The 72,089-nt window shown below is 44.8% G+C and overlaps 1 protein-coding gene across 5 annotated transcripts; it reads right to left on the bottom strand.

Annotated features, from left to right (window-relative positions):
• Positions 1–37,228: 37,228 nt before the first annotated feature.
• On the bottom strand, positions 37,229–71,398 carry LOC133343760 (membrane progestin receptor gamma-B-like). 5 transcript variants are annotated; one of them, XM_061553562.1, is made up of 11 exons: positions 71,225–71,378; positions 62,993–63,033; positions 61,321–61,397; positions 57,937–58,042; positions 54,563–54,690; positions 52,301–52,506; positions 48,887–49,013; positions 46,877–46,973; positions 44,864–45,008; positions 43,158–43,441; positions 37,229–40,390 (listed from the first exon to the last, which is right to left on the bottom strand). In XM_061553562.1, exons 4-10 carry the CDS (start codon positions 57,985–57,987, stop codon positions 43,167–43,169), a joined length of 1,029 nt encoding a protein of 342 aa, XP_061409546.1. In that variant the 5' UTR covers positions 57,988–58,042; positions 61,321–61,397; positions 62,993–63,033; positions 71,225–71,378; the 3' UTR covers positions 37,229–40,390; positions 43,158–43,166. The 5 variants fall into 5 exon arrangements, with proteins under 5 accessions (XP_061409546.1, XP_061409547.1, XP_061409545.1 ...); XM_061553563.1 differs by lacking the exons at positions 46,877–46,973; positions 48,887–49,013; XM_061553561.1 differs by lacking the exons at positions 46,877–46,973; positions 48,887–49,013 and having other exon boundaries at positions 37,229–43,441; positions 71,317–71,398.
• Between the last annotated feature and the right edge of the window lie 691 nt (positions 71,399–72,089).

Raw genomic sequence — 72,089 nt, 5'->3', positions numbered from 1 at the left:
CGACTCGCCATTCCTCAAGTTCAATCCAAGGTGACCTTCCATTGCGGCGATAAATCTGACGATTCTCCGGGGGGGGGGGGGGGGGGCGCCCCGGACCAGATTGCAGCCTCCAACCAGCCTGCAGATCTATCCTAGTCACCCAAATTTGCTTAGCCTAATCTGGGACACCAAACAAAGATGTTAAACGTAGCATCTTAAAACCAAACAGATCCAACACTTCATGAAGCGTGGACTCGGCCGGCCGCGTTTAGGATATTCTATTCGTCATTTGCCGAAATAATTTAAGCTTCTGATAATGAAAAACGGAACTTTTTTTTATTCATGAGGTGTGAGACAATTGTCACGTTCATTAGTTATAAAGGGTAGAAAACACTCGCATATATATTCCTCTGATTAAGTTTGACACGGCATTTTGAACGAGTCGAAAATACCTCTGGTGGAAAATACGGCCCTAATCCATTTACGTCCAGACCTTGAAGTGTAAGCCAATTGACTTACAGGCTTGCAGGGTAAAGTAAGGCACTAAATGTACAGCACTAATCCGCTAAACTGTCAGACGTGGACAAGCTCCACAATAATTCAGCCTCATCGCCGTAAACCTTCGCGTCTCCATGGAGCGTTGTTCAAGGCACCTGGCAGGAAATGGTCTCTCGTCGTCATCGGGGCACAAACGAGCCCACCGAGGTGACTTGCGAAATATTCTGCTGAAGAGGAAACCTGGGAGGTGCAGAAGAAGCGGCACACAGGCAATGATTATTTTTTTACGAGCTTTATTTGGCCAACCCAAGTTTCATTAACCAATCGAGTAAGTTCAAACAAACAAAAATATTGCCGACTGTGGGTTTTTTTTGTTTCACCTACACAGTTAAAATAATTCCCGACGGTGGTGAAAAGCGATCAGTGTCATCATCCTTGCCCGTGCCACTGTTGGTGGGAGGGCCTACATTAGTGGCAGCCCTAGAGGGTCCCTCTGCGGAGGCGCATCATGGTGGCGAGATAATAACTACCATGCCTGGTATAACAGAAGGTCGTGGCTTCGATCCCGACCCTGACGCCTCTATATTTGGAGTGTGCATGTCCTCCCCGTGGTCGCGTGGATTTTTCTCCGGATTCTCAGTTTTTTTCTCTCTCCACATTTAGAAACATGTGTTTAGAGTATTTGGCTGCTACTTGATAAGCCACTTCATTGAGCTATCATTTGTGGCCAAGTCATTTCTGAAAAATATCTATACATTCAGTGGGCCTTACCTGGTAAAATAAAAAATATAGTTAAAATTTCGATTTAAAGCTTTCGTGACTGCAGGGATTCATCTTCTTGGTTCTTTCGGTAAAGTCACGTAGAATGGAAATAATGAAATAATAATAAAAAAAAATTACATAATAAAATTATTCTCACGACGTTTCAGCCACAACGCAAGCAGCCGTCCTCAGGTGGAGAACAGGTCTGTCGAGAAGACAGAGTCAGGTCTGTCGAGAAGACAGTCTCGACAGACCTGTTCTTCACCTGAGGACGGCTGCTTGCGTTGTGGCCGAAACGTCGTGAGAATTATTTTATTATGTTTTCTTTTCATTATTATTTTATTATTTCCATTCTACGTGACTTTACCGAAAGAACCAAGAAGAAAAATATAGTTTAGTTTAGTATTCGGCCCACTCCGCGTGTGCCGGCACTCGGTGGATTGCTACATCGCACGATCGTGAGAGATGGCAACGGCTTGGGAAGGCCTTTATCCAGCAGTGGATTACTCATGGCTGCTAATATTGATTCGGATCGTTGGGCAGATGAGTGGTTCAGTGAATTGTGCGCACCATTTAGAAGATATAAAATTAAGTAATATTCTACGTAACGTCGAATTCATAATTTTCACGATTTTGTAAAAGTGTCGATATGCACCATATTGAAAAGTAGTAATGTACCAAATTCCAAACATATCATTAATTCAAGCCTTCTTAAAACTTAACTTTATTAAATTACTGGAAGGGCAACCCTTACCGTTCACTCCTGTATTTATGTTTAGCGAATGTATTCAACCGTTCAGGGGGTAGGGCAACACTACTATACCAAGCGCAAAAAAATTAACCCGTAAAAACAAAGTTTCTCACTATAAATCCTTTATATGCGTGGCATCGGTTTTATTTTATTATTCATTTCTGTTTTTCTTGAGTAAGAGTTTCATTTTTATCACATTGGTATTTTTAATTAAATATGCAATTTTTTTTTCCTACAAAGTGGAAAATTTTTGGACATTTTTTTTCACGAAAATAAATTGTCACGCACAACGAGTCTGTGTGCAAAATGTCAGCTCGATTGGATCACGGGAAGTGGGTTAAAAAACGACCGAAAGATTTGCACGGTCGTAAGCGCGCAAGCAAGCAAGTGAACTTAATATAAATGATTTAAAAATACTATATTCTGTGGATTATAAGACATTCTGGAAAGTAAGACGCACCCTACGCTTGTGCTCGGTGTCAAATAAGTTCTCCAAATGTAGTTACGCACGTACACACTTACCGGATGATAAGATGCACCCCCAATGTTTACTTAAAAATAAAGGCGCATCATAATGTATAATAGTATTAATGCATGGCCTAATATGATATTAACATAGTTAATTTAACACGTAGACATTCGCGACCAATATCATCCATAATACAGGTTTGTTGTGTTAGATCGTGTAATATATATAAATGTGTTGTTAAACCCGCTACCACCCGACACAGCCATTAACCCCCCCCGCCCCTCACATCGTTCAAGAAGAGCTCACAAGTGACGTCATCACATCTACCTCTCTATTTAAGGAACGAAACAGGAGGATTTATCCACAAATCTGGCTGTCGCCTGATGAAGCTAGTTGTAATCACTGGCGAAACGTCGTACTCAGATTTAATGTTGTGGCTTGGCTCTCCAACACACCGGTTAGTGCTGTACTAGTGACGAATTGGCCACGTTCTGTTTACGTGACAAACCTTACTAGTTGGCTGTGTCGGGTGGTGTCGGGTTTAACGACACATTTATATATTTACGCAATCTAACAAAAAAAAAACCTGAATTATGGATAGTTGGTTAAGTGATACAGCTGTCGTGGTTGTGACGGTTCCACCTGAAGACGGAGGCTTGTGTTGCTTCCGAAACGTCGTGAATTTTTTTTTATTTTTTTTTATTTTACTTTTATTAATTTAAATTTTTTACCTACGTGACTTTACCGAAATGAGTTCATTCTCTTCGTCCCCGATTGGACACGAGGCCGCAACGAGTTCCCTCCACTTCTTCCCTGTCCTTGGCAACATGTTGAGCCTCGCCCCAAGATGAGGTTGATCGCTGCGTGATATTAACATGCGCGTCATGAAATCGCTCGAACAATTCATTCGCTTGCTCGTCTTCTTCTTGTGTGATTGAACACATTTAAATTGAGTAGCACTATTCCACTGTGCAGTCCTGCTCGGTGAGCTGGCATTGTTAAGTCGTGAGGAATATGATTGTGTTTTTTGTGTGGCAATAATTCATTATATATTTTAATTGGGGGTGGCCAATTTGGCAGTGACGCTGGCACGACGTTCATGAGAATCACGAGGAGTTCCATTGGGTGTTATCATTTTTTTCAACCCCGTAGGCTGGCACAGTTGTACTCTTTGATACTGTGCCCACAACATTATCATAGAAGACATGAGGTTCCCTATAGTTGTGCTGGTAACAGAGGGTGTATCTGTCAGAGAGCGGTAGCAAAAAATTAGACACACACACGCACATGAATGCAGGAAGGGCAAAGCATGCCGAAAGGATGTCACAATCCGTTTGGGCTGCAATATTGCGTGGCCAAACATTTTAGAAGCTCGACTTAAAATGTCAAAAGTTCCGTGAAATTCTTCGTTTAATCCCATCTGCTGTCATCTTTTTGTTGTGGGTCTCAAATTGATGCGAACATTCTCATTCTGCAGTGGCAAGGTGCATTTATATATATATATAAACACAGCACGAGTAAAAATGCTCGACTAATCAGTGAGCCTGTTATTCCAACATGTCCCCGAGAAACAATTGTTGTGCGGCAACATTAGCCTTCATAGAATTTGGCTCGACTCGAAAGGGGTGACCTAAAGTGCTTCCTTTATCTGCGCACAGCCTGCCCGTGTGCCAAATGCATTACATCAAAAACTACACCGTCTCCCAACACCGCCATCAAGAGTGCTCCTTTGTCCCCAGCACTGACGGCCGTCAGTGCTGCCTGGGATCCACGCTGCTCTGATCTGACAGGTTTGTTTATGTGGCTCCGTGTCTTTTAAGACACTGCCAAGCAAAATAGACTTCACTGTCAGAGGTTAAAAACTGTGTTTGGAGAAAAATATTTTCACACAGAGTTTTTTGGGTTATCGCCCCAGGAAACACCTTGTGTTTCACTGCGCGAGAGAGCGAGCGAGCGAGCGGAGGGGAGGGGATGCAAAGACTAGCATTGATCAAAGGCAGAAAAGTAATATGCTGATGAATAAAATCACACGTACCTTTTTTATAATGATAACAAAGACAAAGTCAAAGATCCACCTGTGAACATACAGACTTGTCGGGGACAGTGCTGTTCGCGGTCACCTATGAAGACCGTCATGGCGCATCGTAAGGGTGCGGTGCGGGCAGCATCATGCACGGCTGATTTTGCCTCCCCAGTGCTACACTCGGCGACCAGCTTCTCAATTCTAGATTTGAAGCTTTGGCGACTGCAAGGAATTCATACTCTTAGGTTTTTTCGGTAAAGTCACGTAGGGAAAAATAAAGAATAAATAAAAAAAATTTCATTTTTATAATACTAGAAATAAAATAATAAATCACGACGTTTCGGGCGCAACACAAGCGTCCGTCATCAGGTGGGACAACCACAGCAAGAAACAATTGCTGAAGTAGGCGCCTACTTCAGCAACTGAAACGTCGTGATTTAATGTATTTGTATTTATTTTTACCTACGTGAGCCACAGCACGAAACAATTGCTGAGTGGAGGCCCGCGACCAGTTCGGATATCGCCACTTATGTAAGCCACGGCCGGGAATTGAACTCGGTATTCCAGGTTCGTAGAATGGTCTACTAACCACTCCACCTTACTACTCATGCCCACACATAAACACAACAAGCATATATATATATAAAAAAGTGTCATTCAGTTACACATTTTAAAAAAAAATGTGTCTCCTGCTTGCAAAATATTACGTTTGAAAAATGAAAACGTAAGAAGTATACATATTTCAACTGTGACACTGTAGGTTAATGTATTTCACTGCAATCTACAGCACGAACAATTATGCTGTGGTGGCTGTAGATAAATAGGCTTGACGCAGGTAAAATACTGGAGCCAAAACCGAACGTCCAAACAAACCAAGTGCCCCACTGCGGATGGCAGACCGGTTTGCTTCATTCTTAAAAATTCTGTGTGTTGTTTGACCCTGGGAGGGTGGAATCATGTTTTATTGACATTTAAATCTTGTGATCTCCTTTGAAATGCATTTGTTTTGGCTCAGTTTTTTGTCGTTGTTGTTTATTCACCCACCCCCTTCTATGGTTTCATTTTTTTTATCAAAGTGACACATACGTGCCCTTGTTGCAGGGGTCTCCAAGCAGGCGCTCTCTCTGCATCAAACACCGCATCAACAGAGAAACATTCTTTTTTAACTTGTCACTGTTTAAACATATCAATATCGCTTGATGCAATATCTCTAACGTCCAAAGTGATTTCTATGGCATGGTCCCAAACTGTTAAAACACAACACGTGCATGTGTTGTGAATATGGTGAAACTTGATTTTTTTTTTTAAAGTTAAGAATTGAACAAAGTCTAGGAAAGTACCTGTCAATATATTTCAGTCGGACTTTGTCCAGTGGTTGAATCTCTTATCGCTTAATGTTGGTGATGCATGCCTCATCAAGTTTTACCAAATGGCAAGCAGCCAAAAAATATTATTCGGCGATATTATCTAATAGGAACCATAACACGTTTGAAATGACAGTGAAAAAAATATTTGTTTTATGCTGTAATGCATGTATTACGCTCGGTGCTGCTGGAATGTCTGATCCACACGTGACTATTAAGCAGGCTTACAGACTTTGTTCTGACTTCGTTGAAAAATAATTACCACGATAGAAAAAAACCATGGTGGAAAATGTATTTGACTCTCATGCGGAACTTTACATAGATGCCATATTAGAGCATTACAATGGAGGAAACTTTAAGCCATTATTCCTAATCATTGAAACAAAATGTAATTAAAAACAAGTGATTTGTTCTTGCGTATAATATGCACTGACATATCCCACTGCTACTGAATTGCGTCCGCGTGACGTTCCCGTGTCTGTTGTATTTGTGTGTGCATACACGCATTTGTGGGGAGAGGCAGTGCAGTGGTTAGCGCGCTGCGCTACGAAACCCGGCGATGTGAGTTTGATTCCTGCTCATGGACATCAACGCCAGTGACCGTTATTTTAACCGGTCCTGGGCCTCTCCTAGGTCAACTCAGCCTGAAATGGTACCTGTGTGGTGTGTAAATATCGTTATAAGAGAGACAAAGGCGGCCGGGTGTGGTGTTGGCCACCCACCCCCTCGTCTGCCATGCCGGCCTTCATAGGTGCTCGTTAACACAGTCTAATTTAGTTTATGTTTCATGAAATTATTCCACGACAAAACTTTAATATTATGGATTGCAGGATATGGTTTAGTCATATGCTTGCATGGTTGTTTGCATAGAACATTTTGCAGTCAAGAATTATTATTCTAGGCCCCAGCTGGTGTTTGAGAACACAACAATGAAAATGCAATTGCATTGTTATGAAAAATTGTCCCTTGGTGCATTTATTCCTGCCTACAGCAGATTTCAATTTTATGGAGGTTTTTTTTTAAATTGCCATAAAGGTAAGCTTGTGTAAACTAGTACATGGGATAAGTAATTGGTTGTTTAAATGTTATCATCCTGAGCAGAATGAAAAAATACCCCGTCTTACCTCCACCCCACGTTTACCCAATATCATCAGCCTTCTGCCGCAAATATTGAAAACACTTCATGGCATACAGTGTGGGCGCTCTATTATTGCTGTGAAAGACTGTCACCGCTCTTCACATCTATCCAATATTGCAGCCTCTACAGCCGCACGGTATATCAGACGGAATTAATATGACGGCTCCGCAGATCACAGTCCTGACTTCCTAAGCACCACGAGCAGAGATTTTCAATCAATGCGCCGAGCACAAGCGAGGTGACTTCATTTTCTCTCCCAGCTTGTTATCAAAAAGCCACACCACGGTGGATAATGCACGTTTTTTTGCCCCGAGTCAAAGATCAAACGCGACTTAAATGTTTTGTGTGGCCGTCGAGGCGCAAAGTCAAAAGTTGGCAGATATATAGAGACCACACACACGCACGCACACACGTGTGTACGTGTCCAGCTACCAGCAGTCCCTTATTTATTGCTAAACCTGATGAACTGTATGTGATTTTGACAAACGAATGAAACTCACTTCATTTGTGGCTTTCAGGGAAACTAAAAATTGATAAGCTGCAGGAGGCGCTGACAAAATTGAATTTCTAAAATAAAATCTTACGGACACTATATACGTGCAATTGTATTTTGATAGAATTCAAGCCAGAATTGGAAGCCTTAATACACCCATCTCACCATTGCAAATGGCACATTTTGTATGTATGGGCTACTAAACTGTACAAATAAAAAAAACATCTGTTAAGAGTATCCACCTTAAGAGTCGTTGGCAATAATTTCCAAACGCCATCATCCACACACAGCATACACGTGGCGGATTAATTGTATTTTAATTAACACCACCTCTCTTAATACTCCACCAGAACTTAAACTCGCACAATTTAATATCTCGGGGGGTGATTCATTGTAAACACCGGCTCATATGATGCTGCTGCTGCTGCAGTGGTGGTGGCAGCATCATCACGAGCCGTTGGGAGCAGACGCGTTGCTCCGACACGGTGGGGCTCAGAGTCCCTCCCGCGCGCGCCCAGTCGTTTCTCCCCACGCCCATCGCCCGTGCCGCGGCACAAAGCCCTCTTGTTATGGCTGCCGACGCGAGCTAGCAGGCAATTTTCAGGCGATAAATCGACGAGCGCTCCACTAACCAGATCCGGTGGGTTGCGGCCCACGTGTGGCTCGGCAGGGGAATAAGCGGAGTGAATTATGAGGGCGGTGGGGCCCGTGCGGGCCGAACGTGGGACCCAACTCACGTGGCCCCTGCGGATGGCTTCAAACTCCGCCGCCACGCTTCTACGGCGAGGCCCATGGCCCAGTGGTGGTGCCGGCCAATTGGGGGCCCTAAACATAATCCATCATTTTCAGGTCACCCCCCTGGCCCCCTTTCAATTCATGAAATCCTAGTGGGATGACAGAAGAGATAAAGGCAAGAGATAGAGATGTGGTGGGATAAGAGAAATGTAGGCAAATATAGAGATGTAGTGAGATGACGAAGAGAGATGTATTCACATTTTGTGATAATTCGGATTTGAATTTAGGTCGGTATTTTATGCAGCCCTGGGGCTTCCTTGGGCTGTTTGTGCCCAACGCGTTTGCTTGGTTTGCTTGTGTCTCGTGCCGCCATCGCCCATGCCAATCCGCGCAGCAATCACCCGCAAGCATTTGCGTGATTATTATCGTTGTTGTTATTTTTTCAAAACTGCCACCTACACCCACTATCGTCATTAACACAGCCTTACCCGCGCGAACAAATATACACAATGCGTTAACATACACGGTGCGTTAATGTTTGGCACAACGGCCCATATCTCGGGCGAGGTTATTATGGAAGTGGTCACAGTGTTATTACATTCGATACATTTGGCATTTTAACAGTTGTATTGGTATAAATATATTTATTGGTATATTTTTTTATTGTTTATTGGCGAGCAAACAGACCCTTATAAATTATCTTCTCAAACTATATATAAACATGAATGTCAACACAGCCACTTAAGAATGTGTTGTGATGTTTACGCTTCATATTATGTGTTTATTATGTATTGAACCTTTAATATGTTGCTGTTTAGAGACATCGTATAATTTCGGTTTGGCCTGGTTGTAAATGCAATGTTTTATAATGTATTCTTCGTTCCATCAAATTAAAATATGCAACTATCTTTTTTTAGAAGAACGATTTTATTATTTATTTGTTTCGGTATTCACATTCGACTCATTATAATCCTTCATGGCAACTATTTAGGCATTTCTCTGAATTCATATACGACTTAGAAAAAATATAAACCATGCCTGGCAAAATACTAAATATTATAATAACGAGGGGGTGGGTGGCCAGCACGACGCCCGGCCGCCTTTGTCTCCCCAGTGGCGATGTTCACACACCACAGCAGTTAATTGTTTGAGGTTGAGTCGACCTAGGGGAGGCCCAGGAACAGTGAAAATAATCGTCATCGGTGGTGGTCGTAAGTGGGAATCGAACTCAGGTCGCCGGGTTCGTAGCGCAGCGCGCCAACCATTACACTGCAATGCGTTACGTTTCCACATGCGCGGGTCACGTGACAGATTTGACGTCACAGCTCACTTGCCGTGCAAAAAATATATGCATTATTGAGCCCCCCCCCCCTGAAGTGTATTTTTATAATTTTTGCATGGTGTACAGTCTGGAAAGTACCCACATGGCAAATTTCCAGTTTGTTGCATGTCGGGAAGTACGCTAAACATTTTGAACAGACACACATATGAACAAACTTTGCCTTTTTATATATATGGAGATAAACCGCTCCTTTGTTAATGTGCTGCTGGATGGTCTGGCCAAACCATGGTTGGTCATGGGGGTTTGCTTGACCATACTTCGTCACGTTAGTCATTGCGTGGTTGTTGAACCGATTTGGATATCACTTGCCACAGATATTAGCCACGTCCGGAAATTGTACATGGGTCACCGTTTTCACGATGCAGTGCGAAAACCACGAAAAGCCACGAGCACGCTGCTAATGAATAACTAAATAGCTTGTGATTAAATGTCCCTTGTCTGTTTGGCATATTACACCAACACATTTAAATGCAGTAGCAAGCCAATTACTATTATTAACTAAGAATAATAATAAGATATGCAGTGTAATATATTCATCTCTATCATAACCCTCTTTAAAAATATATGGTATATATTGTTTTAAACAGCAGCGATAGTGCGATGGGCATCGGAAATAATGACCGCATCTAATCAGTGCCTGCTTTCAATGGTCCTCCTGTGACTCGGATATCTTTGCACTGATTGGCGGCAATTATCAACGACACTCATTAATGTGGGATCTGTGAGGCTCTGCTTTGAGCGTTGAGAACCATGCACTTTCTCAATTGTTACAATAGCCCACTCATGCAAGAGCCCACACAAACATCTTGACATTTGCAGCCTCCATGCAGCCGGGCTTGTCGTGTAATCATTAGGAAGGATATGTTGCCTTGTTTCAGGCTGCAGTGCGGTTATAAGACAGCCCCTTTCGGTTCCTGTGCTGCTAGTTTGTTTAATGTATGTTTTGGTTGATGTGCATCAAATGAATTAATTTGTCACGTAACATTTGGTTCTCTCTAAATCATAAAAAAAAATATTTAAAAAATTGATGAATCGAGTCAAACCACCCAGCCGCTGAGTTACGCTTAAAATTCACTCCATGCATCAAATGCGTATTCCGAAACAGTAATGATTTTCTTTTTTAGCATAAACAGTCATTATTTCGCAAACAGATTCTCCACGCTGCATCATATTCTATCGAGAAGAGAGAAACCTCTAAACTAAGCACAAAAGTCATGTTCTGCTAGGTAAATGGTCTTGCCGCAATACATCATTGTCATTTGACACTGTTGCTATATATACGCGCACAAGGCCCCAGGGCAACGCGCAGGTTGTAGAGAGGAGGGGCTGGGTCACACAATCTGGCTCAGGACAGATTATGCTATTACACGACTAATCTGGTGGGGGCTGGGGAGGTGAAGATAAGAGAATGAGATGGCTTCAAATAACGAATCCTACAAATCCAATACATCTCAGGCACTCGCCACAGTCCCCCCCCCCCACATGGGCCGACTTGTTGTGTAATATCGGGTCCTGGAAAATTCCCGATAGAAAATGTGACATTCCTGCCGTCAGGTGCCGTGCATGACACGAAGGCCGCCCTCAATATGCGGGACACAGTTCCTCTCCCTGAGTCAACGTCGCTCCTTCTCGTGTGTTTGCGACTTCCAGCGGACGGGCATTGCAAGATTGCCAGGGACGGGACGGGAAGGGGCGAGTCTCCTGTTATTTTACGATGGATATTTCTCTTCCAAGAAAGGAAAGTGGACAACAAGAAGGATAAAATGTCACGGTACCGAATACGTCGACGCACGGCAATGGACCGTAGCTCCAAAAAACGCATCAGTTTTTTTTTTAATAGCGCTTTCAGAATGTACAATTAAAGTACTTGGCAAGAGCAACTGCAAACATAAGCAAAAACTGCACTGCTGTGTATGTACTTAGTGGGGCATTATGCTCCATAATTTATTGTACTTAGCCCGAAGAAGCTACCTTAATTGCTAGATTAATGGCGTTTAAATGGATTGCCACGATACTCCGGACTAATCTCATTTCCTTTTCTATTTACAGCAGGCATATGTCCTCTCTGCAAATAAACCAATTACAAGTTTGCGGCTCTGAATAAATTAACGAGACAGCTGCACTGGATGTGCTCCCCTCCCCGCCGCCCAACTGCCACCATCTGCGCCGGAGATGCGTTGCAATTAATCACGTCAAAGGCTTGAAACGGCCCATTAGGCTAATGCACGAGCGTCTGCCTCACGGCAAGCGCGGTATGATCTGCGTGGACACCGCAAACTGCCTCCTCCTCCTCCCTGGCTCACCCATCTCCAACGCACCGCCTCTCTGCCATGGTCCATCCCTCAACTCCGCCCGGTGCCATCCCTCCCCATCCACCGCTCCCTCACTGCCCCCCCCCCCAACGCGCGCCTCACACTCCTCCATCTCCTCCCTCTCCCCCCCCCTCGGAGGGGTCGACAGGCTGGCGGTGCAGAGGGGCCTAGCAGCTGTCACAGTTCATTACCGCTTGGCAGTGCACCAAGAACAGTCATTATGTTTGTACTCTTAATCATGTAATAGAATCAGTTGGGAGGCGGCGACCTGGTCCTCTGGATGAGCTAACCGCCTCCTGAACCGCGCATCATTTTATTTCGTCAGGTGCCACTGCGTGTTTAGCATCAGAGCTCTCGGGTGTTGTGTCCGTGTGCCGTAAGCCACGCCGCACACGTTCCCCTGCCTGGCCTGCCCGCGTAATGAACCAACCGTGATGATGACTTTTTTGGGGGGGGGGGGGGGGGGTGGAGGCCCGCGTGTGCGTCCAACGAAATATCCACAAACTAGGCAATGTTTGGGGTTTTACGTAACGCCCGGGTGACCTCATTTCAAGTTGCGCCGTGCACGCGGATGGGACGAACAGGTGTCAAATCACTCGCAGCGTAAAGGCAAATGTTTACTCGCGGAATCGGTGTGCAAAGCGGTCTCTTTGTAACAAAGGGGGGGGGGGGGGGAAGGTAAAAGGTTCATCTATGTCGCCCGTGGATTTTTGCAGTCATTTGTTCAGCTGATGGGTCGAGTGCTGATACCGGCTACCGGCATGTGTTGGGGTGGGGGGCTGCTTGGAGGATTAAGAGGAGGTCGGGTGAATTGGGTGGTGAGTGGTGTCTCAGGCTCACACAAAAACAAAGATTCTCCCTTAGTATAGCCTTGACAGACTGTTGGGGCAAGTGCTGTGAGCGAGCACCTATGAAGGCCGGAACGGCACACGAGGGGGTGGGTGGCCAGCAACCACGCTCAGCCGAGTAGTGATGTTTTTACACCCGCACTAGGTACTCATTTGAGGCTGAGTAGACCTAGGTGAGGAGGCCCAGGACAGGCTCAAGATGATCGTCACTTAGTGTTGCCCGTAAAGGCGCCGGGTTGGGAGCGCTGTGCGCTAACCGCTACACGACCGTTCCACACTCGCGCAGTCGCACACTCATTTAACAGGCGCCGATCTTCTCAATCAGGAACGTGCTTAGAAATTATGTAAACACTTTTGAACGGTTTAACATTTTTTTATGCAGGTGTATGTTCTAACCTTACTTAATTGCCTCTCGTTGCATTGCTGTTAACCGACTCTGACCTCAAGCATCCTTTAAATATTTCCCAGGTCTCGTAAAGAATTTCTCCCCCCCCCCCCACTCTCTTTGCATGCTACGCTAGTTCTTAATTAGCCCAAACTAAAAGAAAAAAATTCGTTTGGATGTAATTTTTTTTGTTCAATCCTGCTGTGCCTTCTGGCGCCTTAACTCGCAGAAGAAAATTGGTTTTTAGAGAAAAGGGAAACTGTCTGGGGTATAATTTAGTTATGCAACATAAAGCAAGCACTCAGTCAGTGCGTCAGGATTCATTAAACACTGCTGTGAACATTTGCAGAGCTCATTAACTGCAAACTTCAATATCGGATGTACACCATGCATGAAATGCCTGACAAAGCCATTAATAATTAAATCCTCAAGGTGTTTTATTACAAGTGCTTGAGACACAGGCACAAATTCTAATGATGTTCACATTTTGTAGCCCCCCCCCCAGCCCCCCAATATACATTTTTTGACTTTTGCAATACTTTCAGAGCGATGAACAAATGAAAGGTGGGGCAAAGTATGAGCGGGCTGACGGTTGCCCCGTCAAAAAAAAAATATTCACGATTTTAAAACGTTCCAGCGCAGTTACGCAGCAGATTTTAACTTGTCGAAAAGTTACATTGTTTTAATATCTAGAAAACGCCTTCATAAATTGCCCTCATATTAAGAGGTTTTACGTAACCCAGATAGAGAGAGAGAAAACGTCTCAAGTACAAACTTAAAATGTCACCGGCGGAAGCCTGCCGCTGCGTTGTTGTATTTACACAACGCCCCATTTGCATCATAAACGACCAGCGGTTCATTGCGGCTGGGGAATCCAAATTGATACTCAACCTTCCCAGCATTGCACACTTGGAAAACAACACACGATGCACTTACCGTTTATGACTACCGTTGACTATGGAGGGCTGTTAACGCCTTGTAAAAATGTGTGTGTGTATATCAATGAGTTAGAGTTTGCTGGATAACCTATAAGAGCACATTTGATCGGACCTGTCAGTATCCGTGCTTAAAGCGTGTTTGTTTATTAATTTTGTTACCAATCCAGTATGTTTTTGTAAATATTTTTCTTTCATCAAACAAGATATTTAAGAGAAAGCCAGGACAAAACACATTTCTATATATCCAGTTTGTATAAAACATCTGGGCAAAGTACAGTATCTTTAAACCCATAAGCAGATAATCTGTATGGATGTAGTTATGTCTGTGTGCATATCTGTATGTCTGTAAGTCTGTCTGTATGTCTGTTCAGAGAAAGCTGTCTGAAACCGCTCTACCAATTTCAATGATTGAGGTGTCATTTGAAAGCTCATGATATGTCGTTTATATGAACGAGACTGAAATTCTGAAAAGTAAAATTGATCTTTCACAGGACACGATCATTTGTTTCGTTTTGCTTAATAGCCACGCATCATTATTATTACTACACGTGCTGCTTATTGGATCTGCCACTTACAAATCCACGACGTTGCCAATGTTTCCAAGTAATAAAATAAATACGGAATATTCTTTTGATTCTATTTTGCAACTTCTAGATTTGCCGCATGAGAAAAATATATATTCTGCCAGACATTGTGTTATACTTTCTGCGTTGTGTTTATTATAAATGTTGTTGTTACATTGTATGACTGTAATTAACTTAACTCATCAAATCAAATGCATCAATTTTCTGAGGTAAATCAACTCCCCTAAAGTAACGTATTACTGTACTGTTAAACATCAATGGCCTTCCCACCAGTTACATGTAATCAATGATACACAATACATCTTCATATTCAACACAACTCTAAACGCTGCATAAACGATAATCCATGGACATTTGTGCAAATGAGCTTTGTATGTATGTTAAACTTATTTCACATCGTACGGAGCCAACCGTGCTAATCGGAGCTTTTTAGCTCATTGGATTCCTCCAGTATAAGTAAGAGATTCTGATATTATTATAAAAAAAACAAAAGCCTCTACACATTCGTCAATAACACTGATGTATAATGGTCCTTCTTCAGAAGGGTCATTTATAGATATTCCAGGGTACGTATTTTTCACACTGCCGAAATAGAGAAAAACAATTCCTACTTTGACCCTATATATTGTATGGTTGAGGTCACATTATTATTGTTATTAATACTAATCTCAAAAAGCATATTTATGAAAACACTGCATGCGCTACAAAGAAGGGCCATTGCTTGAAACGTTGTCTGCTATATATTTATATTCCCCTTTAAGGCCACAGTGTTGACGGATTTGTTGATTTTTTTGTACCTGTGCAAGTTTTTCCATAGGGATTAAATGATATGGTCAACGGCATCTATGTGTAAATTAACAGAATACACCGTAAATTATCAAAGACTAAATGTGTAATTCCAGACTGACTGAGCAGCAGAAAGGCGAGCAGCGACGCTCATAAAGGAAATACGGGGAATCAAATCATCTCGTCCGAGGTGTCCGACCAGCTTGGAAGAGAAGGCCAAACACCCTCTCGAACTCAATTCAGCGGAGGCCCCTCCACCAGCAGTAGCGTGAGCAAGCCACGGCGGGCCTGCACCATTACCTTTAAAATCCCATTGACCGACAAGAGGGCCCACACTTGCCACTTTCACAGAGACAGGTGTTTCGAATGGGGGGCTGAGGGGGGGTGCAGGTATTTCATAATTCGACGTGGAATTTTTACAAATTGGCGCGATAGTCACACGCACGCGTGTATGGTGTCAACTTTTTTCCTTTCAGATATTCCACGCACGCAGTCGCGGCTTATCACGCGCAGGCTCCGTGACGCTGGCTGGGGTTCATGCAGGAATCCTGATCGGTTGCCCGCATCGCTCAATTCTTCCCTATGGAAATGCCTGTTGCATAATACATACTGCCCACGTGTATGTATATACGTATACGCACGGTATCGAGGCATCTCCTTGGCATGCCATCCCACCTTGAATGTCAAAGGCAACTAACTATCCGTTGTAAACCTGGCGCCCTCTTCTGGCTAACAAGTGGAATAGCTTCGGGTGCACATTTTTTTTGGTCCGACCCCCATTTTGTATGTATCCATGGAAAAATCAAATGAACATAACTTTTGAAAATAGCTTTTTTTGTTTGTGCGTGTCATTGGCAGTAACTATTTAGATATTTGTGTCACATTCAGCATCGATTACGATCACAATATGCATCTCCTTTTGTGGGTGGGGCGAGGGGTCGTTTGACTATACTTCACCACGCTGGTCAGTGCGGTTACGACATCGCTCACTCACCGATGGCAACTGTGGCCGGGGATCCAACTCGGCTTGCCGCCGGCTTTGTAGCACAGCGCGGCAAAGCACTTGCACGCACCACCGCTCGCTCACCCATTCACTCCTTACGATCCTATTTTAATTACTTTGGAAGCTAGATGATGTTTAAGTTAAAACTGCAACACGCCACCGTCAACTGCATTTATAACCACAAATGTGGGACCAGCGATTTGTCATTCAGTAATCACACCGACAGAGAAAGCCTTACAGGCAGAGCCAGACTTATGCATTCAAATAATATTTTGTAATGTGACAATTCCATAAATATGCAAAGCACAACAGAACAATTATACGAACACAGAGCTAAACACAGCGGCATGTGCATGCTGCATTATGCATTTCGGCAGGAATGTTGCATTAGCCTTGGGCAATGAATAATTCTTCTTGTTAAATTAAATTCATAGCGTTTTGGTCCGGCACAAAAGCAGCTCGCCTGTTTCTCATTTACTCGCTTTCATATGAAAAGAAATGTGGGTAAGGAGGACATGCAATCTTTGAGTTTGTAGCCAGAGAGAGAGAGCACTGTAATTTATTCTGGCGTGCAGGCTAGCACCCCCCCCCCACCCCCCCGTTGCTTTCCCAGGCGGACCCAGAACCAAACGACGGAGGCGACCAGCCTCGCACCAGCTGTCCGTATCGTGGGCCAAAGGCCTCCTTTTGGGGGAGCGGGTGGGGGACGATGACTGTGTGATCATGACAGGTGGCACGGAGCGAAAACAAACGGCACCCATGGAGCCGGTGTAACAATGTGAACGAAGAGGAATGATATGTCAATACGTGCATCGGACGGTGCCAATAAGCGATCAGGGTGGCGGGTGGGGGCGAGTGGCCGCTGGTAGAACAATACAATTCATAAATGTTGGGTGCTGTTAAACTTTCTCGTTGTTTTTTGTTTGTTAAAGACCTCCTTTACCAGTGGTAAAATATAGTAATAGGTTTTTACCCTTTCAACTGGTACAAAAACTGACACCTTTATACAAGGCATCATGTTTGCAATAACCACAACACAAGCAGTCAAAATGCAAACAAAAAGAAACAACTCTGATAATGGACACCAATGGAGACTAGGCTCTGGGAAAAGCTGTCTCAGGTGTGGATCAATCAACTTCAAGGACAGTGCATATCATTATCAGAGTTGTTTATTTTTGTTTGCATTTTGACTACTTGTGTTGTAGTTATTGCAAACATGATGCCTTGTATAAAGGTGTCAGTTTTTGTACCAGTTTAAAGGGTAAAAACCTATTACTTGTCATCATTATTGTTCCCGTTTAGTGAGTGGACTCCCAAAGCCAACGCCGCTTTGCGGTTCCTACGCTCCACGCGTTTCGTGTTTGGCGTTTTAATAAAATACAATATTTTTTTGAAAAACTCTCACGCACTCCGCGAGAACAATCGCCACGCGTTGGGGGCTTCTAAGCCAACCCAGATGGCTCGAACTCACCGCAGTCTTTCCGAGCCAATGCCGCAAGGCCCACCGCTGATCAACCTCCCACCCCCCGCCCGCCCCCGATCTGAATCCATCTCGCAAGACGAACGATCATCGGGGACCTTCCGATCCGCACCGTTTGATGCACAACTCTGCCAACGTCAAAAACGCGAGGCAACACCTGGCGAGGCAACACCTGGCCGTGTGCGCGCAAGCGGCTCTGCAATATCGGGACGCTTACGCTGAAAGGCGGCCCCGGCTGATTGAATGTGGCACGGCATCTGTTCGCCAGCGCTTCACGAGCGCGTGACTCAGCGAGCGCTTCACTCGCAGAGTGCGGTCTGTACATTTTGATCACGGTTTTTTTTTCAGCTCCCCTCTCCGCGTGGCTTTTAGAGGAGAAATCAGGATTTAAGACGGATATAAAGGAAACTACACGGTGTAGCAACGGAAACAAACAAACAAACAAAAAACTGCCCAAAGCGAGAGCTGACGGCTATAAAACAACGGGCGGAAACCTGGCTCCAGTTATGGAAAGAGAGACGTTGTGAAATGCCGACTCCGCGGTACGACTCTGGCTCCAATAAGCCATCGAATGGCCGGCACTTGTGAACTACACAGCCTCGGGATGGGGACAGTCAGGGGGGGGAGGCGGCTGGGGTGGTGACTGGGACACGTCTCGAGCCTCAGAGAAGCCGCTGCGTGCAAGAAGTTAGCGAGCAGCGTGACGGGCCGGCGGCGTGGCACGCGAATCCCGGGGATGAGCGAGGGGGCCTCGGCACCGCGGCCGCGGCATGCGGAACAGATTAAGCTCGAGTTGAACTGCATCTGCCGGCAATCACACCACGTATGGGCCGGGGAGATGGAGATGGGGCGGCTGGGGGGGGTAAATCGAGGCAGGCTCGGAGGCGGCTGTGCAGTGAGGGAGTGAGGATGGAGGAGGAGGAGGAGGGAAAGGCAACGGTGCAGCTTAGTGGATCCTCCAAACCAGCCTTGATGGGATCTCACATCTGGTGCGTTATTTAATTTGACGCGCTCTGCACAGGGGAAATAAGCCCAGACAGCTGCAGTTTACACCCCATTAAAGCAAATTGTTCTGGGGGTTTTTTTTGGTGCCAGGGTCGCATAGAGCTTTAAAGAAGCCGTGTATACATTCATCTGGAGAATGCAATAACCCATGAATATTCTGCTGCGGCATTAGCATTCAACAACATTGTGTGCGTGTGTGTGTGTGCGCCCTCAGTTGTATGCCCCAAGCCTGCAGTAATTATTTTCCAGCAATTATAGAAATTGCTTCAACTTCATACTTTGACCTTTGGAAAACGATTTAATGTGTATATGGCAAACATAAAAGCATATCCGTTATGTTCTCATGTTCTCAAAACACGTACTGGCCAAATGTTTATTTTTACCATCAGCCAAACATGCACGTCTAATAAAAACATAACCTCATTATGTGGGAACACCAAATTAAAATAAAACATTTGCAGCAATGGGACACTCGCAGTGGCCCTGAAGGAAATTTTTTTTTAACAAAATAAAAACAAAACTCTGCCTCTCTGTAAACCAAAACAAATCAATGTGGGCGCGGATATCGGCTTGTTTGGGCTGGCATGATTGCCATCTTCTTTGCGAGTCTCACCACGGGCATCTGCCTTTGCAAAAACCCACCCAGTGGTGCGGAAATTGCCAAACTGCTCCCATTATGCACGCTGGCCAGATCAGACATCGCGTGCTGCCGCGCCAGGTCACGTAAAGTACAGCGGGAGGGGGCGCGTGGGTTCTTTGCTTCTTCTTCTTATTCGGCTTCCGACAAAATAGCAGCAGCATGTGGGGCTCACCGTAGGACACCATCGCCGTGGCATCTGCACGCGCCCTTCCTTGGCGGCCATGCCCTTCCATCGCGACCTCGCCCTTCCATCGCGATCTCGCCCTTCCTTCGCGGCCTCGCCCTTCCTTCGCGATCTCGCCCTTCCATCGCGACCTCGCCCTTCCATCGCGACCTCGCCCTTCCATCGCGACCTCGCCCTTCCATCGCGACCTCGCCCTTCCTTCGCGACCTCGCCCTTCCATCGCGACCTCGCCCTTCCATCGCGACCTCGCCCTTCCTTCGCGATCTCGCCCTTCCATCGCGACCTCGCCCTTCCTTCGCGACCTCGCCCTTCCATCGCGACCTCTCCCTTCCATCGCGACCTCGCCCTTCCATCGCGACCTCGCCCTTCCTTCGCGATCTCGCCCTTCCATCGCGACCTCGCCCTTCCATCGCGACCTCGCCCTTCCATCGCGACCTCGCCCTTCCATCGCGACCTCGCCCTTCCATCGCGACCTCGCCCTTCCATCGCGACCTCGCCCTTCCATCGCGACCTCGCCCTTCCTTCGCGACCTCGCCCTTCCATCGCGACCTCGCCCTTCCATCGCGATCTCGCCCTTCCATCGCGACCTCGCCCTTCCATCGCGACCTCGCCCTTCCTTCGCGATCTCGCCCTTCCATCGCGACCTCGCCCTTCCATCGCGACCTCGCCCTTCCATCGCGACCTCGCCCTTCCATCACGACCTCGCCCTTCCTTGGCGATCTCGCCCTTCCTTCACAACCTCGCCCTTCCATCGCGACCTCGCCCTTCCTTCATGATCTCGCTCTTCCTTCGCGGCCTCGCCCTTCTGTCACGGCCTCGCCCTTCCATCGCGATCTCGCCCTTCCTTCACGGCCTCGCCCTTCTGTCACGGCCTCGCTCTTCTGTCACGGCCTCGCCCTTCCATCGCGACCTCGCCCTTCCTTCACGATCTCGCCCTTCCTTCGCGGCCTCGCCCTTTTGTCACGGCCTCGCCCTTCCTTCGCAGCCTCGCCCTTCCTTGGCGATCTCGCCCTTCTGTCACGGCCTCGCCCTTCCTTCGCAGCCTCGCCCTTCCTTGGCGATCTCGCCCTTCTGTCACGGCCTCGCCCTTCCTTCGCAGCCTCGCCCTTCCTTGGCGATCTCGCCCTTCCTTCGCAGCCTCGCCCTTCCTTCGCGATCTCGCCCTTCCTTGGCGACCTCGCCCTTCCACGGCGATCTCACCCTTTCTTGGCGATCTCGCCCTTTCCTTCCCGGCCTCGCCCCCCACACCAAGCCGGTGAGGCGGCTTGCAGAGCCCCGTGCGCACACCCGGGCATCGGCGGGGCTAAGGGGCGACGAGGTCCGATATCTTCATCCCAATCGACGCGGTCAGCCGCGCGTCTCGCACGGGGAATTCCCCCGTCCCACCATTGGCCCCCGTGTTTGCCCGCAGCGAGAAATTGCTCGACAGATTGGGGGGTTGGAAAGGGGGGGGGGGGGTCTTGCGCGAGCCAGGGACAATTAGCGAGGGGCGAGGGGAAACGCGTCCCGAGTTTTGCCAGACTCTCCGCTAATCTCTCGTTCGAGCAGATGTCAAGCACGCGGTCTGCCACTCGAGTCAAGCGAGAAATAGCGGCGAATTCACCCGACGTGGCCCGTGGAAGAGAGCTCATAGATTCAGAGATGTCACTCCGAAATAGCAAAGGGCAGTGGTTGGTAAAAGAAAAAAATAGTAAAGTTTATTTTGTGTGTGTGTGTGATGCTGCAATTGCAGCGGAGTTACAAGCGCAGTTAACAAAGAAAACTCTCGACACATTAATCACAAACACTGCCCTAGAGAGGAACAAAATATATATAATGGCCATATTTCAGGCAACTTCCCGTTCTTCATAGCACTTCTCTGCTATTAAGATAGCCTATCGCGTGAAATGAGATTCCTCTTCAGGGCAGTGTTATTGTCAAAACTACGTGCATTTTACATTGTTATTTATCCAACGGCACAGAGATACCCCCCCACACACACACACACCCTGCTGTCGTCTTTAGCAGCACCAAGTTACACAAAATAAATAATAGTAGCCCCACTCCCACTTCACGGCATTCTGTCCCGAAATCAAAACACTGCAACTGGACATCTGCTTCGAGCATCACACTCGTGGTCCTCAGCCAGCCCTGGAGGGTCCCCGCACGGCTGGAGAGGCGGCCGTGTGTGAAGAATTCCCACAGACATCTGCATGACAGCTGTCGAATGAAGATCTCATCGACGGCAGCCTCACACACACAAAAAAAAGTTGCCTCCGACGTATTACTCTCACTGGGCCTGCTTAATCGATACCGTAAATAGAGTGCTCGTGTTTAGAGTGCGCTCTCCGAAGCTCGGTCAACAACTGGGCTTGTCCAGATGCGGAGTGTGCAGGCAATTAGACGTTTCAATGTTCGTGGGGGCCTTTAAGTACAACGCGAGTCCCATTTGCCGATGTCCGTTTTACCGATGATAAAATTCATTCGTGACAAAAAAATATGCGTTACGGGACCCCTTTTTTTTTCCCCCATCCGCTGTTGGATGACCGTCTCGTCTGTCGCGGGGGTTGTTTGACCATACTTCACCACGTTAGTCAATTGGGTTGGTGGGTTAAGAGGAGGGGGGGGGAGAGGGGGGCACGGACGGTTCAGATATCACTCACGACTCATGACAGCTGTGGCCTGGAATCAAACTCAGGTGGCCGGGTTCATAGCGTATGCGCGATAGCCACAGCGCCACAGTTTCACGCGCATTCATGATATTTTGATTGTTTTTGACATTATTTAGCACTCTCAGAGGCAAGCGTAGCAGCTGTAATCTGAACCGGGCCTGGTTCCCCATATTTCACCCAAGTTGGAGTGAACAGGGTGAAGTATGGCTGGACGACCCCGACAACCAACACAGCACGGGCAGGCCTTCATCCAGCAGTTGATTGACAAACGACTGTAATTTACGATTACGTATTATTTTGAGATAACCCTGGTATCAGGAATTCATTGTTTACGCTGTACTTCCCACCATAATGAAGGTTAGGCCCGCCCCTTAATATATTAACATATATATAACATATATACACGCAATTAAATACGCAATAGTGCTTGTATATAGAATCCTTGAGTAATTGTGTTGTTACAGAAATGTAATACATTACTTGACATGATTCTTTCTGAGCGATTAAAATTGCTGAAATTGTTTAATCTTCGAATATTTGCTTTGTAAACGTATACATTTCAATGGGTCAACGTTCATCCGAAATCCAATCTAATCAGAACAAACACGGTCACATGAAACTCGAACTCACGAGTCTCAAATAATCATTTGTCAAACTTTCATTTAAAAAAAAAGAACACGTGTAAGTTATTATCAGAAAGTCCAGACAAGCGCGGCCTTCTTTGTGGAATGCAGTATTCCTCGCGCGAGCTGTTTTCATATCTGCGTGCAGAACATTTCACAGACTTCAAACGAGCCAACTGTGGCTTAAAAAAAAACCCACACTGCCCCTTAAAAGGTAACACATGCAGTCTGCTTACTGCGGTAAGGTTGGATTTAAGCTGCTCCGAAATATAAATATATAAAATTACCAGTTAGCTTTCTTGTGGCAGCCCATCTCGGTTTGGCAGCCCGAGCGTGTATAGGATACTAAATTCATTCGAAACAGACGTCCATTTTAACGTGGCCTGATAAATAGCTGGAGATTACAGGCGTGCATTGTGTTTGGAACGGCTGAATCCCATTTGCCTACCAGCGCACGCGCTGGTAGTGATTAGAGCAATGTGGGACCAATTTATGAAACACAGCCATTATAGCTTTACCTTTGGAACTTCCTGAGCAATCCGCACGTGTTGTGCATTCTGGAGTAAAATGATGTTGTAATCCCATTTCATCTGCTACAGATACGACGAGAAGACACGACTGAAACCACTTCCACAATCCGAGGGGTATATCGTTAATAACCGTGAAAAAGAACCCGCAGAGGAATAAGAGGTTTTTTTTCTTCATTTACATGGAAAGCGCAATGATTGGTTTACAACTTTACGTTCATACAAAACGCAAGCGTTGCAATTACACACGTGGTGTGTATCTGTGACGAAGCGTCCCATTTGGATACATTGTGTGTAGTTTTTTTAAGCATTACGTCCGCTTAAAAGTCGAGAGAGAGAGAGGCATTTTATTTCAGCTTTGAGATTTCACTTAATGTTTTGCTTAACCACATCATTATGACTTGCACAGATTTTACGGCAAAATGTGTCCTTGACACTTAATATGTGGGAAGCCATAAAAACAAGCCCATGCCCACAGAAATTCCGGTGAATAGCCATATAGTATGTTAATATTACAACCCTCCAAAGAAGCATAGCTCAATTATGTTATATTGCATTACCTTCGCTTATTTAAATATCCTATTTTTTAAACGGGGATCTTATTAAGAGTGTTTAATTTCTTTAAATTTAATATATCAGAGGATTGTTTTAGTGTTGTGTGCATAGGAAGCATATTGGTACATTTATTCAATTATTCTTGCTTTCTGATCTTATTTGAGTAATGAAGAGGTTATACAAGCAGAGAGTCTTGTTTTCAGCGTGCTCCAATTACAACCATAAAAATAAAATATCCTGCTTTCAGGTTTCATTTGGAGAACATCACAGCAGCAACAGGCTGTCGAGATGCTTTGCCAAACACAACATTACACCAGGAGAAAAAAAAAAGTAAACCCTCTCTCTCTCTCTCAACTTCAACGAAAACATCATGAGAGGGGAGTATGTGGTTTCAGGAGTTAAAATAACCAAACGGAAATGTACCGCAAATGCTTTCCGTAACACTGAAACAAACGGCCAGGGCAGGAAAGGGGAGGAGGGAGAGAGGGGTGGGTGGGAGTGTGGGGGGTAGAGTTGTGGGTGAAGCGAGCCTTGTGGAAAGGGAGGCTGGAAACACGAGTTCCCCGGCTCGTGAATGCCGTTATAGAGTTCACATAATCGCATTCTTGTCATCACAAATTTGTTCTCCAGCTGTCTCAACTCGGAGTTCGCAGGAAGTGAGCAAATCCCGGTGCTTGGAGGAGGAGGTCTGGGGCCGTTGAAGCTCAGCACGTGCGAAAGCCGATCCCTCCGCCGGGCTGCCAGGCACTCGCGGACTTGAAAGGGGGGCCCAACATGTGGAAGCTGTAAGGCATCCATAGCCAATGTCAAACTTGCTAGACGGTCAATTTACAGGCCCTTCCGTGGGGAAAACCCGTTATTTCAATTTAAACTCTTTTTTTTTCACCTTTCCTGCAGGGCCAACAAGTGCTGTCTGGCAGCAATGTGTAACTTTGCAACAGATTTGGGTTCCAGATACGATATATATATAAAAAGCAGCGCAATAATAATTGCAAAATTTTGCAAAGTTTTTTTTTCTCACAAGTTACTGCCAAAGTCTAATTGCTTGCAGCCCTCTAGCAGCACCGAAAAGATCAATGGGCTTCAGAATGTAATTTCAGCATGAATTTATTGCATACTTGTGTTCTTTTTATATTATACTTGTTGTGCGCAAGTCCACTTTGCAATTTCCTTGCATATAATACCACGGCTGTGAGTTGCTCTGATGTGTTTGCTGCGGCTCATTTTCCTCGGGACACAAAATCAATGCTAATTTCCCGTTTCTAAAGCGGACCTCCGTGGCATTTGCCCGGTAAATTTGTTGCAGGTAACGCCATGCAAATCAGCCACCTTACGTGAAAGTTAATTAAAGCATGGGCCGTAAAACGTTTGATACGGTGAGTGGGCTACAATCCTTGTAAATGGCCTTAATCTATATTAAAGAAAACATAGATAGTAGGGGAACAACACACATTGCAACGTATTTGTTGAACGACCTCAATTAGTCGAATGCACTTAAACATATCCAGCCAATTATCTTTTTTTCTTAGAAATATATATACAGACAAAATGCGTTCATTTGTTTCAAGTCTTCATCCGACTTCATCAGTGAATGTCTGTTGATGGCCTTCGAGGAGTAAAATTGACAGCAACCGATGTCTTCACACACGTCCACCTCAATCATCGAGGACCCAAAGTATTTAAAATGTTTTACCTGGTTGGAAAGAAAGAAAAACAAGCAATGGGTTAAACTGCTTTATAATATCACGTACTGCATCTGAGTGGAAAATACATGCATAAAATAGGCGGGAGAGCGTACAATATGAATGCATACGTGGTTTTATAATTTGGGTAAGAAATGAACTGGCTGTGTATTGTTAATTTCCAGCGTAGAGAAAGAAGAACACATACATAAGGAAGGTAGGTAATAAGGCCGCCGTCTGTCACATTTAACAATTTTACCTTTTGTTTGGGAGCGACAAAAATGTTAGTACGAGTGCATTATGTAATTTTTTTACATTCGTTTGCAGGATTTCATCTATAAAACACATTGTTATCCAGTATTAATATTTCCAACCAAATCCTATTGCCAATTTTAACCTTCATACCATATTTAGATTATAAACATAACAGCAATTTCATCCGAGAGCAACTTTCTCATATGCCCCCAGATGCTGGCAATCTTTTTTTCTCTTTATATATATAAAACGGCTAACATCTGCAATGGCTTCCTGCCTTTCACGCACAGCATTTAAAACGTCACATTGAAATATAAACGGCTGCAATAAACCCTTTGAAACAAATAGGTTGTGACACGGCTGATAGGAATCGACCAACGGGAGGGGGGAGGGGGGTGGCTCTACCTTAACGACATTATGCAAGAAAACTAAAAAAAAGAAGGCTCCGTCCATGTGGTGGCAGGTGACATGAGCAGACTTTGCCATTAGAAGCCGGGAAGCCATTTGGTCCAAGCGCAGGGAATTGTGTTAATTGACACTCTGATACTCAATTTGGCTGAAATTACATTCCGCAGTCTGGTGAGCGGGGGGGGGGGGGCCCAGCAGGAGACTCTAACATCGTGAACGTGTCACCAAATGAGATTACCTCCTTCATTACGGGCTAGGAACACCATAATGACCTTGGCGTGCCTGAAAATTTACACGGATGGGAAATGCAGTTAGGCATGTAGCTGTAAGTGTATCGCTGCCTAAAATCAATTTTTGGATCATATAATACGGAAATTACAAAATATAAAAAAAAATATTTCTGCGTGGTAAGCATACTTTCAGTTAGCGTGTTATTGTTAACCAATAGTGTTGCGGAACTGGAAAATGTACGAAGGCGGTAAATGTGCATGTCGGCTATTCAAAAATCGTGTTTACGTATACGAGATGTCAAATTTTTAAATCACAACTTGAATCCTCATCAGTGTGGACTGAAATAATATTGTAACAATTGGCAATACAATAAACGTGATGGAGCCGACAACGAGTGCAGTTTCCGGCCGTGGTGAAGTATGGTCAAACAACTCGGGGGATGGTGGTGGGGGGGGATGCCCGGCTTTCATACAAGCAGTGGATTGACTTTGGGCTGAACATTTTGAATTATTATGAAGGGCATTGGACAATGTTTTTATTTATTTCAAAACTGGAATAATAATTATGATTGAGTCTGTGCACACGTTCGCTACGCAATTATCGTGGCATTCCACTCGTGCGTGCCCGTGTGGTGGAGAACGTGATGATGTGAAGATATATTGCCTTGAAATAACAAAGCGGTGAAATTTGGTTTTATGGGCCACCAGTTACGGATGAATGACAGCTGTAACTTCCAGTGGCCAAGCTTCCCTTAACGTGGACGCCTCGAGCGCTTTGCAGCGTGACATCCAAACTCATTACGCCGCAATTTCGACGCTTATGCTTTAGAGGGGGGGGGGGGTGCACGTTATCTCCGGTTCACCGGCCTGCCTGACACCGCCGCAGTTGTTGTGGCAAGTAACTGGAGCAGAAACATTGGGCCTTCATGCGTGGCTGGAGCAGGCACGGCTCTGAGATCCCTTTGCAGTCGGCTGCATTCGCACCTGCCCGACATCTCCCACCACCACCACCCCCACCCCCGACACCCCCCCCCCACCAACCCCCCACACGTGATTGTGCCAACTATTTTTCAGCAATTAAACAAGGCTGTTGATGGAAAACTAATTGGGCATTTCCAGCAGAGCGTGTGTTATCATTAGCGTCACGATTCTTTTTTGTACGTTCTTCATTAACACTGGATGCGCCTTGGCACGGCTCCGTGACACCTTATACATTTCCATCGCCGCGAAACAAACGCATTCTTGCGAGGAGGGCGCACGCGGGAGGCGTGTAATCAGTTGTCGTTTACCACCTCGAATGTTCCAATTTATGAATGTTAAATATTTACGAAACGCGGACGAGAGATTGTTGGGGGAGGGGGGGGAGTCTGCCAAAACGAGACTTAATATTGCACCAACGCTCTCATGCAAATAGGGCACGTACGTAGGTGAACACGTACGTGCTAGCACGCACACGGCGCATGAATATACACATGGCAGCTGAGAAGCGAGAAGAATAAACAAGCATTTTATTTAAGTTCGTGCTTAAAATTATTTTGGTTACTTAAGGAAATTCCTTTCACACTTGAGAGTGTTTGGCTGCGAAAAATGTCCACATGAGTCACTTCGTTGAGCTGTCATCTGTGGCCAGGTCGTTTCATAAAAAAAACAGCTATACTGTATCGCTCAGTGGATCTTACCTGGTAAAGTAAAAATAAATTGTTTAGTTTAATAAATCCGCCCGAAAACAGAATTAACCTTTAAATGCGTTTTTTTTTTAATATCAACAGAGGGTTAAACAAACTTCCCCGTAATCCACGAGTCTCTTCGCAGCATTATTCAAGTGGACACTTTAACAAGCCGGCATTTTTCTAAATAGCCAAAATATTTTAGAGCAAGCACTTCCTGCCATGACACAACAACTCAGGGCAAAGCACCGAGCCACGAGCCAGCCGCTCTTTGGAAGCAGCGGCACGCACGCACGGGGGGGGGGGGGTGTGTGGGTGGGGCTCTCTGCCACTGTCACGGAGCCGTTCCCCGTTGAGACACTCGGCCCCCTGTTGCCACTGACCTTGACTTTTTGCGGACGCAAGCCCTCAAACGCGAGAGCCCTTAAGTGGCGCTGGCACCAACTGCCCTCCATTGTCAAGCGGCGCAAGAGCAAGGGCTGGAGCGGAATTTCCAGCGAAGCTCCATTTGACAGGGCCTGTCAGCGGGGCCCTGTTCATTTTCTTTTTTTTAGGTTGCCAGTGTTAGCTCTGGCCAGAAAGTTTTTTTTTTGTTCAAAGCATCGGCCGCCCCCCCTTTGCCGGATGTTTGACAGGTGAGACCGTGATTTCTGACAAGTACACCAGATGGAAAAATGAGTCTCGGGTAAGGAGCTGCCCCGCTGGAGAGAACGTTGCCGACTTGTACTTTGAAAGGTCACTGGATGTCACATATCAAGCGAGCCAGGCAGCATGCCGTAGCACCACACGTGTTTAAAAAAAACTGACAACTGTGTTTAGCTCCAGCACGTCGTCAAGTTTGCAAACGCTATACGATGTAATTAATAAAAAACGAGTTATTATTTTTAAAAAACCCATTTAAATCCACTTTTCATTCCGTATTACATTTACATTTTTTACCAAAGTGATTATACAATACAGAGCACGTGTGCGCGTACGGAAAAAACACCCACATACAGCCACAGCAGATATTACATTTCATAGTACACAAGGAATACAAACATAATTGGATTAAATAGTGCATGTAAATATGCAATGTTTTACAAATGTAATTACGGGCAATATCAAATGCCAGCTCTAATAGTTGAACACGCAACAAAGTGGTATATGACTGCACGCTACAGTTCCTTTCGCATGCACTGTAACCATGATTAACTAAAGAGCTACGCTATGCAATTGATACACAATAAAGTTGCCGATACTCATCGTGATCATTATGGCAATCATGACCATAACGATCAAGATTATTAACATCCTAAATGCACAGCGCATCATTGTGTGGCCACGGACATGCTCTAACGAAGTCAATGGTACAGGGCTGCCACCTGCTGTAAATTCTTAGCGGCCACTGCTAAAAAAACCGGGCTGCCTGCAGATCGAAGTGGACATTTCACGGATGGTTTGAGGCTCCATGAAGACCCATGGATTTATTTGTGCAAAGAAAACTCAATTAAATTAATGTGCGCGACTGTGCATAGAGCCAATGAGCGAAAAGCTGCACATGTGATTTGCTTGTTAAATCATGTGGCTTTAAGCGTTAAGCTCAGAATGAAGCAGGCCTTTGTTTATGGAAAGCAATTACTTTATTTAAAAAAATATTCATCTGCGGTTACACCCACACGTACCGAACGTGAAATATGCTGTGGATGTTATGTGGTTTTCATAAATTCAACATTACACATATAATGCATTCAAAACTTTATAGAGGGGGGAAAAAATCCACCAGTGAAAATGTTAATAAAATAAATAAAAAGCACGTGCGGAGAGAAGTGACATAATAATCGCACGGCGGCAGAAATAGACCCAAAACTCTTGCCAAATGTGCATACCCTGCGACTAAAATTTATGTTTTGCTCAGCTTGTTAGAACAGATTAAAGGCAAATATTAATCATCTAGAGCCAAAGCTCCTCACAGGCTTATTGCTAAGCTTCTTTTAGTGAGCATGTGCAACAGGATCGGATTAGGGGGGCCCTGTCATCTGACCAGTGTGCGCTGGAACATAATCCAGCATGTTGTGCTGGCTTTCATCTTGTGGCGTTGCTCAAAACACAAATAGCAAAGTGGATGCACGAGTGCATTCTGGAGTGTGCGAGGTGTCGAAAACAAAGCATAACAACAAATAAATAATAAAAAGAAAAAAATCTGAAAAATGTGCTCACATTCGTTCATCTCCCGTGGCAAGTCTTTGAAAAATGTCTAAAGATACGAAGATTTGAACCGATGTGGCCCGGATTAAAAGGGCAATGTAAACATTTAAACACGCGCAGCACAAAGTTTGCGTATCAGCAGACACAATTCAAACTCTGACACTTAAAGACCTTGTTAAGTAAAGTTTATGCTTTTGCATTGCAAATATCACGTTTGTTCATGCTCCTAAAAGTGTATTGGCGTTCTGGTTCATCGCAAAGCACTCAGGCATTCAATTAAATGCCCCAAACCGGTGTTGGACGTGTGTGAAATTCCTGCACGTCCACTCTTTCAGCCGTACACATTTCATTCTTTGATAGCCATCCCATTTCCAGCAGAGTGTAGGACCGTTCTAAGCAATGTAATGTAACGAGACAAACTGTCTCTTCGAATTCATTTATAAAGTCTAAACTTTTAAAATCCCAGCGTCCTGAGCTCATACGCTATATACTCTAACAGAACAACAGCCAAAGGGGAGAAATCAATATTTCATGGACTTTTTTCTTTTTTAGACTATTTGTGTTCGTCACATTTCATATCAACTACTTGAAATGTACTTGTATAAGCAATAACCATATTTCTGATAATTACAGGTTATTGACTCTGTTTTTGGATATTCTTAACTGTCAACTTGCTTTTCAAAAATCAGCAACTGACATATATCTTAACCATTCACGTGACGCCCCCACAACCTCCATCAAACCACACTGATGAGCTTGGTGAAGTTTGGTCAATCAACCCCGACGACTGGCACGAGGTGTGGGGAGGCCTTAAGTCAGCAGTGATTGGCAAAGGGCTGAAAATGTACGGTTATTATTATAAAAGCATTGAACAGTGTTGTTTCTTTTGATAAACTCGAGTAATAACTGTCTGTGAAGGTCTGTAAATTATTGCTTTCCATGCATTTTATCCGTTTAAATGAAATAAAAAAAATCCCACTAAGAATAACGGCCAAATTATTATGAAAATGTGAACTTTTTCGAGGACCGCTCATACAAGAATTTCCATTAATCCAGATTAATGCAGCATGCAAAATCATAATTTGGATCAAAATGTATTTACAAATACTCTACATGCTTTACAACTAATACAGGGCAGAATGCTAAAATATATACACTAACTATTTTGTAACAATTATACCATGCACCGACATTTGACATTATAATTTTTAGAATAGAAAGGTAAAAAAGATAATTGTGCAGCCCTCAAATTTCTTGCCCAAGCCATTGCTGGCTGACTCGCCTCCACTAGAGGGCGCTCTAGAGAACCTCACTACGGGGCATTTGGCCTACTCTTCCACGCGGGACAAGCGTCTTAGAAGAGATGGGAGAACCCACACTTTACCACGACCTGCCGATCGACTGTAGTGAAACCATCTGTACCGTTGTGACCTGGCCATTTCAAGTTCATTTTGCTGACCATGGCACCACAGCAATGCAACGCCCTCAATCCGAGTCAGCTGGAAACAAATCAAGCATCCGCGAGAAGACCCCCCCCCCCAACCGAGGCCACAAGACCACAAATCTCGTGTGCCACCACCTCGACGCACCTGAGCTCACATCACCCGACTCATCAATCATTGTTCTCTTTTGCTTTGGAGCCAGAGGGTCGGTGACCTGTGTGTTGGGAGCTGCACGCGGCTCTTTAAGGACCGCTTCGTGACCGTTATTTATGAAGGACCCTGCCGTCGCATATTCGCCACAGTGCATTGCAGCTCTTGAAATATTGGGGGGGGGGCGGGGGGGGTTGGGGTTTTTTAACCGAATTCGGAAAAAAATATCTCTTTCTTAGGCGCCGTCCATAAATGACGTCACGCGATTTTGGACGATTTTTGACCCCCCACCCCTCGTCACACGGCGTCACAAAAAGTCAGACCCCCCCTAAAATATGACGTCACAAAGCTCTGCCCCCCCCCCCAAAAAATTATATTAAAAAAACATGCTTCAAATCGCTTTAAACTATTGTCATTGTAGTGCGTATTTAATGTGGCGCTGCACTCTGATGTTGTCGGAAAAACATTTATTGAAAAATCTATTTAATTAAGTAGAACGTGTTGTCTATATATTCATTTAAAGTTGCGCATTTTGATGTGACGTCACATTTCTCCCCCCCCCCCCCCCTCGTCACACATCGTCACAAATGTCTGACCCCCCCCCCCTAGGTGCGTGACGTCATTTATGGACGGCCCCTTATGTTGGTTTCCCGCCCACCCCTGCTTTTGGGGGCAACGTACAATCGTGAAAACGCGAGCACAGCGCCCCGAGTGGCCTGCAAGCGACCAGCAGTTGTGACCTAACCCGAACAAGGAGATCAGAAGCTAAATAAGCGGGCGATAAATCCCTCCCTGACAACATCTGTACCTTTCGATTTAAAGCTTTCGTGACTGCAGGGATTCATATTCTTGGTTCTTTCGGTAAAGTCACGTAGAAGGGAAATTTCAGACGCTGTCTTCTTGACAGACCTGTTTCTTCACCTGAGGACGGCTGCTTGCGTTGTGGCCGAAACGTCGTGAGAATTATTTTATTGTTTAATTTTTATTATTTTATTACTTCCCTTCTACGTGACTTTACCGAAGGAACCAAGAATAAGAAACATCTGTACCTCTGTATGAAATCAGACACGTACAGCTCTATACGCATAATGTCAGCCACAAGGCTTCCTGGGAGTTCGTAATTCCATACGCAACCAGTGTCTCATCCGCAGTCAATGCTTGCTCGGAAATGCTGATGGTCTGCCAGCTGTTCATCGTGACGGACCCTCTTCCATTAGATGCAAGTCCGAGTTCGACGCAAACTAGAATGCGCAAACGTGCCCATTGGCGCGGTGTGGAGAATATAAGAAACAACTCAATAAAGCAGGTTGACAATGCGCCTGGTTCACGTATCTTTCCGTCCACATAATTAAAAATGCATTTTTAAACATCCCATCCCGTGCATACGATAGTTACAAACACAGCACGGTGCAGTACAGCGTTTGAAATGTCTCTACTAGAGGTCACCATCATCATCATCATCAATCGGCCCTCATCAATTCACCGCTGAACGAAGGCCTCCCAAAGACGTTGCCATCTCCCATGTAGCACCGGACAATGTGCTGATCTCAATGCTCCATCTCAGCGATGGAGGTCTTCTTCCTCGGACGCGATTTTTTCCCCCCGTTGGCTGCCACTCCGCCGCTACCCTCGCTTGCTCGTCGTGATGTCACCCCTTCTCGTGGCGTGTAATCCTGCCCAAGCTGACCACTCACTTTTCTCAACAAAGCTATGCTGCTGGTGGTGCTGGTGGTGATGATGCGCCTGCGTTGGCAGTGTTCCAACAAGCAGAGTACTCCCACAACAGCCTCAACACATTCTAGATTTGAAGTTTTCGTGACTGCAAGGATCCATACTCTTTGGTTCTTTCGGTAAAGTCACGTAGGTAAAAATAAATATAGATAAATTAAATCACGACGTTTCGGACGCAACACAAGCCTCCGTCATCAGGTGGGAAACCACAGCAAAAAACAGTTGCTGAAGTTGGCGCCTACTTCAGCAACTGAAACGTCGTGATTTAATTTATTTGTATTTATTTTTACCTACGTGAGCCTCAACACACTCATCAATAGCACTGTCGCCGACTAATGTAAATATATAAAGGTCAACGTTTTGAGCAATAGCCTTTATTTATATATATTTTTTTCAAGGTCAACATGACGTCTCTAATCCACGTGTTCCTCTTCTTCTTTGTCAGTGTAATGCACCGCACGTGCCTTTCCACGCTGCTGCTCAGTAAGCATGCCAACGTTGAACCAACGTTCCATGTGCACTGGGTCTGCGCACCCTTACACTTCCACATCTACAACAGCAAACCTGTCAACCCCTTATCAGTGCCCCTACCTTAATACAGACCAATTCAGACCTTATTGGTCACCCCATCCCACTTATAAATCTCAACGTTCATCCTACAAAGTCCCATCACAAGGGAGAAACACAAATAGACAAAATGTGCCCCTATTGAAACGGCTGTACGCAGTATGGACCTGAAAACTCAATTTCCCTGGACAAGAATACGGATAAACCGTATGGATTGACAGCTATGCAATAGTGTCCATGTTTCCAGACCCATGGCATTGCGCTTAAATTAAAATAAAAGTATCGCATGTTTCAATAATGGCATTTCATTATGAATATTAGCACGGGCATAAACACATTTGCCGAAATGCTAACAAATCGTGTTTTTTATGCATTACAGGCTTGATAAATCCATTTGTTCAAACGGTTGAGCCAACATCACATTGCCACTAGAGGTCAGTAAAAGGCCACAAATTCGCTTCTCCCAAATCAGAGCGTTCTTTAAGTACGGTGCATTTTTTTACGAATTACGTTCAAGATATTCAATAAACAGTGGGTTGCAAGCAGTAAACCAAGATGACTTACCAATGATGATGCATTTAATAACTAACAAAATAAATACATCGCAAAGTGATTTTATTCCAAACATCCCATCAACCACACACGGTAATTCCGGGAGTGCACACACATTTCTATCAGCCTTGCTTGAACCTGTGCTGCACGTGAACAGCCAGATATTTAAAGGCAAAGACCCCCTCTATTAATAACTAAGAGTGCAATGAATGTGTTGCTGCTTTATTTGACTAGACGAAGAGAAAGACTGCACGTGAAATGCAGACTAAGGCTTGATTCATATTCCACAGGTGGTCGTAGACGAGACGAATCCTGACTAAAGTGAAACGATTTAAAGCTTTCGTGACTGCAGGGATTCATCTTCTTGGTTCCTTCGGTAAAGTCACGTAGAAGGGAAGTAATAAAATAATAAAAATAAAACATAATAAAATAATTCTCACGACGTTTCGGCCACAACGCAAGCAGCCGTCTTCAGGTGGAGAACAGGTCTGTCAAGTAGACGGCTGCTTGCGTTGTGGCCGAAACGTCGTGAGAATTATTTTATGTTTTATTTTTTTATTATTTTATTACTTCCCTTCTACGTGACTTTACCGAAAGAACCAATTAGATCAAAGTGAAACGCATTCTAAATTGACATTACTTCCGAGATCAATACTTTGTGTGCAGAATCAATGTGCAATATTTAAACTAATATTTAAACTAATATCACCATTCATGCCTCAGCATATCGAATTCGTTATGGGGCCCCCTTATTAAGATCACACCTTGAGACTTGTTTACAACCAATATTCACAGATCACGCACAAAGTGAAAGCGCTAACCGCTGGCAGTGGGCGCTGCACAAACATAAACTCGCCACGGTCGTAACACAGTCTTACAAATGACAGTATATGTAAATAACTAATATTTGAAAACACTTTTTAAAAATACGCTTTTATGAAATGTACCGTTCTAGTAATGGTAGAACTCCACGACTCCAGGAAGTGGCCCCGAAGCTTGGCGTAACGTAAGTGGCCATGGTCAATTACAGCCAACGTCAGCTTACCGTGGACAATTAGACCCAAGCCGAAACATAACATATAAAAAATAATGTTAAAAAATATTTATTTTTTATTTTTTAATGATAGAATATAGTATTGTCATCAGTATGACATAAGTACACAAAGTTTGCAGTCGATACCACATTGGGAAGTGGGTTAAAATTGAGTTGCAATATTTGAAGATACAACAGACAGTGAGTTAATAGAAAGCGTGTAAAAATATATCTAAAAGAATGTTTAAAAATATTTGCTTTTTTATTTTTTAATGATAAAATATTGTATTATCATCAGAATGACATTAGTATACCATGTTTACAGTCAATACCACATTTGGAAGAATGTAAAAATTGAGTTACAAGATTTGAGCATACAACAGAGTTAATCAAAAGCGTGTAATAATAAAATAATAATAATAAAAAGGCTGACTTTTGGGGTACAGTAATGGCTCATCTACACATCAAAGGGCATAGTCATGCGTATTCTGGCAAGGAGGTGTTATTGACTAAGGTGGCGGCGAGTGGTTCTTTTGTTCCGAGTTTGGAGAGCACACGCACATGTTTGCACGTAACCACGCCGAGATGGCACGTTTCCATCACTTGCAGTGCCCTCGTGAACCCGCTCCTGGATTGGAGGCCTCTATTCTCCACGCCGCGTCGGTGACGGGGTGGGGGGGAATTTCTACGGTGCCACATTCACCACGCTAAGTCAGTGCGTGTTGGTGAAGTGGCAGGGGCTGGTGGGTGGGGGGGTCAAAGGGTCAGAGCCAGTTCATATGAAACTCGCCACTGGTGTTAGCCGGGAATGAAAACATAGAGGATGGTTTAATCGAACAGCGTGCAGACTATGTGTTTTTTTATTTTACCAGGTATGAGCTATATATCTATTTTTTTAGAAGCGACCTGGTCACAAATGATAGCTCAACGAAAGTGGCTAATCTTGTGGAAACGTAAAGCAGCCAAATGCTCTAAACGCACGTTTCTAGATGGGGAGGGAAAAACCGGAGGATCCGGAGAAAAATCCACACGACCACGGAGAGAGACACGCAAACTCCAAATATACAGCGCAGGCGTCAAGGTCGAACCTACGACCTCCTGTATACCAGGTGAGGTAGTTAACATCTCCTAGCCACCCGCTGGAGGCGCCACCAATCCACCCCGATGTGTGCATAATCATGATGGAAATACCGCGCGGGTTGAACTAAAACTTCGGTGGTCAAGTGATAAACGAGTGGAGGTCAGTTCATTAATGTCAACAATGCTTTATTTTTGTACGTGTTCCATTCGCCGCGCGCAGTGTTTAAAAACAAAAACATTACGGGGAAAGCGAGCCCCCGTGTGAAGGCGCAACATCAACATCACAGGTGATGATCGGCGTTGACAGGCAGCACCTACATCATCGCCACCGCAACCTAAACTCGACTGCACAACAGGTTGGGGATACTGCACGCGATGGCATTTGTCGTGATTCAGGCTGTATCACCCATTCATCCTCGCGTACCGCACCGACACGTTTCATTAAAAAAAACCTGCATGAAGCGAGCCAAAGCACCTTTGTTTAATATCCAAATACATTTCGATCATAAGCAGTTGGTCCACGGTTGAGCATGGCCAAAGCTGTTTGTGTCACTACTCCCCGCCAATGCACCCGAGTGGGGGGGGGGATGCATTCTCGATTTTCGGACTAATAAAAACAATCCGCAGAAATAGAGCCAAAATAGGACATTTAGAATTGTACGAAATGTGTTTTCTTTTCGGATTGACGTGGAATGTGACGTCACGGCAAGATGCGTCACTTCTCGTGTCCACTCTTTTCCTGCGCGACGTCACTGTTGTCCGCACGAAGCCGTGTTAAACTAAACACCGGTGTCAATTATAACACGAACATCCGAGGGGAAAAAACAAACCACAAATTTACACCATTGGAACCTCATTTGCCAGTAAAAAAATATGATAATTGTTTTTTTTTTACCCTTGGACCAGATGACGCCAAAAGGCGTCGCCTGGTCCAACCCATGTGAGACTAGGCTCTAAGGAAAGCTGTCTCGGGTGTGGACCAATCAACTTCAAGGACAGTGCATACATTATCGGAGTTATGTTTTTTGTTTGCATTATGACTGCAGGTATTGTGGTCTATGCAAACATGACTCCTTGTAAAAAAAGGTGTCAGTTTTGTTGCCAGATGGAAGGGTAAAAAAACAATTATCAAACCACAAATTGTCCTTAAAAATCCAGACATTGGAAACCCTGTGCCCACTTTCTACCCTGTGCCAGATCTCTCCGATGCTGCACGGTAGAGAAACCCGATTTAAACATTGATCGCGTCCGGTTACAAATATTCAACTTTGGCAGGCTCTCCCCAATCCCGACCCTTGCGATCCTCCACCCAATCGCCTGCGCATGTTTAGAAATCTCAATTCAAATATCAAATAACTCGTTACACACCGCGTGCACATCAGCGATTTGGAAAGTGGGATACATACGTAACACCTCTTAACTTGATTAGACTCGGCACACTACCTCAATAAAGTACGTGTTTAACAATCATCAGACTCGTGCAGTGGGTAACAGTTTTTTTTATATAAATGAGATTGTTAAAGATGGACAGGTGCCACCGTTGTTGGTAGGTGGTGAGGACGGGCGTTTTCGTGACCCTGAGTGGCAGGCTCGATGTGCAGAACGATTTCGCCTTTCCGTGGTGGATTTAAGAGGCATCGCTTTCTGAAAACTTTCAGATGTGCATCAAGTGGAGCGTGTGACGTACTGTGATTTTATACGTTTCACTCTTGATTGCATTATCAAATGATGATATTTGAAACGATACATTTCAATGCAAAACTGAGCATATACGTTACATATCAGGCACTGACACAGAACACTAAAAAAGCTGGCAGTCTGCTCGAGAACACAACATAATTTGCAAAGTCCATTGTTAAGAAAATCAACAATACATCAGAACCCATAAATTAAAAACGTTTTTTGAAAGTGAGAGCGTTCATCTTTTCCGATAAACATGACATTCATAATGAAACAAAGCTAAGCACAAACAATTACAATCTGAGCATGCTTCCCAATAACTTGCTTTCACATCATGTCACGAGTCCGCACTGGTTACCTTGAACCCAGTCTCCAGGTTAACAGGCAAGCGATGCGTTCCCACTTTCAGATTAATTAAAAAAGGTATGAAAATTGAGCGAAGATTTTAAAAAAATTATGTCGAAAATTAGCCAAAAACATGACTACGTTACTTTACCGAAAGAACCAGAAAGTATGACACCGCTGGAAGAGACGTCACTTTCATCATGTCACTTCTGTGCTTTTCCCATGAGAAATGGTGTCACACGGAACCTATGACATTACTTTTGTTAGCACGATTTTTTTTGTTAATCTAAGTTAGTAATGTCAATTATCTGCACGTCCCAAAAATATGTGAAGTTGTCCTTAAGAATCCAAAGATGATCAATCTGAAACCGATTTCGACTGCCAGCACCACATTAAAATGCCCTTCTCGTTGGTTCGATGTGCAGCAACAATTACAGAGGTTATCGTCACAAGCAAGCAGTCTGCATCCCATATTTACCGAAACGATCACACACAATCAGCTCCCTGTAACCATTACTCACGAATGACCATTGTCACAAAATTAACGGGTTAATTAAATGGTACCTGGTCCCATCTAATACTTGAAAGGCCATTTTAGCTGCATCGTCATCCATTGTAGGTCCACCTGGCCCACACACAAAGTATTTAATATCAAGGCTGGTTGATCTCATGAGATGTCAAGTAATAATGAGATTTGCTATCAAAACAGTATCACATTGTAATTATATCTGCATGGCGATCAATATTACATACACCAAACCGATCTACAGTGAGCCTATAATAGGCTACTGGTTGAAGTTTTGTACATACTTTCGTTAAAAAAACTTGCTATTTCCATCATATGAAAAACTGTAACGTAATAAAAGGCTTTAAAAAACGTTACTGCAAAAGTATCGTGGGTTATTTGTATGGCTTAATTTGTAACATAATGGCTTGATGTGAGCCTATGCCGAACACTACTTTAAAATATTTGTCACGATTTCCCTTTGACTGCTCACATTATTACTTAAAAGTAATGCAGTGGGGGGGGGGGGGGGGATTATTTCTGGCAATTGTCACCAGTGACTTGTTCACCATGAGCAACTAAGAAAACTCACTACAACAATGGAGGTAACCAAGCCAATAGAAGCAGAATGTTAAACTGACACATGATGAGCACATAACATCGGTTGCCAGAGCACACACAATGTGACCTCTGTGACCCGATTCAAAGTTGCCTTCCAAGTTTCTCACCGGGAAAAGCGTCGATGAGATGCCGAGATTCGGGCAACTGTTTTGTTTTACAGTTTAGAATCTGTTGCAGCATCTGTAGGCAGAAAAATGTTGCAGCTACTGAGACCATTGGTGGCAACAATTGCCCTAAAACTGCCCGAATGTATCATTGTCGCTATCAGTATTCTGCATGTAAATATTCACCCCGCCTCCACCCTTCGGCATTGCAATTCAATTCAATCATCTTTACTATTGTTTCTCATTTCATTTCTCTTCTTTGTTGGCCTAAATGAGATATCATAGCATTAACATACATCGTAAATAATAGTTCAATGCACCTGTCATGAGCATAATAATCAGTCTTAATCGATACATTAATGCATCCTTGGGTTGCGACCTCTGAGGTTTAAAAAAAAAAAAAACAGGGCATATCATGGGAAGAATATCTATGAAGATTATAGGAGGGCAGAACGACATGCAAATGCATTGCCTTGAGCAGTGCATTATGTAACTGAGAAAAATGGGGAAACGTAATGACTCGCAGATTTCTCAGGACCGCAGCGACCTCAATAGGTCGATGCTGGGAAAAACCAGGACATGGTGACATCCCTAATGCACCCTCAATGCCTAATTGGTTGACGCTGTTTCACAGCTAAGTGCGTGAGAACAGTCGGTCAGCGCTAGATTCAATATCACGGTTGCTGAGCCATCTCACAAGGGCATACGAAACCATGAAATTTAAGTGCAACCAACGTAATTATCTGTGGCTGCAGTGGTGTGTAATTAATTTTAATTTTGAGTTATATTCTTCTTAAAAGTGTTTCATGGTGTGGGGATTTTAAATGAACGAACACATACACACACCAAAGCATGATTTAATATCTGGCACTGCCTGCGGACTAATTTAAAATGAATTTTTTTTGTTAAATAACCAAATTTGAATCCACTCCAAACGAGACACTCAAATCTGGGTGGATTCAAAACAGCAGCAGCAGCAGTTACAACAGCGACATCGTCACGTGGGTTGTCATAACAAACAGCAGAATCGTCACTGAAATACCCAATACGAAGGCACTTAATATATCTGCAATAAACAAGAAATGTAAGGCGGGTAGATGGAATACCATTATTTTTCAACAACTGAAGGCTCGTACATTTGTTCCGTGGAGTATTATATATAATAAAAAAAAACATTACAGTCTCAGACAGAGAAGAGGTTTTTTTTTTTCAAGAACATTACATAATGCCAATGAGTGCGTTCCAAAGCCGGAAGGCTATGGAGCCGTTATGCGCACTTGTGTGTTTTTCATATAGTTATCTTTCAGTTAAAAAAATATACGCCTATCAGTTCGATAGTACATTACAACAATATTTGATGCTTCAACTTTGTTTCATCTTTAAAAAAAAAAACTGTCAGGCACACAAACGGGAAGTGAAGGTTTTCAGAAAGAAATATTTAATATGTCGACTCGAACCTAACATCAGTGCACTTGTGGCACCACATGATTGTTACGTAAAGATTGGGCTTTTAAACAAGCCTAACATTACCTTTTGTCCGAGTCGACAACATCTCATTCAGAAACCATACCCCAACCGTCCCATATAGACCGTAGCTACTACGGTGACCATGGTGGTAAATAAACACGCTCTCCATTCAACATTCACCTGTGCTCAATTTTAATATTTGTACATATTTAAAAGGAAACATTCCTCTTTGCAATTTCTGAAATTGCGTATCGCCAAATAAGCACCGTGGTAGAACAAATGGATTGCAATCGGAAGTTTTCGAGTTAAAATTCTGTTTGGGCGGTTGACTCAGCCCATCACTCCTCTGGGGTAGGGTAACGTATGTACCACCTTGTGGGGAAGACAACAGTGGTTTTTCTACGGGCAGACTCACCCCTGCCATAGGTATAAGGAATTCCCACCACCGGCTCAGAGCTGTAAACAATAGATTAGCACTACCTCAATGCTTATTTGAGCAAGTTATCACTCAGAATGTTTTTACACAGTACGGAGGGGTGTTTTGCGTTTTTTGTTGAGCTGTATATATCTCTCTGTTGTGTTTTCGGATAATGCCATGTGCAATCTGCTCCAGCACGTAGGGTGAAACGTCGGATAACACGCCAAACACACGGTACAACCCACAAACACAACATAGAACTTATACAGAAAATGGTATAAATATTTTAAGTGCTATCCATCGCAACTGTTTTACTTTCACAGGCTGTTCCTTGGTGTATGTTCGTAGAATATTATTTATACACTGCGGTATTTAAAATACCAATTAGGTAAACACATTTCCCAACAAGGAAACAACTTCAAATGCCACGTTTCATTAAACAAATGCTAATCAAAATGAGAGTCAAACTTAGACTGACATTATTTCTCTTCACTGTTATATAATGATACCGTATGCTCAGCTCTGTGCTACAGTTTGAGATGTTTGACTTTAAAAGTCTAAAATATTTTGCTCAATTATTGAATATAAAACGTCACATATAATGTATTACTCATATATAGAGCATAAAAAAACTAAAAATATTCAGTGTATTATTAGACATAACCCCTTTGAAAATTCGTCTAATTATGAAAAAAGGTAAAAATATTGTATCTTTTACTATTCTCTGAAATCAAGCTCCCACACAATTGCCATATTCTCCACATAATAAGACACATTCTTCCCACGTTTATTAAAGCAAAAGTTGGGGGTGTATCCTGGCAAGTGTGTGTGCGCGTGTGACGATTACGTCTTACTCTGCAAAGCGTCGTACAATCTGGCGAATATGGAAACACCCCCGTAACTGGGCCAGGATCACTGGCAGACTTTCCACAAGGAAAAAACTTGAAGCAGGGCTCACCCAGGGCCCCTAATGCTCCTTGAGCTTGTTGTGGTTGGAGTCCTCGAGGTGAGGGGCGTTCGTGTCGGCCGTCCGCCACATGGCGAGCGAGAAGGCTGCGATGAGGCCGAGGTTCAGGCCCACGGCCAGGCCCAGAGCCGCCATGGACTGCGTGAAGTAGGAGGCCTCGGAGCCCACGTTGGTCAGGAGCCACGCACGCCGCAGACCCATGTCGTCCGCCACCGCCTCCAGCTGCACGTGGGTGCCCAGCACCGCGCTCACGTGGAACAGCTGGTGGCTGTGGCCTGCAAGCGGGGCGAGGCGGGGGGGTGGGAGGGGGGGCATGAAGACCACAATGAAAATAAAACGAGAACCCACAAGACGGGAACTGATAATTGGGTTTTTACCCTTCTATCTGGCAACAAAACTAACAACTTTTTTACAAGGAGTCATGTCTGCATAGACCACAATACCTGCAGCCATAAGGCAAACAAAAAACATAACTCTGATAATATATGTTTTTTGTTTGCATTATGGCTGCAGGTATTGTGGTCTATGCAAACATGACTCCTTGTAAAAAAGGTGTCAGTTTTGTTGCCAGATAGAAGGGTAAAAAAACAATTATCATATTTTTTACTGGCAAATGAGGTTCCAACGGTGTAAAGACGGGAACTGGTGATGGTTTTTGCATAACGCACAAAGGCCGAGTGCTTTTTCAACCTTTTTGAGAATTGTAGTTTGAAACGCGTGGCTTTCCGACCTATTCACTGGCATGATGTTTTTTATTGTCATTTACAGATTATTGTTCGCATCAGGCAAAATGTAAAGATGTGGGTTATCAATGAGGTTACCGTGGACGATTTTCTAAAGTGGCGTCGCACTGCTCTGAGAATTCCTCATGGATTCTTTATCTCATAGCACAACGTGGAAAGCATGGGTACAGAATTAAAGCTCTGCCCTGCCACTGTTGGCAGAAGGGCCTGAAGTGGAGGCAGCTCCAGTAGAGGTCTCTGGCGTACGCCTTTTGGCGTCCTCTGGTCTAACAACATTTAAGACGAGGCTGAAAAGAAAGCTGTCTCTGGTGTGGACCAATCAGTTTCAAAGACAATGCATATATTATCAGAGTACGTTTTTTGTTTGCATTCGGACCACAAGTATTGTGGTTAATGCAGACATGCTTCCTTGTAAAAGGTTTCAGTTTGGTGTTCTAACATCTTAACACCTGTTTTGTTGCCAGAAAAAAAGGGGAAAAGCTATTCTCACCGATGGTGCACTCAGCCAGTAATTCCGGGCAATGACCGAATTCACACACCGTCTATTATCACGAGGGCAGACAGAGCTGGTTGGCAGCGTTAACACGTAGTAGTAGGTTTTTTCCCTTTCAACTGGTACAAAAACTGACACCTTTATACAAGGCATCATGTTTGCAATAACCACAACACAAGCAGTCAAAATGCAAACAAAATGAAACAACTCTGATGATGATAATGATATGCACTGCCCTTGAAGTTGATTGGTCCACACCCGAGACAGCTTTTCTTAGAGCCTAGTCTCCATTGGTGTTGGACCAGATGACGCCAAAATGCGTACAACTCAAAGACAGCGCACTATCAGAGTATTGAGAGCTCGGGGTAAGCATTTACACTATGAGACATCTCCTTTACCAGCGCTAACACGTGTTCGACGAGCCCCTTCGAGGGCGCAAAGCGTTCTCGGCACGTACACACCGACATAGTCGAAGCGCCCAGGGAGCAGACGCTCGGGGAGGTGCATGGAGAAGAGGCACGCGGTGAGCACGGCGAGCAGGATGTGTGCGTAGTGCCACGGGAAGGTCTCGTTTTGAGAGCAGCCTTCGCCCGAGCAGAGGAACACCTGCGGAGGCGGCACGCGCGCGCGCACCCACACCGCTCGCTCAAGCGGCCGCATTGTCAAGCATCACGGCACAATTTTAATTTCCACGATACGACGCTCATCGCTTTGTCCGTTTGCTACAAATGTGCGATTGTGCCCTACGGTTTTATTGAATTAGTAGACTTTTGTGAGGATCAGTGTGTGGATGAAGGTGATCAATACATTACATTTCGGGAGAGCAGTGGCACAGTGGGTTAGTGCACTGCACTACGAACCTGTCAGTCTCAGTTAAATTCCTGACCTCGGCTAACAACAGTGGTATAATAATAAATCGTTTATTCAGACACTCACATTCAAGTAAGTCAGAGCAGCCAACACAGCGGAGAAAGGTGGTAAGGGCTACAACACATTGCCAAAGAGGAGGAAAGAGAAGGGGGGTCAGATAGTGCTGTTCTAAACAATATAATGGAAGGTTTTAGTTTTACACAGAGTTGTTAATGCCAATTGCATGTCACAATTGCCGAGCAACCACAGACATTCTGGTGGGCAGTCAGGCAGTGAGCTGGTGCCAACAAATGCCCAAGCTCTGCAGTTCTTTATATATTAATATGTTTTAAGCCAAATAAGAGTTTGTTTTCTTTCGAAACCGTCTTGGGCTCCGTGCCTTCACCAAACCACACTGACCAGTGTGGTGAAATATGGTCAAGAAAGCTCCCACACTTTGATTGTTGCGATTATATTAAATCCACATTGAGCAGCATCGTTTGTGAGTGAGCCTGTCCAAATACTTCAGTGCTATGTATCATACATTCAAGAAAATATAATTGATGTGTCTTCTCCTGACATGACATACGGATCAGAAACACAGACATTGGCGAATATAATGGAACACAATCTGAAAAGTGTGGAAATATTCATGGAGAGGTGTATGCTTGGATTAGCACAGATAGAAGAGGAGCATACGGAGTAGAGAACAGGTGCAGATTAGAGACAATGAATCGACCGTGAAAATAAGTGGGCTTGGGCAAGGCCGTTGGTCGAGACGAACAGTGACGTGCCAGCCAAAGGAAGGAACGCGTCCCAGAGGAGGGCCACCATGGAGATGGAGCGAGTAAATCCGTACGTGTGCGAGTCAGATGAATTGTTGAAGTGCAAGACCGTGCGAAAGAGGTACATCTTAGGGAGTGATTCATCCAGGAGTGGATCATGGTCGATGATCATGATGATGGTGGTAGAAAGGAATTGGAGACCAAGATAGAGTATTGATGTCAAGCTATGTTTGACCGATGAACTTTGATGTAGGTCAAGAAACCATGGCCAAATTGTTCATCGTGCTAATCCTATAGTTGGGGCGGTGGTGCAGCTTTCAACTTGACATCCTGAGATTGATTTCCGGCTGTGGCATTAGTGGCGAGTAATATCTGAAAAAGTCCTGGGCCCCATTTTTACGAACCTGTACTGACCAGCGTGGTCAAGTATGACTCACATGCTGTGAGGGAGACTTTAATTCAGCAGTGGATTGATGCAACAATGATTGGGGTTTTAAATACCTCTGCAAACTATCTTCCCATGTCCAGTTTCCTGTGGTGAGATTTGGGAATAGTCATGGACAAGTTTTGTCGCAAGTGGAGTGGTTGTTTTTTGGAGAGGGGAGAGGAGTTAAAACCATGACATTTCATGGGCATTTCCTGGTATATCCGCTCTGCAGTGTGTCTCGTTAACGTCCCTCCGGTTGAACTTCGTGATGCGATGGACGCGTTGGCAAAATTTATCCCTGCGAGTGTATCCACAGTCTGCTCTACAGCGCAGAATGTGAGAATGACTAACGGAGCAATCTGTGTGTACCTGCTGCATATATTAAAAATGCATTTCACACGTCAATCACCTACCCTGTAAAATAATGGAATGTTGTCGAATAAATATGGGCAGAAGAAAGCTAAAATGCGAAGAAGTTTGCTAAAATGCGGTTGATCAAGCTCCGTGAACCTGAAGAGAAAGAGAATCATATATTAGTAATGCCGTTTATTTCATCCCTAAACATTCTTGATGTGTTATTGTATTCTGACATATCTCACAGATTAAAGCACAATGATATATTTAATTGTTTCACAAGCAGAATGGCACCAATTTATCAACTGGGTTGACAGTGTGCCAAGGTCCTGGTGCCAGCCTTTATTAACAATAGACATCACACTCCTCTCCTTACAAACAAACGTCAGACTCCGCTCTGGTGATTTATGAAAAAACGTATTTACAATTCTGTTCACAGCAGCAGGCACACAGGAGAAGAAACGCCGAACAACACGCGCTCAGGCTCAGTTCAACGTAACCGCTCATTTACATCTCCCTGACACGGCAGGTTTACAATTAACCCTCGGCGATGAATATGAACCTGTGAGACTGCTGCACAGGTGAACGGTGTTCAACTTGAAATAATCCATCCTGTGTCTGGGAAGCAATGGCCCGGCTTGGGTGTATGGAAGGAGTAAATCTCACAGGACCACAAGCTGGATGGATAGCACATCTGAAGTTATTCTTTTTTTTTTTGCACTTAAAAATATATATTTTAACGATAATTATTTTGGGACACTTGATGATATTGCACAGGATACAATTGTGAGAACTTACCAAAGCTGTCCGCGCAAGCAAAGACAGAACAAGAGAGTACGTAACGGAATATAGGTTGAATTTGTAGATAACGCAGTGGTCCAATTTGCATGCATTAGCATTCACTAAATGGCACATGCCAAGCGAAAGACACATTTCACGGTATGCGGCGCCATCTGCTAAAAGCCGTACATTTAAATGAACAGTGCAGGGCGAACTGTATTAGAGCTGCCACTTGGTACGTCAGTCTGTCGCGAGTATGCGGCACTCTGAGCGAAGCTATAATCTAAAGGAATATACGGGAACAATTGCGTTTCCATAAAGTGGGTAATCTTGGATGTGCTGTGCCATCTACACCATTCTTCCGTCACAGGGTAAAAGGTTTTGAAAGGTCAAACCAACCATTTTCAAAGTGAGGCTACGATTTGGAAATGTATTTTTAGGAGCACGTTCACAAGCTCTGGTTTATTTAGTGAAGCTCCGTGAGCAACTAGACTCGAACAAGCAGGGAGATGCGTGTACAGCACCATCTCTACTACGAGATGAGACGGCCGGGAAAGCTCAGAACTTTAAATACCCGGTGTGACATTTTTTTTTCCGGAGCAAGTCGCAGGCAAAGAACATTTTTGGCCAAACCCAGGGGGACTCATTTGCGCGATTGTCCCTTCCTGGCAACCCGTGAACTTCCTTAATAAATCTCAGGAGAATCCCTCAAAGATTTAAAGCTTTCGTGGCTGCAGGAATTCATATTCGTTGGGTCTTTCGGTAAAGTCACGTAGATAGGTTAAAAGAAAAAGTAGTTTTTTGTTATTTTTCTTTTAACCTATCAACGTGACTTTACCGAAAGACCCAAAGAATATGAATCCCTCAAAGGTTCTGTTCTGCTAATGGAGCTCCACCCTGCATCCACAGCTCTGCCACAGCTCATCACGATGAATATCTCTGACTACGTCAGTGGATTATGTGCTTATTTAAAACAAAAACGGCCATTGGGCAGCCCGGACTGACATTCATCCTCAAATCCTCACCATCAGGTGGCTGAACACTGAAAATAAATGGGCAAACAACAGAAGAGATGTAATCCATGCTTATGAACTCTATTTTATTTGTAACCACCACACTCAATTTATCCACGGGCCTTTATGCCTGTACATAATCCAGTAATTACTATATCATCATTATTCTCTCTGGGTTTTTTTTTAATGTATTATGCCCAAGAAATGAATCATCGTTCTGGTTGGGCTACACAAAGCAGTCGCAGAACGCTGGCACGGTAGGGGGGGTTGGCATACCTTGAGTAGCATGCCAGCGACGTGCAGAGGAGGGAGTTGATTACGGCCGTGGGTACAAAGTACGCATGAAGGGTGCCGTGCACCCACTGCTCAGGGAATATGTACGCGGCATATGCAATACCAGAGCCTGGAAAGGATAATGGGCAGACGAAGCAGCAGGTGAGTTGCTTTGGGACATTATTTTCCAGACAGCCTAAAAAGTTTTAATATATACGGGTTTTTTAAAATTTTAAACATGCAAGCTGCGCCGAAGGTTATTCCTGAGCGAAATTTGGCATGCCGTGTCAAAAGTGTGGCCTCGTTATGCCCAACTCGATTACGAGGTTTGTACGTTTAAAAATAAATTAGACATTTGTTATTCCACTGCTGGATGAAGGCCTCCCCGTACCGTAACGTGTTGGTTGTGGAGGTTGTGCGACCCATATTTAATCACATTGGTTGGTGCAGGTTGGTAAGGGGAGGAGGACCCAGATCTGGTTAGGATATTACTCGCCACTGATGTTGACAGTGGTCAGGAATTGAACTAGTTGAGCGGCCCGGGTTCATATCGGCAGTGTGATAACCCCGCTGCACCACCATTCCACCGCAATGTGTGTATAACCTTTATCAAATGTGCAATTGCTGCATTCATCTTCTTGGTTCTTTCGGTAAAGTCACGTAGAAGGGAAATAATACAATAATAAAAATTTTACATAATAAAATAATTCTCACAACGTTTCGGCCACAACGCAAGCAGCCGTCCTCAGGTGAAGAACAGGGCTGTCGGAAAGACAGCGTCTGAATGACGTGTGGCCGAAACGTCGTGAGAATTATTTTATTATGTTAAATTTGTATTATTTTATTATTTCCCTTCTACGTGACTGTACTGAAAGAACCAAAAAGATGAATCCCTGCAGTCACGAAAGCTTTAAATCGAAAAAAAAATGCCGCATTGTTTATATTTCACCTACTTTCCAGATTAGAATTTATTGCCAGGGTTTTTAGATTCCGTGGCAGTCTTCCTGTGGGCACTGGGGAGAAAGCAGAATTTCTGTCGGCTCCACGTTGGCAGCCTGTTCCCACATTACAGGTCGTGACCTTCCGAAACTCGGAATGCGCTCATTGCCTTTTACACCAGCTCCAAGTCTGAATCATAACCACTCATTAACTTGGACCATGTATAATTCATAACGTCTTAAACATGAATTTAAACAGAAGGTGCGGTACCTACTGTGTTGAATGCATCCAAGATCATCGTAGTTTATTTTTTGCTGGAAATAACAACGTAAACACCGCATATCTACGAGCGATACGGTTGCAGGTTACTTCAAGAGCATGGATCGTGTTCAGCTTGCTAGACCACATCCAGACAACGCTGACGAAACACATTCTCTAATGTCTCGCATGTGTTCTTGTTGATCCACTCTGTAAACCTACAAGCAATCGTTTCTGTACTGAACTGCACTCGCACATGATACACATTATCTTTTCTACCACCACAAAGACACCGACTTCAATACAGAAACATTTCCAGTTCGTTACCTGAGGAACTTAAAAGAACCCGGCAAGCACAGCACGTAAGGCTCTGTATCTGACATCCTATAAAAGCCGCGGGGCAGTCATTAATCAGTGTCCTTTATCACAAGCATCAGGGTTTTGATCTCTCCTCAGACTCGCACTTTTACAAGCGTACAGTGTTCTCTCACGGGCCATGTATTCATTCCCCCACCGGTGGTGGAGCAACGAGGAGAATAACCGTCTGATTCAACTACCGTGCGATGAAATTATTGTGTGCGATCGCATAACCGGCCGTTCGACGTGCCTTCAAAAATGCGAGTACATTCCTACAGCCAAGTAGGTGGAAGGAGCTGAACACTTCCGCTGTGGACGTCTACCGGGGGAGACGGAGCGATGATAATCGGCTCGTGTGCGATCCTCAGACGGCAGCGGTTTGGAGAGTCCGTCATCCAGCAGTGGATTGACCAAGGCCGATGATAATGAAGTAAAAGCAACAGCCAAGGTGTTTGTAAAAATGACTCCAAATTATTTGGATCCGCTCTCCACCAATCCCACGGTTAATGTGCTTGTTACAGAGCTGCGTCTCCGGCTTGGTGCTGCAACCCGGCGTGATAGTGCACTGACTTCATCACTCTCGCGTGTGTGTGTCATTACACCAGGACAGACTTGCCCGGGTCAATTCGCGGGCTGTTTACACGTTTGTCAAATGCGCCCAAACCAGACGAACAACAAATTGACCGCCGTCAGCAGGGATAATATTATTGAAATGCAGTCATTTGAATTGCCCCGAATCCTTTGCAAGGCACATATATATTTGACAAGGCACCAAATTACTGCATCACTTTAATGCAGCGTATACATTCGATGTATCATAGCCAATCCATATGCAATGACGTGCAATTCCGCGGTATCGTTGCGAATGCCCTGTGACGAATGAACATGCCGCATCCCAGTCGTGCTTTCAGACAGATTTGCAATGCATCAGAATCGAGCACACCAATCATTCAAATCGATGGAAGGATGCATTCGTGATTGCAAATAGTTAGCGTTCGACACACACAGAACTGAGAAGCTCATCATGCTTACTGCCTGCCGGCTACATCCCATTGCCCGCTTGCAGGCTTGTTCTACCTGCACAACACAGAGACAGCTGCCACTGGGGGAGAGGGGGGGGGTGGGTTCCCCGAGGTTAAACTACAGCACGGCATTGCAGTGGCTGCGATGAGATGTGATGTTTAGGCGCCTTTGAGTTGCTTGTGCATTTAAGCGCCCTGTAAATAAAAATTGGGTAAAAATAAACGTACAGCCCCGCAATAACTTTGCTAATGACACTGCTGGAGTGAGGACCTACTCTTCGAACCGGGCCGATGTTTTGGCGGAGGTGAGAGAACTTTACCCACCAAACGCGACCTGCCAAATCTGCTCATGTGGCGCACACACATTTACACTGCTACGTGGACAGAGACGGAATTGTGGTGGGTTGGGGGATTCCAGAATCTCGCGCAATCGTTTCAACCGCCGTGCCGGAAGATGGAGTTGAAGATGGAGTTCAACCGGCGACCGTTGTTTTGCAAGTCCAGTATACGACCCATGAGAGCACGGCAGAATCCCCTACCCTCTCTCGCTCGCTCTCTCCTTGCAGTGTCCTTTCTCACAAGCATCTGCGATCGCGGCCCTCCACCCCTTCCATTTAGCCCTGTCCATGATATTTACTCAAAACCTCTGCGTTAGAGACTCCTCCCGGTTGCATCCATCCAATTGTTCAAACCGCTTATGGTGTAACTTCCCGCGTTGCCTTCCCCCGGCTTCGTGCACCTTACAATTGTCCCAGTCAAAACGTGAAGCTTGTACGTCCCTACACCTACACGATGTACGAATGCAAATCCTCGAGCGCGTGTGCGCGCAGCCCGCACGGACCTAGGCTGTAGAGGCTGAGTGCCGCGTAGTCGAAGAAGAAGCACACGTGCAGGGAGCGCACGGACATGGTGCTGAAAGTGTGGGCCAGACTGGAAGCCAGCAGGTAGAGGCAGCACGTGAGCAGGTAGGCGAGCAGCGGCCAGGTGTACGCCTCTCCCAGGAAGTCGAGTGACTGCGAGAAGCCCAGCAGGCGCCGCATGAAGTAGCTGCGCACAGCGGGTCACGCACAGAGTCAATTCACGTTCGCGCGCGAGCGTGGCAGACGGGCAACGTTTTCCTCCCGGCAGGGTTACTTTATGAACTTTTAAATTTAATAATTTATTTTCTCACAATGTTTATCCCGATTGTGCGACAATGCGTCGTCTCACGAGATGGAGATTCCATTTGGATCTCTTGCAGAGGAGGGTAAGAAAACTCTCTGTATCGGAGATCCGCCGATGAAAATGGATACCACAGAGCTATCTCTTATACAGTCAAGTGACTTGTGTTCCACAGTGTAGGTTGCAAGCACTTTCCCACCCAAACTGCTTTACAGAGAGTACTGTTCATGGGATGCTAATCAAACTGATACATTTGTTTAATGAACAAAGCTGGAATTCAGCCAAAGTAAATGCAGAACAGAAGTTTTCATATATGTTTTTGTATTTAGTCATTGGTGACTGGTCTGGGACCTTCAACTGACCGCACATGGTTTATTCGCAAGCAACTGCATCGATCTAAATTCAGGAACTCAACAGCCGCGAAGTCAGCACTTTGAGCCACCAGGCCAACGCAGACTTTTGTTTTGTACAATTGCAGACATTCTGTGGGCACTAGTTGGAGACTTGAAGAGTAGAAACACCATTAATTGGATGTCCCAGTTGCAACATCAAGTGCATGTCTTTGCAAGCAACAGATCTAAGTTGAGAAACTCTCACTTTTTCCTCAACATATGATCAATGAATGTCATTGTTGTGATTGGGTGTGTCCTTGCTATGAATGTGTTTGAATTATATATAAAAAAAACATACACATCAATGTGGTAATTATCAGCACTCAATTATATATCTGTGGTTTGCATGGACAGATGAGCATAGATGACTTTGCCTTTCATGATGAATTAGGCTTTGAAAAGCCACAAAATAGAATTGCAAAAAAAGTAAAATTTAAAACTACCAATGAGTGAAGCAAGAGATGCGACCATGAGAGTGCATTTGTCACCCGACCACTCAGGATTGTTTTTTTATTTTATTTTCGTGCAATAATAATTTTAAGAAAATGCATATCAAACCCAGCAAGTCACGCATACTCTTTGGTTCTTTTGGTAAAGTCACGTAGGTAGAAATAAAGTAAAACAAATCACGACGTTTCGACCGCAACACGCGCGATCCTCATCAGGTGGGACAACCACGGCAAGAAAATGCTGAAGTCGGCGGGAGAGCAGCCGTGGCAAGAGGTTATACAGGTGTAGAGAAGTTCCGACGGACGCACTCGGAGACGGAAGTAAGTTAAGGGCTTTTGCCAGGGTTTATTAAAGCTGTTACAATCTAACACAAGGGTACACAACTCCCAGGGGCTAGGGCTCCTACTCTGAGTCCGGGTCCCTGCCGGCTCGCTCCGGTCTCTCTCTCTCGTGTCGGATCGGAGACTCTGCCGACTCCACCGACCGGAGAGAGAAGCACCTCTACGGCTACTACCACCGGCTTCTCCCCAGACTCCCTATTCGATCCCTCTCTCTACCCACTGGTTCCCTCTCTCTACCCCTGGTTCCCTCTTCACCCTGCTTACTCTACCCGTTCCCACAGTGACCCCGCTGACGTCACGGGGTCTCCCTTAAGTACCCGAGGAGACGTGACGTCATCGCACTGAACGGCACACCTGACGTCACGTCCCCATTTTACTCCTCTACATTGGTAAGAAAGGGGGGAGGAGGCAAGGAGGGAGAGAGAGAAAGGGGGGAGGAGGCAAGGAGGGAGAGAGAGAGGGTGGGAGGGTGTGGGGCAGGGTGTGGGGGTAGGGCCGCGTGAGCGCTAGGGGAAGAGGACGTGAGGCTGGGGGGGGGGGCTAGAAGTGGGAAGCTGGAGAACAGATAAAATGTGGTAGTAAACCGACAGGTAATGATGGAAACAACAACAACAACAACCAGTTAAGGCATTACCTGGTTGATAACATCTTTCCAGTGATTTTCATTTTATTTTATTTCTGCCTACGTGACTTTACCGAAAAAACCAAAGAGTATGCATTCCTGCAAGTCACGATGTCACAAAAGGTTGGGTAACCCACCAGGCAGGAAGGAAGTGAGTCCAGATGTTGAGCGTCTCATTTGTGAGGTGAAAGAGACTCAGGATGCAGTCAAAGGCTGAGCTTTTAGGGCATCTATAGCCAGAGATGATGCCATCTTCTTGAAAAGCCTGAGGATATATACAATGAGAAAATGTGCACCAGCTAACACACAAACATCTGAAGAGGTTAAGTTTAATTATTTTGTAACAATTCATGTAAAAACGTAATTAAACTACCGAAAATTGTCATATCGCTTAATATGGCTGTGCAGCTCATTAAAGTTGCACTGTTTTTTCGATTCACGTGTTTCATTTACGACCGTTAAATACGTCGTTTGTGAGTTGTGAAATATTCCTTAAGGACCCTGTACTCGTTCTCTGCGCTAGTGATGTTAGTCTTTTGTTTTAGTTGTTGTTGCCACGCGAACGGCGCAACAGATCTCCCCATGTAAAACAGCCTTCAATCTGGCGAAACGGAATCATCATCATCCATGTAACAAATCAAATTAACTCTACACATATATATATTTTTAAGCCGTTTAAATCATCACAAATACGGAGCAATAAATTAGTCTGCCAAACAAGTTTTATCTCTAGATATTTTTCTCCTTTTTTAAGAGCATGGGTCTTTCCAAATTATGTCAAATGGAAGTCAAATCAGCCCTGTAGCATTGGGTGGGTGGGGGGGGATTGCAGGGCTGGAGGGCCGACGGTCCACTGCTTGACATCGTCAAGTCGAAGCATTTCGATTTAAAGCTTTCGTGACTGCAGGGATTCATCTTCTTGGTTCTTTAGATAAAGTCACGTAGAAGGGAAATAATTAAATAATAAAAATAAAACATAATAAAATACAATTCTCACGACGTTTCGGCCACAACGCAAGCAGCCGCCCTTAGGTGAAGAACAGGTATGTCGGAAAGACAGCGTCTGAATGCCAATCATTCAGAACAGGTCTGTCGGAATGACAGTGTCTGAATGCCATTCATTCTGAATGCCATTCATTCAGACGCTGTCGTTCCGACAGACCTGTTCTTCACCTGAGGACGGCTGCTTGCGTTGTGGCCGAAACGTCGTGAGAATTGTATTTAATGTTTTATTTTTATTATTTTATTATTTCCCTTCTACGTGACTTTACCGAAAGAACCAAGAAGAAGTCAAAGCATGTTGGCTCAGCCGTTAAATCGGAGGGTGAGAGTGACAGCAGAAAGCAAAGCGGACGAAATCATATCACGTCCTCTACTCATTTTGTTCAGTTTAACATTTGTTAAAAACTTGCATGTAGTGTTTAAAAATCGGCAGGAATTCATGTACTTGTGCAATTTATACTTATATACTTTAGTTGTACTTATTAATTTTTAGTGACTTGCTTACCTTTGATAATTGGATTTTTACCCTTTTACCTGGCAACAAAACTGACACCTTTTTTTACAAGGAGTCATGTTTGCATAGACCACAATACCTGCGGTCGGAATGCAAACAAAAAACACAACTCTGATAATGTATGCACTGTCTTTGAAATTGATTGGTCCACACCCGAGACAGCTTTTCTTAGAGCCTAGTCTCACATGGTGTTGGACCAGATGACGTTTTTTGTTTGCATTCCGACTGTAGGCATTGTGGCCAAAGCAAACATGACTCCTTGTAAAAAAAGGCGTCAGTTTTGTTGCCAGATAAAAGGGTAAAAATCCAATTATCATATTTTTTACTGGCAAACGAGGTTCCAATGGTGTAAATGCTTATCCCGAGCTCTCATACTCTGATGGTGCATTGTCTTTGAGTTGTGCGCCTTTTGGCGTCATCTGGTCCAACACCATGTGAGACTAGGCTCTAAGGAAAGCTGTCTCGGGTGTGGACCAATCAATTTCAAAGACAGTGCATACTTTATCAAAGTTGTGTTTTTTGTTTGCATTCCGACCGCAGGTATTGTGGCTAATGCAAATATTACTCCTTGTAAAAAAAGGTGTCAGTTTTGTTGCCAGATAAAAGGGTAAAAATCCAATTATCATATTTTGCTACTGGCAAACGAGGTTACAATGGTTGCTTACCTTTGCTATCCTCTGCACTATCGTGTTTTTGTATTGTTGTTGTTGTAACTTTCTGACCCGCCCCTACTGGGCATCTGTGGAAAAGAGCTTCATAGCTCACCGGATTTCTCCAGGATAAATACATGCTCTGATTCTGATAAAAGTTTGGTTTAACATTGACTGTGCCGCGTGGCCCCCACCCAACTGTATCTGAGTTTGTCCACGCCACCACCCCCTTTAAACTAGATCACGTTCCATAATTGAGTCAATCGCACAATGTTGGCAGGGTATGGCACTGCACTGAACAAAGGTGACCATTCATTCCAGTTTTATCAGAATGGTCCCAATTTACAAAGGCCATCGCGAGCGTCTAATCTTGGCAGTGTGATCATTCGTGCCAATACATCTCTATTGCATGTGTCACTTCAAATGTCGCATGTTTTATTTTATTCTGGAATGCATTCGTATCGGCTCCACCATCTCTGGCAATTTTCATTTCACAGACTTGAATCACTGATTGGCAATGTTGAAAGAAAACTTTTACAGTCGGAGCTGATAAAAACATCAAACTTTCTCACGAGTAGACTTTATTGCATTTTGCTTAAATGTATAACAATTTTATTTCGTTATTATATTTTACAGTGCAATTCCTTTGCACATGGCAATTTGTTTTGCTCTGTGATTATGCAATTATCAGCAATTATCAGACACTGCTGATAATCATCAGCAATGTCTATTTTGCCCTTCATCATTTGCATTTGTTAAAATACATGTGTGTTTGTTTAAATCTCCTTGCATTACCTTACACGAAATAATAATTATCACCATATTCTCTGGATTCTATGATGCTCCGGAAAGTAGGACCCAACGCTGTCAATAAAGTTGTATGAACCCACACACATACCACATCATAAGATGCACCACTCACTTTTGCTTTAAGATACAGGGGATGGGTAGGGGGGTGCGCGTCTTAAAATAAATCCGCAGAATATGTTGCGAAAGTCATTGCTGAATTTTCCATTTCGCTCTTTTGCTCAAACCACATCGCCATTAGCTTTCAAGCCCGGTTCTAATTTTGCAAAAGAAGGGACGTCACCTTAAAGCGCTCTCACCCGATTGTAAATGAGGATCAGGCGCTGTCTATTGATGTTCTCGTTGGCTGTTCAATCAAGCTTCATCAACCCCGCAGCGGACGAGCGAAGTGCTAAGCAATGTCAAACAACTCCTACGGACCGCACTGCGCAGGAAGAGCTCTCACACACAGCTGTTGGCTTGACAAAGGGCTGCACGTGTACATGCATGTGTCCGTGTGAATGATTCAAAGGGCACGGATGCCCTTCCACGCACGCACCTTAGGGACTTGGTGGCTGGAGAGTAGACGAGGTAGTCTGAGGCTTAACATGCTGTCGGTCCGTGTCTTCCACTACTGACGCTGAAGGACTTTACTCGTCACATCCCTGGGCCAAAACATTTCCCTTGTATTTACATATATGCACAAGTAGCAAACAAACATTCCCCTCTGCTTGGCAGCGAGTTTTTTTTTTTGGAACGCTATTGGTGGTTAAACATTGCATAGCCTTATTGAGTTTGATTATACTCACATCTGCACGTCTCAGTAAGTATGTATATATCTATTTTTTAAATATATTTGTTATTTTACCAGGTAAGGCCCACTGAGCTATGTAGCTCTTTTTTGAGAACTGCTTTGGCCACAAATTATAGCTGAAAGAAGTGGCTTCTCATATAGACATTCATAGCAGCAAAATATTCTAAATGCATGTTTCTAAATGTGGAGGGAAAGAAACAGGAGGACCCAGAAAAAAATTCACACAACCACGGGGAGAACATGCAAACTCCAAATATACAAGCATCAGGGTCAGGATCGAACCCATCTACTCCTGCATACCAGGCGAGGGAGTTAGCATCTGGCCACCGCAGTGCCCCGAAATCCACGCTGGTTTAAATAAAGACATTTATTTTCAAATGTACGATAACGACGGATAACTTAGCAGAGCAGTGCGGACATATTATTGAAATTAACTGAACATTTCATAATACCTTTCACTTAACTCATTACTGCATTTCAAATTAACTTCACCTACACTTAAATCGTTTTAAATCTGCGAGCTATAAAAATAAAAATGAAGCACGTAATAATTACGTTATCTCTCATCGGATATAAAAAATAGATATAATTCCAGTCACCCGAGTTGGTGTGAATTATGATTTATGCAGGAGTGCACTGCAGGTAATTGATTGTGACATTGTCTCAGTTTGGCACAAACCTGCACAGATGGGCCCTGCCTGCTGGTCACCCTTAGGCTCGATAACAAATCGAGTTGGCGCATGTTTCACACTGATTGAGTGTCCTCTTTGTATCGCTTGTCAACTATAAATATTCATTAACTACAGATCTGTGTTGCATACAGTTAGGGCTGGATTAAGTTTGATGGGGGGGCCATGGCTATTGTTTTTCTTTTCAGGTGGCGGCGGGGGGGGGGGCCTTGTTTGTATATTAATTTCCTTTGCTGTTTCACCACCGATCAGGCCCGATGCCAAACCCTGCATAATTATTATTTACCTTGGTTGGTTCAATCCTAGTTTTGCGGCAGTTTAAAAGGATGCGACATATTGAACAAAACGATTGTTGGTAAAACATAACGGACAGTAATACTCAAAGATGATGCTATGGCTCTGTTTACCAGATAACGCTGCAGGATTTATCATCGTGATCTCGTATTGCATTTCGGCCATTACGAAGCAGGATGGATTTTTTGGGGCCCTAAAAATCCGAGACCCTGGGCTGCAGCTCCTAAATCCCCCGGGTTAATCCATCCCTGCCCACTGTCGTTTTATCTTGGTATAAATAACTTCCTTTGACCAAATTACCCAAATTGCATGGGAATCATTCGATCTCAAAAGCTAAGCAGATTTCAGTCTGCATAGCGCTCTTTGTATGGGCGGCCATATGTATAACAGGCTCTGGACCTACGGTGTGGGCAGCAGGTGGCAGTGCGGCAACATTCATTATTGTACTGTACTTCTACGCTCACTCATCATTGCTTCCTCACTTTCACCAACCTGCGCTGATCAGCCTGGTGAACCCTGGTCAAACAGCCCAGTGACCTACACAATGTGGGAAGCCTCTCACCCAGCAGGGATGTACATGTACGACTTGTTAGCTTATGTAACATAACGGGTTAACCTTGTAAATTAACAGTTAGTAAAGTGAGTAACAATAGGGAGGAGGGGAGATGGCTCAGAGGCAGCCAATGCAATTCCCAAAACACTGACCTGGCACAGTTGAGACACTGGATTTGAACCTGGGTGAAACCATTCAAGATTAAACCAAGTTCTGAAGTTATAATGAGTTGACAAACGAGATAGTCTCAGCCCAATTAACATTCACTGGACAAAAACGCCCCCAACAAATGTAACTGACTTAATTGTCTCATTCAAGCTCTCCGTTAAACATTGTTTTGCCTTCTTGGTTCTTTCGGTAAAGTCACGTAGAAGGGAAATAATAAAATGATGCTGCTAATCTGCATAATGCACGGGCATAATATGACTTTGAAACCCCCCGCCCACATCCTACGCATTCCATAAGTAGTGACTAATCCCATATCTGCATTTCCCATAAATATGCTAAATTCCTCTGTTGATATGCAAATTCCTTTGTCAAGGCGCCCCTTCCCCCCCTCCAACCCAGCTTAAATATACGCTGCCAAGCTTGGTGGTGTTCATTCAGACGCTGTCTTTCCGACAGACCTGTTCTTCACCTGAGGACAGCTGCTTGCGTTGTGGCCGAAACGTCGTGAGAATTATTTTATAATGTTTAATTTTTATTATTTTATTATTTCTCTTCTACGTGACTTTACCGAAAGAACCAAGAAGATTAATCCCTGCAGTCACGAAAGCTTTAAATCATTGTTTTGCCGATATAAAAATGCGTCCCTATTGTTGCTTGAGAGGCAATCCTCATGTACGAGTTATGTGCTCTCATTTTCCATGGCTGTTCTCTGACACATGGTGGTTCACTGCTCACTGTAAGAGTCCATAATGAAAGTTTATTCTTCTCTTCTTGTATGCCACGGTTTTCAACGTTGTTATATAAAGGGTGTGGGGGGGGGGAAGTGAAAAAACAAGTTCCACTTGTCGGGCTGTGGCCAGATTTCCCAATACTGCACACAGCCACAGCTAGCATTGAGACAACTTTGAGTCCCAAATCATTGGATCGCAACTTTTTGCACTCTTTGCGTTGCAACTGTTTTCAACAATGGATTCCTTTTGATCCCGTTTTTCCTATCTCTGCTCGTTTGGAGTTTTGTTTGCTGTGAAATCCGGAATCTAACATTAGTAGATAATTAGCGATGTAAAAAAAAAGTTAATTCATAAACCATCGATTCTCAAATGCACTATTCAACGTATCGATTGTGAATGTTAAGAATCGATTTTAATTGATGCAGATGGATGCAGGGCAGGTTAGGAAAATTATGCAAGAATTGTGGCAAGCAACTTGAAAGTTTGTAACAGTATATGGCAAGAAGGCAATAGTGGGGTATTGCACGAGTGAGCAGATCTTGAAAGTCATACATCATGTGTATAACTAAAGCATCTGTCGAAAGGAAGAAAGCCATGACAACAATAATCTCTTGGCCTTGATAATGCTGCAATAATGTCTTAAGTTCCACGCAAAGTGCATCGTATGCAGTGCTGTTACAAGCAGCGTCCTCACAGCTGAGTGATGATGTCCACGACAGATTCTTTCCATCTTTGGCAATCTTCTCCAACTGCTCACATTGTCCCAGCAAACTGGCATGAAACAGATAAAAAAAATACAGAAGGTTAATGGGAGATACGTAAACATGGCTGTACTTCTCTGAAATGAAGCTACACATTTTCCTCGAATCTCTCTCACTGGAGCTACATGAGCAGGTGAACATTCACGGCACACTAGGCTCCAAGCCAGATGAAATATTTCGTGACCCTCACTCGCCTGTTGTGACGCCGCTCTCCAAAAACATCCCCGTGTCCCCCGAGCGTTGGCCCAGGAGCAGCCGTTTCACTCGTTGGTTAATCTGCTCTTGATGGATGTTGCTCAAGACGGTTCTTAATCTGGCTCTGGAATCGTGGTGACAAGATGGGGCCGTGGGTGTGTGTGTGGGAGGGGGCATGAACCTGCACTGCGATTGCTACTAAATGGAGCTGGGCTACAACCCCGTGATGCGCCTGACCTACCGCGTGTGCTCGTGACCATATGCCAGCAATGCAACGGTGCAACAATTCATCAGTCAAGATTGATGAATCACTCACAATGCAATGCAATACAATTGAACAATTTACAAACCTCGTTTTAGATTGTCATTGCTGAACTTTAATCCACGACCCGTATTAGCCGTGACTCCTATTTCCCTATTATCCACGGCTGTCTTCTTCCTATTAGTATCTGTAATTAGCCATGAGTTTTCCGCATCCTACTTTGCTGAATAGCTTCCAATTATCTGCACATTTTTCCACGGATAAAAGGAATAAGTGCAGAAAATGTCTTCTATAATTCACGATTTTTTCCCTCCCCTCAAGGGAAAGTGGAGTAAATACACTGTTAACATCTCGGCTAATAGGATCTGCCATGTTTGTCCTTTACATCCCAGCCGATTAAGGGGCTCTCATAGTATTTAAGTGCAACCGCACTTTGAGAATCTCTACAAAATAGGACATCTCCATGACAGGGAGCTACATACAGTGATTCATACTCTTAGTTCTTTCGGTAAAGTCACGTAGGTTGCCTCCGAAACGTCGTGATTTTATTATCACAGTGACGGTCTCACCTGATGACGGAGACTTGTGTTGCCTCCGAAACGTCGTGATTTTATTGTTTTATTTTTATTAATTTTAATTTAATTTTTTACCTACGTGACTTTACCGAAAGAACTAAGAGTATGAATCCTTGCCGTCACGAAAGCTTCAAATCTAGAATACATACAGTGAGTATTTTTAAGAGACAGTATAGCCATTGAATTCCACCCGCGATAATATATTGATGATTCATGCAATTTTTATGTAGACCACTCGCTAAAGTTACTTTTTAAACTAATGGAGTGAACATAGCTCTATGAAAGAAACTCTTTTTTTACCCAAAATCGTATAACTTTGATTAATTCAAAGAATGTTTTAAACCTTTTGATAGTGCTGCTTGTTGCTGGTCACTTGGTGTTTTGGGGAATTTTGGACCCATGCTCAACAGCCATGATTTAAAGAAGCAAAGAATGGGAAACATTAAACATTAAAAATTCACCAATTCGCTGGGCGAGAAACGGTGGTCACCATGCCTTTGACATCCACCCACGCAAATGGTCGCAGAGTTTCTGATACTCACAATGTGTATATTTCCACGGTGCACAACTCACCTTCAAAAGGCAATGCAGAATGTTCCTTTTTAAAACAATAACTGCAACAACAACAAAAACACATTAACCAAACGCCTTTTCTCCCCTCGCATTTAGGGAGGCAAGTCACAAAAAAATAAGCCGGCAACCCTTTGTGCAACCTACCCTCATGGGGGGGGGGGGGGGGGCAGTGATTATATAACACGATTGTTAATGCGCAGCAATTCCCTTTTTGTGCCCATAGCCACTGGCTGCTTATTATTATTCAGCACACAAGAAGTAGGGACATTGTCTGGTCTTGCTCACTCCCCGGGCAACAAAAGTGGGTCTCTCTCGCACTGCCACCCTTGGCTTGCCAGGCTGCGGAATGTCATCTGAATGGTACACTGCGTTCCCTCTGTCCCCACTTCCACGACAACGCACAGATATTATGGAGATGCCAAAAGAGGAAAGTTCACATTTAATCTCATTAATTCCCCGAGCATTTGCAAGGCCATGTCCCCTTACGTGCCGACGTGAAGCGTTTCGGGCGCACAAAAGAAGCTCAGTTTGTGCACAATGTTCATGCTGTATGGCCTGATCAACACTGTACATTTGTGGGCAGGGAGAGGATTCTACTAATGCTCTCTTGTCACGGTGTGACGCCAGGACCTGTGTTCAAGCCCCAGCGCAAGTTTAGCTTTGGTGTTCAATTAGTCCCTGTGTTCAGAGACGTTGACATCACCAAAAACTTAAATCTCTCCAACAATAATGTCTCAGTTTTGACCTCGTTATGTGACAAAGTAGTCAGTTATAATGCATACTGTGTGAGCAATGAACACAATACAATTATTGTATTATGCATGACTCTTTCTTCAGCCGCAAAGTTTGCACTTCCAGAAACTGTTCGATTTTGTGGGGCAAATCCGAGGCTGTATATTTGTTTGTTACTTTATTTATATTATTACCCCACATTAAGGGACACCCAGGGTTAAAATCTTCCACTTGATATTTTCCAGAATGCCACGAGGCTGGATTGATATAGGGAGTATTAGCATAAGGGACTACTCCTCGACAACAAGGTATGCCAGTCAATAATCCTACATAAGTGCAGACGATTACTTTGCGTGAGGAAATTTTTTTTTTTGCACCCACCACAGGATCATGAGAATCAAACAAGGCAACGTGGACATGGCTTCGTGCCAAAACAATTCCCTTCACAGTGTTCTGGGCTGTTCCGGCTGAAATAAAATATTGCTTTTTAACTTCTTCCACTGATGCATTGCAAAATGTACACTTCTGCAAATGAAGAACTCTCGATGCAAGTACAGTAGATACATGTTTTTTTATCCGTTAAAGTGGTTGCTGCATTTTCCGGCTTAGACGATTACAACACGCACACATTGAACGAACGTGCTAAAACCTGGGAACTGTTGTTTGACGGGCACGATTTGCATGTGTCATTTTCACCATGAAAACGATCGCTGAGTGTGGAAAAAAGCCCCACAAACAAGCGAGACCTCGTATTCAACCTCAAATGAGTACATTTGCGTAATTGCAGGGCCCAACATAGTCAGACAAGCCGTGGCGTGTCGGCCACAAAGCGAAGCTGTACAGTGGAGATGGATCTGTCATGGCACTGTAATGAGCAAGCAAGCAAGCCTACACCGCACAAGAGAAGACACACCCTTTAGCCCAACGATGATCTCAGACATTTAAACATCCATCAAAATCTCAGACGCGTCGCGATTCTAGCGTCGGACGCGTATCAGCTACCACTATTGCTGTGAAATCCGCAAGGCTGTAGTGGTATTTTCATTGTTTTCTCTCTATATATATACACACACTGGCTCTCGTAAAAAACTACTATGGCAGGCTCGCCAAAATGCGTGGCAGTTGTCCAGCTCTCCAGCCGGTATAGAAACGTGTTCACACACACACACACGTCATTACATTCAATTAGGGATTTGTTTTAAGTATGGTTTTGTATTCCAAATGAACAAAATCCACGCATGGAGAGAGAAAAAAACACGGCATGTGTGCACAACACAATCAGGCGAAATGGGACACCTAGATTCGGTGGCCTCAATATAAAGGTCACGATTGCTACGCGGTCCTCTTAGCTGCTTCACACTGGGACAACACAAATTACTTTACTTTTAATCTTAAAATCAAAATTGGACTTGCATCTCGAGGTCGGAATGGCTCTAAAACAGCTCTTATACTGGTAGGAACCTCCTGGTTACACCAGCCCACAGGGGATTGTTGTGTCCGTCCGTCGTGCATCCAAAAATGGGAGGGGTGGGGCTGGGTGGGGAGGGAGCGGCTGGGTGGGGGGTGGGAGGGGTGGGGCTGGGTGGGGAGGGGCTGGTCACCCCGTGGTGCCCTTATAAAACTCAACATTTAACCTACTCACGCTGGCTTGTGCCCGCCCTCACAGTCGGCCATATTTGTGGAATACACCACGCCGCCGTTGACCCTGGCCATTGACCGAGCAACCCAACGTTCCTACCAGCTCCCTCCGCAGGAATGTGTTAACCCTCTCCGATGTGTTTGTCGGGTTGTATTGCGTGTTGCTTGGCATGCTGTAGGACGCTTCCCTCCACGTGCGAGGAGCTACTTCAGGAACTGTAGATCCCAGCATCATTTACATCTTACCCCCCCCTCCCTCCCCTTTTTACACGTGCAAATAAATACACTTTGAGACATAAATGCCAATTTTGTCCACACATTAAGTAGAATCCCACCTTTTGAACTGGACATAACTTATGCAGACGTTATGTTACAGGCATTGCGAATGGTGCAGAATAAGTTTATTAGTTCTTTTCTCAGTCCACTTGTCCTCGAGAGGGTCGCGGCGGCAGCGTGTTGAGTAGGGTAGTCCAGACCTCCCTTTCCCAGGCGACAGACTCCAGCTCTTCCTGGGGAATTCCCAGGAGTACCCAAGCCAGCCAAGGGACATAGTCCCGCCAGCGTGTCCTAGGCCGGCCCCGGGGCCTTTGCCCAGTGGGACATGCCCGGTAGCGTTCCAGGGGGAGTCTACTGGAGGGCATCTTTACCAGGTGCCTGAATCACTTCAACTGGCTCCTCGCGATCCAGAAGAGCAGCGGCTCGACTCTGAGGCTCTCCCGGATTACCGAGCTCCTCGCCCAATTACGGAGAGTGGTGAGCCCGCCAACCTTGCGGAGAAACCTTATTTTGGCCCCTTGTATCCGTGATGTCATCCTTTCGGTCATTACCCAAAGCTCATGGCCATAGGTGAGGGTGGGAATGTAGATCGATTAGTAAACCGAGAGCTTTGTTCGAGAACTCAGCTCCCGCTTCACGACCACGGAATGGTTTAGTGCCCGCAACACTGCGGACACCGCACCGATCCGCCGGCCGATCTCCCGCTCCCACTTACCATCACTCGCGAAAGAAACCTCGAGGTACTTAAACTCCTCCACTAAAAGCAGTTGTTCCCCCCTTACCTGGAGAGAACAATCCACCATCTCCCGGGAGTGAACCATGACCTCAGATTTGGAGGTGCTGTGCCTCATCCCAGAAGCTTCACACTTGGCATCAAACCGTTCAAGTGCATGCTGGAGATTACAGACTGATGAGGCAAAGAGGACAATGTCATCTGCAAGAAGCAGCAACACCACCTCCATGCCTCTGCACTGGATACTCTGCATACCTAGGCTGCGCCTTGATAGCCTGTCCATGAAAATCACAAACAGGAGTGGAGACAAGACGCACCCTTGGCGGAGACCAACACAAATAGTGAGCGAACAACTTGATTTACCATCAAGTTTACGGACACAGCTCTCACTCCGGGAATAGGGGGATCGGATAGCGTACAAAAGCGTCACCGGTACATCATACTCTTGCCGGATAAGTGCAAATTATTATTAAACGTTGGACGTATTGCTGAACAACACAACATAAATTGCATCGGAGAGCGGTGGAGCACAGTCGTGAGAGCCCACGCTACAACCTCTGCCACACAAACCGTACGTGCCCAGCGAGTATCTCCATGCACACAAAGTGGCTCCATACGGCACCTTTAAACCAGCGGCACCACGGCCTCTCGTGTGACCCCCTGGACAGCCGTGAAATGTCAAGGACTCGTATCGAATTTGCCGTTTCCTCTAATCTAACCCATGAAGGGGGCAACTACCATATTGCAGTACCCCACAATTCTCGCACTCCCCCTGTCCATGCACTGTTTTACTTTGGTTCTTCTGCCCATCGTCTATTTTCCCACATTCCTATAACCGTGACTTGATCCAAGAAACACATTAGCCCTTATCTGTTGGGCTATCGTTGGTTATCTCTGTTGCGAGCCATCCTGCATTATAGGCTCTTGGGCTTAGGCTCAGCAACCGTGATTTAAAAACGCATTAAACGAATTGATCCGTCGCTTAAGATACTGCCCTTACGCTCACAATACACGTATACAAATTATGCATATGATTGTTTCCTTACAAAGTATGCAATTTGTTGCATGTCCGAGAATACGCCCCAACGTGGAGATGGAGTGATGAAATCAGCTCGTGTGCGGAAGCTAGATGGATTTTACATCTCAAAACCGTGGGAGATGGTGATGACTTGGCAAGGACATAAGCAAAGAGTCGATAGATCGTGGCCGATTCTAACGACGACGATGATGATGATGGAGAAAACAACCGTGTCAACAAGATGGAACAAAAGGGACACGATTCCGATTAAAACGATTGTAAAATTAGGCAAATAAATAATTAATGATTGAATCGAACTGCAACCCAAACCGTGCCAATTTGCCAATGAATGGCTACATGCCTCGGCCTTGGGACCCCATCGGTACACACAGGGAGAAATGTTTGCCGATCAAATCTATGTTATTTGGCACTCTTCAATGTAACTCAATACATGTACGGATATCATACAACATAAAAAGGGGGACACATAACCCCTTTCTCATGCGCAACACAAAAACGACATCTTTGGACTATTTGAATGCTTCCGCACATAGCCATTTGTCGTGTCCATTTTCGTCCGCGCATTTAGAAGAATCCCACTATTTCACCCGCGCATAACTCCCACAGAGTTTACAAGAGGAAAAGCGAGGACCTTTTATAAGCATAACTTGGCAGTGATATGTCTTGTGTCAATGGTGTCTAAAAAAAAGCACATCTTCCGAGACGGTCTTTTTTTCTTTCAGTTTACAGTCCAATGCCATGAACGGTGAAGGGACAGGGATTAACATTTGTGCGGCTGCAAATAAGATTCCAAGCACATTTCTCTCCAGCTAGACACCCACGCATTGAGCCCTCATTGTGGTGGTGTTGTCTTTGCAGACGGCCACGCACACATTTGGCTTGCGCTGCATGCCAGGTCTTAGGGACACCGCGTGTAAAATGTACACACACGTTTAATTAAAAAAAAACTTCCTTAAAATATGTGTTAAGTAAATGTGCAATGTCAACGGCGTCTGTTTAAAAAAATTAAATGCGTGAACAATTATGTGATGTATGCCTCCTGGAAACTGTACTGCAAAGGCGTACAGTATGCTTGCCAAAAAAAAATCCTACACTCCACAAAACTATTCGGCTGCTGCTGCGTTGGCAGTGGTCGCCGAGTACAAATAACATAAAACCTCAACACATTTGTCAAACCATGGGATTAAAATAACAAATATGTGATGAGGGGGGGGGGTGACATGTGATAGGCGACGTTTCCATAACACGCGACGAATCCTGTAGAGGACGCGGTTGTCCGTGCGAAACAGAAAGTGCCACTGCCCAAAAGATTCGCCTATTATATATATGGCACACGAAGCAGATGTCACTTGTAATAAAATAATGAAAAAAAATCCAGATTGTATCGCAGAGAAACATTCACAAACGTCAACTGAAGATAATAAAACCAATTGCGCACAATGTCTACAAGCGATGTAAACGCCAACCATCTGTAGATTTCCGTTTTCGCTCTTTTACAAAGTTACATAACTGTTCATATTCTTAGGTTTTTTCGGTAAAGTCACGTAGGTAAAACATATAAATTAATAAAAGTAAAATAAAATCAAAATCACGACGTTTCGGAGGCAACACAAGCTTCCGTCTTCAGGTGGAACCGTCACAGCCACGACAGCTGTATCAAGTAAATTTACAGCCACGACAGCTGTCTTCTTGGTTCTTTCGGCAAAGTCACGTAGAAGGGAAGTAATAAAATAATAAAAATAAAACATTATAAAATAATTCTCACGACGTTTCGGCCACAACGCAAGCAGCCGTCCTCAGGTGAAGAACAGGTCTATCGATAAGACAATCTTCATCTGAGGACGGCTGCTTGCGTTGTGGCCGAAACGTCGTGAGAATTATTTTATTGTTTTATTTTTATTATTTTATTACTTCCCTTCTACGTGACTTTACCGAAAGAACCAAGAAGATGAATCCCTGCAGTCACGAAAGCTTTAAATCACGACAGCTGTATCAAGTAAATGTACTTGATACAGCTGTCGTGGCTGTGACGGTTCCACCTGAAGACGGAAGCTTGTGTTGCCTCCGAAACGTCGTGATTTTTATTTTATTTTTTATTAATTTTAATGTTTTACCTACGTGACTTTACCGAAAAAACCTAAGAATATGAATCCTTGCAGTCACGAAAGCTTCAAATCTAGAATTACATAACTGTGTTTTTTTTTCATCTCTCCCGCTCGTGAAAACAAAAGACACGGAGGTAAAAAGTTGGCAAAAAGCACTCGTGGTGAACCTTTTGTAGGTGGCACGCAGTGCGTCGGCAGTGAAAGCACTTGAACTTGAATTAAAACAGTTGAAGTCGCAGCGTAACAAATCACACAACACACCAGCTGGAAGCTCCAAGCAACCTTCACTTCTTATTTGTTTAACATTCCTCCTCTAAGGGCCATGGTCGTCCGTTATCTGCAATATTTGACTTCCCCCCGTCTTCCGTTCGTGGTTACCTCTGTAACGCCACGGATATCCCGTGTAAAATAACCAAGAAACTGGCCTGAAACGGGATAATTCGTGCCACAAATTAAAACATGAACCTCAAACACCGCGTGTTTTATATCATCCGCAGTCATCCAGGGTCTTTGGCAGTACACCGCCAGCAGCACCTTCAATCAATGCCCGCGTGGGTCTGCTCACACTTCTTTATACAACAGCCGCTTTCTCCCGAATTAAGACCCAAGACGCAAGATAACACAAACACACACACACGCAAACCAAAACAACGAATTCTGCACGGTAAGAAAGGCGAGACGAGAAAACCGGTGAACTTGTCCACAACTCCGATGCTGGGTTTTTACACAAGCCAGCAAAAGCCAGCATCGCGTGTCCAGAATGCACGCAACATCATCATCGCACGCATCATCATCATCATCATCGCACGCAACATCATCATCATCATCGCACGCAACATCATCATCGCATGCATCATCATCATCGCACGCATCATCATCATCATCATCGCACGCATCATCATCATCATCGCACGCATCATCATCATCATCGCACGCATCATCATCATCATCGCACGCACCATCATCGCACGCATCATCATCATCGCACGCATCATCATCATCGCACGCATCATCATCATCGCACGCATCATCATCATCATCATCGCACGCATCATCATCATCGCACGCACCATCATCATCATCGCACGCACCATCATCATCATCGCACGCAACATCATCATCGCACGCATCATCATCATCGCACGCATCATCATCATCGCACCATCATCATCATCGCACGCACCATCATCATCATCGCACGCACCATCCTCATCGCACGCACCATCATCATCATCGCACGCATCATCATCATCGCACGCACCATCATCATCGCACGCAACATCATCATCGCACGCATCATCATCATCGCACGCATCATCATCATCGCACCATCATCATCATCATCGCACGCACCATCATCATCATCATCGCACGCACCATCATCATCATCATCGCACGCACCATCATCATCGCACGCACCATCATCATCATCGCACGCACCATCATCATCATCGCACGGACCATCACCATCATCGCACGCACCATCACCATCATCGCACGCCCCATCATCATCATCGCACGCACCATCATCATCGCACGCCTCTCTCTCCCCTAAGCCGCCCCACATTGAAGAAGCAAAAAGAGGCGCGTTTGGGGGGGGGGGGTTGTGGTGAGAAGGCTCCAAACAAACTCGCAAAGGCAGAGGGCAATAAGACGAAACGTCGAAACTCTGCTCAAATCGCGATGGCTCAGCCCTTCTCTCCGCTTACCTCTGTCTCTTCCACCCTCCCCCCAACACACACACACCCAGTGTGGCAAGAGCCCTCTCTCTCGCTTAACTCCGTGGGAAAGGAGTTCTTACTTTCTTACTTCAACAAAACTCCCTTCCCCATCCTCCTCGCCTCGCTCGCAACTTCCTCGCGCCTGTCCGGGGGGCGTCGGCGCCGCGAGCCGCGGAGTTGGCGGCAGGGACCTCCCCCAGACGCGGGGCCGGCGCCCAATCGGAGCGGCACCGCCGAGGCGTGGCACCTCGCGAGAGAGGCGAGAGAGGGGAGAGAGCGCACACACAACGCGTGCGGGTGGAGGAGATTCCACCGCCGTGTGCTGCTTCAGCCCCTGCCACTGCTGCCCTTGCCGCTTCAACCCCTGTCGCTTCAGCCCCTGCCACTGCTGCCCCTGTCACTTCAACCCCTGCCACTGCTGCCCCTGCCACTGCTGCCCTTGCCACTTCAGCCCCTGTCACTTCAACCCCTGTCGCTTCAACCCCTGACGCTACTGCCCCTGCCACTTCAACCCGTCACTTCAACCCCTGTCACTTCAGCCCCTGACGCTACTGCCCCTGCCGCTACTGCCCCTGCCACTACTGCCCCTGCCACTTCAGCCCCTGTCACTTCAACCCCTGTCGCTTCAACCCCTGTCGCTTCAACCCCTGTCGCTTCAACCCCTGTCGCTTCAGCCCCTGACGCTACTGCCCCTGTCACTTCAACCCCTGTCACTTCAACCCCTGTCACTTCAGCCTCTGTCACTTCAACCCCTGTCGCTTCAGCCCCTGACGCTACTGCCCCTGCCACTGCTGCCCCTGTCACTTCAGCCCCTGTCACTGCTGCCCCTGTCACTTCAACCCCTGTCACTTCA

This window comes from Lethenteron reissneri, chromosome 18, assembly GCF_015708825.2.
Source record: "Lethenteron reissneri isolate LAM-NWPU_2019-01 chromosome 18, ASM1570882v1, whole genome shotgun sequence".
Classification (NCBI taxonomy): domain Eukaryota; kingdom Metazoa; phylum Chordata; class Hyperoartia; order Petromyzontiformes; family Petromyzontidae; genus Lethenteron; species Lethenteron reissneri.
Note: the sequence above shows the minus strand (reverse complement) of the source record. Positions and strands in the feature narration are given on the sequence as shown.

Bases quoted from the DNA above. Each gene is read 5' to 3' on its own strand.
- LOC133343760 (XM_061553561.1), bottom strand. From the start codon at position 57,987: ATGTTAAGCCTCAGACTACCTCGTCTACTCTCCAGCCACCAAGTCCCT. The intron at 54,691-57,936 runs GTGCGTGCGTGG...ATATATCCTCAG, and splicing joins CCAGCCACCAAGTCCCTAAG to GCTTTTCAAGAAGATGGCAT. The intron at 43,442-44,863 runs GTGTGTACGTGC...CCCCGCTTGCAG, and splicing joins TGGGCGCTTCGACTATGTCG to GCCACAGCCACCAGCTGTTC.